Source organism: Panthera onca, chromosome B1 (genome assembly GCF_046562875.1).
Source record: "Panthera onca isolate mPanOnc1 chromosome B1, mPanOnc1 haplotype 2, whole genome shotgun sequence".
NCBI lineage: Eukaryota > Metazoa > Chordata > Mammalia > Carnivora > Felidae > Panthera > Panthera onca.
The window spans coordinates 130157472-130222078 of NC_138342.1; the positions used below are offsets into that span (position 1 = coordinate 130157472).

General features: G+C 43.8%; 1 protein-coding gene across 5 annotated transcripts; it reads right to left on the reverse strand.

Annotated features, from left to right (window-relative positions):
* Positions 1–16353: 16353 nt before the first annotated feature.
* TMEM154 (transmembrane protein 154) lies at positions 16354–59739 on the reverse strand. 5 transcript variants are annotated; one of them, XM_078445691.2, is made up of 8 exons: positions 59565–59642; positions 37897–38200; positions 37354–37626; positions 37224–37262; positions 31472–31499; positions 30085–30170; positions 27714–27771; positions 16354–18763 (listed from the first exon to the last, which is right to left on the reverse strand). In XM_078445691.2, exons 2-8 carry the CDS (start codon positions 38000–38002, stop codon positions 18748–18750), a joined length of 606 nt encoding a protein of 201 aa, XP_078301817.1. In that variant the 5' UTR covers positions 38003–38200; positions 59565–59642; the 3' UTR covers positions 16354–18747. The 5 variants fall into 5 exon arrangements, with proteins under 5 accessions (XP_078301817.1, XP_078301818.1, XP_078301820.1 ...); XM_078445692.2 differs by lacking the exon at positions 37897–38200 and having other exon boundaries at positions 59565–59739; XM_078445694.2 differs by lacking the exon at positions 37224–37262 and having other exon boundaries at positions 59565–59650.
* Positions 59740–64607: the final 4868 nt, after the last annotated feature.

The window sequence follows — 64607 nt, forward strand, 5'->3', positions numbered from 1 at the left end:
TCTGCAATCTCTCATGTAGACGGCAAAAAGTCCAACATCTTGGCATTTCGGGTTTTCAGGGAAAGAAATGCTAAGCTGGAGAAAAATAAAGGCGGTTTTTAGAATTTGTGCAAATGACTTCACAAAGCTGGTTGAGTTGAGCAGTTTCCCTCCTACACCTGAACGTCTGGTTTTGAAGGGCTACGGGAGCGTACTAAGCACAGCTGAATTTATTTTACCAATTTTCTAGCTTACGTTATAAAAAAAATAGTACCGGGCGAAGGCTCATCATCATTACGGCACGGTGAAGTGCTCAGTTCACAATTGGTTGTTTAAAGTTAATAGTAGATCAACTGAGCAACTACTAAAAAGATGATGCATTGGCTTAATTCTGCGTTGTTGCAAAGCCCAGCAGCTGAGTTAATATATACATGGAGATGTTGGCAGACGGCTCCTTTTGGTAATAATATTCATTTTTATGAATGGCTCATTTATTTTTTATATGTTCCTCTTTAGCCCTGCCCTCATTTCTCCCCTCTGTTGCTGAGCCTGGCTCCCAGGACTCTGAAGGTAGAGGGGAAGGGATCGCTCTGAATCTTAATGGAGAGAAGAAACAGGCTGCTGCTTAGGACGGCTCCAAAGCAGTAAAAAATGAAGAGGAAAAAAATCAGAAAGCAAATCCGTGGCAGCAATTGGTTTCAGAAGTGCCAGTCGGCTGATTATTTACCGAGTCTACACCCTGCTCTCTTTGTAGGTGTGTTTGTTTCAAATCCAGGTGGTGACTCATCATTACGGTGAATCTCTCCCATCCGCTCACTTCCTGCAGGAGGAAACTGTAGATGTGCAAGGCATTTTATCTTTTTATCTAATCACCTGAAGAATAAGAGGAGCATACTTATTTGGGGGGGGGGGGGCGGGGGTGGAGTACAGCCCTCAAAGGAAAATGCACTAGACCTTTGCCTTGCAAGTCATTGGAGCATGGCAGAGAGGGGCTTATAAGCTACTCCAGCTTCTCTCTTGCAATTGCAGGTATGTTTACAGCAGGGCCCCAAAGGGTCTGATCATCACTGCCGAGCAGCTCCAGTATTTTCTCTGCCTACGAAGCTATCTGCTTTCCCCAGATTTCTGAATGTTTACTGGGAAGGAAGTCCTCCAGGCTGTCCTCCATTATCCCCAAGAGCAGTATCCCTCTTTGCTTGGCCCTCTCTCCACACAGCCCTTCCAAACGGGAAACTTGGGAAAGGAATGGCTAAGGAGACCTGTGGGGTCACAGGCCACAGCTTAGGGAGAGCTGAGACTCCCCAAAACATAAGAGAGGCAGTAGAGCCAAGTGGTCTGGAACTTCCGCTGCAGAGTCAGACTGCCCTGGTCTGGGATCCTGGGTCTCCTGCTTACGAGATGGTGACCCTCAGCAAGTTACTTAACCTCTCTGGGCTTCCATTTCTGGAAACTGAATGCAATCATAATACCTCTCTCGTAGGTGTGTCGAGAGGTTTACATGAGATAGTACGAGTAAAGTACTTAGAATGTTGCCCAGCACAAAGGAAGTTTTAGCCACTGTTGTAGGTATTTCAACTTCCTGTACTAAGCAGTCCCTAATTTAAACGCCAAAGGGTGCCCAGTTGTACCCATCACCCTAAACTAGCAAAAGGAAGAGCTCATCAGGGGAAATTAAGCCTCTCCCTCTCAGATCTATAATGAAGGGAGCTGGCCTGTGAAAGTATTGTACGTGGGTGCTGACAGAGCCACACGTGAGGTTTCCCATGGGTGGAAAACTGAGAAGACCTCCTCTTACAGGACTCAGAGTTACTCATGCCTCACTTGTGTCGGTATCTGAGCGAGTCGTGCGGGTCTCATGTGGCACTGTGCAGAGGCTGCTAAAAATGCCCAGGAAGTCAAAGCAGACCTCACTGCCAGAGGTCTTATACTTTGAAACAGATAAGACATTCATTCATAGGGAACAGTAAGCTAATGGAAAAGGCAGCCTCCGATCAAGCTTCCCCAGTGTGTGTCGAGATGCAAGTGCTCAGCAACTCAGGGCAGAGAGGTCAGTGCCAACAGTCAGCCCTGGGAACCACGGTGCCTGTCCTTCAACTTCTGCTCTTAGGGGGAATAGGGTTCTTGCTTACTCTTTTTCTTTCTCTTCCTCCTTCTCCATCTCCTTCTTCTTTGAGAGTTTATATTTGCAATATGTTTCAGAGGAAGATGCAGCCCACTGAGGCTGAATAAGAGCTCTTGGCAGATTTCTGTGTGGTCTACAGATCCCCTGCTTCGGAATGATCAGACATGTTCATTAGGACAACTGGTTCTTGGGCCAAACCCCCTTTGGCCTGGTGACTCGAGACTTCGAATTTTTAAGAAGCTGCCCAGAGAGATGCTTTTTGTGCATACTTGGTGTGACAGCTGTTGACTTGGAGATGATTTAATCTAGCTGCTTTGTTTTGCAGATGGGGAAACTGAGGCCCAGGGAAGTGAAGCATCTTTCCCAAAGTCACTCAGCTAGCTAGTGGCAGAAGCAGAACCCTGTAGGAGGGGAAATTCAAGAGCATTCTGACTACAGAGAGGTCTTCAGGCTCTCTGGATGTGAAACCTTCCCAGACAGGCAAATACTGAGTTCTATTTCCTCTCCAGCTGGCATATAGTTCTGGCCACAGCAATATGGGACTTATTACTATATTTTACAACAGACATAAATTCCGCATTTCCAAATAAAACTGGAACCTGGTATATGCCCAAAGAAAATAAATTAATTTTAATGAGGATCTCACGTAGTGTTTACAGATTTTGCATGTTTCATTTGGTAATTTAATGCTATTTTACCTTGAGCATTGATATGGAATTGATGAAGGTTTTTTTTTTTTAAAGATAGGAAAGAAGAAGCTATAAATATAACTATTTCCCAGCCTTTAAAATTCCACAAGAATTAATGACACAAAACTATGTAAAGTTGCAAAGAGTAGGTGATGACAGAGTTGGGGAAATGACAGCAAAGGGGGAACAATATAGCTATAGAACAGATATATGTACCTTACCTCCAAGTCACAGTGCCTAAGAAAATGTCATTACGGCTCACGCATTTGTCATCATATTGAAAATAATTCAAGGCCAGAGTCTATGACTATTGTCTTCTTTGGAGTGTCCCACAACACTAAGCTCAGTCTTACGTAAACACTCAAAATATGCTGCCTGATGAATGGGAGAGGAAGGTGGGGAGAAGGTGAAAGAGTGAGAGGGATATGTGAGGGTGGCAAAGGGAAACTGAAATCAAGACGTGGAGGAAGTCTGTGTCTGGTTACCCTGTTACAGAATTGGTGTGTTTATCAGGGGCACAGGGGTCACAGAGGAGAATGGCGTGGTCGGCAGGCAGGCCACAAGGAGTCCAAGGAAGCACAGATTCTCAGTAGGGCACGTGCGGAAAGCTCTCGTGATAGAATTTAATGCTAGGGCGTGTAAGATACCACCTATCCAGCTTTAAATCTCTCAGCAAACAAACAGTAAAAGCATCTTAGGTGGCTAGCTGTCTGTTGTACTTTCATTCATTCCTGTTTTGTTTGTTCACTGATTGTTATTCTAAAAACATTTCTTTCTAATAATAACGAAAATGACGACTAGCGGTAATAAAGTGCCTGCTCTGGGCCATCACCCCATTACATAGATGAGGAGGTGAGGCTCAGAGAAGCTGGGTAACTTGCCCAAGGTCACACAGCTAGGATTCAAACCCAAGACTGTTCCATGCCAGCCTCACCTTTGAATCACCGCAGTGTTGCACGAAGCGAGCCTTTCTGCAGGCATGTGTGTTCCTCTGGAGCTGCTCCAAACCCTCCCCACATTCTGTTCCACCACTGCATCCAGGGAATCTGGTTCTCGCCTCAGCTCCGCCCCCCACTTGCGGTGTCACATCGGCCAAACCTCTTTGTTTCTACGGGTCACGTCTCTTCATCAGCAAAATGCAGGGATTGTGTTAAATGATCACTGAAATTCCTTGCACCTCTAAAATTCCGTGTACCTGTGACTGGACGCTCATTCCTCTCAGGTGGGGGAGCATTTGTGAAACTGCCCATTTCTCTCATGACCTCGAGTATCTCATCTAGGCTGTCGCTTCTTGTGGTGGAATCAGCCGTTGCCCATCCGATAGACATTATTCTTAATAGAACCCTTGACTTTCTTCAAGGTAGCAATGCACCCATCTAAAGGACTACATTTTCCAGCTTTGCTTAAAGCTGGATGCACTGCATTTCTAGTGTTTTTGGCCAATGAGATGTAAGTGGATCGGGCTTTCAGGGGAGTGCCTCTCACCTTCCGTCTTTTTCCTTCCTGCCAGAAGGATGGGCTTGATGACCAGAGCTCCAGCAGTCATCTGGGGCCAAAGGCAGCTTTGAGGATAGAACCCACATGCTAAGAACAGTGGCACAGAAAGATAGAGATCATGGTCTCAGATGACCATGGAGCCACCATACCAGCCCTGGGTGTCCTACCTCCAAATTTCTTTTAGGTGAGACAACGATAAATCCTCTTGGATTTTCTGCTACATGCAGGCAACTAATTCTCACTAATATACCCTCAAACTCGTCACTCTTCCTTTCTCTAGCTGTAATATTTCCCGTAAATTGTAGTGTTAAAGTCGCTGCGGCCTGCTGGACAAATTAATGACCTGCTGGCACCTCCAAATCAATTTGCACGACGCTAGATTCCTAATCTGAAAACCGTAACCTAAAAAAAAACCGGTTTCTCTTGTGTTCCCTGCTGCAGCAAATGGCAACACCACGCTTCCTGCCACTATAGGGCTCAAGGCCCGGTGTTCATTTTCATTTCTCCTATTCAGTCAGTTGCCGAATCCTGTGTCTGCTCCATTCGTTGATTTAACGTTCTAAGGGCACACTAGCGCAAGAGACGATTGGCGCTGGGGGTACAAGAATAAGGCAAACAGACGTTTATCGGTTCTCACGATGCTTGCTCTCGAGGGCAGGGGATTATCTGTTCTCGTGAAGCTTATAGCCAAGACAGGGATTAGTTGTACCAAACAACTGTGAAACTGCAATGGCAGCACGGGCTACGAAGAAAAGGTACTGAGAACACACAATGGGGGGCCAGGGAAGGCTTTGGCTTGGCTGAAGACTGAAGGATGGGTGGGCCTGATTTGAGCAGGGAGGGGCATGAGGTGACAGAGGAAAGAGCTCGTGAGAAAGTCTGAGGAAGGAAGGGGCAGGGTACTCTCCAGGGGTTGAAAGGAGGCTGTTGGCTAAAGCACTAGGAGCCATGAGGGATCCAGGAGGCAAAGGTGGCTTGCAGACAAATATTAAGGACTTTGAGCTTCATTTGAAAAACAAAGGGGAGGCATTTGAAGGCTTTTAAGTGGCTGAGGGAGGGTGGGCAGTGACCTGGCCTCCCTGTGTCCTTCCCGTTTCTTTTCTCCTCTTTCCTGGATTTTCTCTGCTGCTCCGCTCATTTCCCGTTACTTGTTTCTCTGCCTGAAACTCACCCTCCACATGTGAGGATCATTCTTCCAAATCCCAGTGCTGAGCATTTTGCTCTCATTCCCAAAAGTCTTCAAGAGCTCCTCATTCCTGCTAAATGAAATCCATCTTCCCAAGGCAGAGTTCAAGGCCCCAGCTTCCCGGTGCCTGCTTCCTCGCATGCAGCTCGCTCTCCCTCACGCGCCCCGCGTGCTGCAGCCACACTGTATTGTCATGCACTCCCCGACTCTGTGCCTTTCCTCGTGCTCCTCCCTAGGAACTGAAATGCCATTTTCTCCGATGACCATTTGTCACAACCCTCTGCCTTTTAAGACCTTGCTCCAGCTCAACTTTCTCCCTCAGGATTTTGCCTGCTGTCCCCAACCCAGTCATCTTTCCTCCTCTGTGTCTCTGAGCCCTGTATCTGCTCCTCCCCGGGAACTTGTCACTCTGCATCTGGGCACAAGCCTTATCTCCCAAAACAGCTTGATGGGAGGACACTGGCTGCTTCTTTTCTGTACCCAATAGGTCCCACCGTGCCCCACTTAGAGCAAGGGGCTCAGCAAATGTCAACTGAAGGAACGAATGAATGATACTCAAATATGTGGGCAAAATGTCATTCAGTGTCACCCCTCACACAGTCCCTTTGTAGTCAATGAAAATGGCGCGTCTGGGGGCGCCTGGGTGGCGCAGTCGGTTAAGCGTCCGACTTCAGCCAGGTCACGATCTCGCGGTCCGTGAGTTTGAGCCCCGCGTCAGGCTCTGGGCTGATGGCTCGGAGCCTGGAGCCTGTTTCCGATTCTGTGTCTCCCTCTCTCTCTGCCCCTCCCCCGTTCATGCTCTGTCTCTCTGTCCCAAAAATAAATAAAAAACGTTGAAAAAATTAAAAAAAAAAAAAAAAATGGCGCGTCTGCATGGTGAGCCTGGGAACATGCAGACCGCTTTTAAAAACAGACCAGCTGGGGGCACCTGGGTGGCTCAGTCGGTTAGGCGTCGGACTTCAGCTCAGATCACGATCTCGCAGTCCGTGAGTTCGAGCCCCGCATCGGGCTCTGGGCTGACAGCTCAGAGCCTGGAGCCTGTGTCAGATTCTGTGTCTCCCTCTCTCTCTCTGACCCTCCCCCGTTCATGCTCTGTCTCTCTCTGTCCCAAAAAAATAAACGTGAAAAAAAAATTTTTTAAATGAAATAAAAACAGACCAGCTGGGTTCAAATCCCAGTTCTACCACACACACACATTTGTCTGTGTACCATGAGCAAGTTACCTCATCTCTGTAAAATGGGGGTAATAGTATACTTACTTGGGGGCATTAAGTGGGTTCATTCACATGGCGCATGTCTAAAAGTAACTGTCGCAGAGTGAGTACTCACTAAAAGCCTTCGTCATCATGCTGTCATTCCCAGTTGGAATGACTCTCACTAGGTGACAGTGCCTTCTGTGATCCAATGACCTACAAAATGGTGCCTGGGGCCAGACTCCTGGGCAGCGTGATTTCCCACAAGCTGTTCCACAGGAGAGCCTCCCCACAGCTCTGCATCTTAACAAAATGAGCCTGGCAGGCCCTTCATCTTGTTCCACAGACTTTCAGTTTATGCCGTTTCGGCCTCTGGACTGTGATCTCCTTAAGGGCAGAGACGACAATAGTAAGAGCCAGCACTCCACCATCCGTACCACTCACTGGGCACTCTCTGTTCAGAGTGTTCACATGGATCCTCCCATGCATTTTTTCAAAAAAGTCTTACGAGGCAAGTAGGGCGCAGAGAGGTTCGGTAACCTGTCCAGAAGCGTGGAGCCAGCATTTAAACCCAGCCAGTCTGGCTCCAGAGGCTCTGGGCTTCCCCACGCTATCTCACCTCTCCTCTGCATCTTTATTGCCTGGCGCATAGGAGGCTCTCAAGAAATTTTTGCTGAACGAACGGATCCCAGTGGCATCTTCAGGGAAGGCTTCTAGTGTTTCTTCTCTCTCCAGGATTTCTGGCTGGGTCCCTCTCCCATGGACCCCTCTAAACCCACCCACAGCAGCTGCTAAGGAGTCCTGCTCTCCTCAGGAAAGCATGCCCTCTTGGGCTTGAGGCAGTGGCCTTGCGTGACCCCCACCAGCGTTCCCTCTCAGCCTTCTGCTCTCATTCCCTTTCTTAGAAAGAGTTGCTGCAGACTCCACATCACTCCTAAGAATGGCAATTTTCATGCTAGGCTGGGGGAATTAAGAATGATTTTCTCGGGGCAGGGGGTGGATTTTAACTGGACTTTATTCTCACTACTTTTTTTAACTCTATAAAAATATATGTATTAACTGGAGAAACTTACAGAAGTAAACAAGGGAGAGAATTTTAAATGGAGGATATTTTTGCTCTTTATTCAAAATATTCTTTAATATTTAAAGATCCTTACAGTAAAAAAATAAAAATGAAAAGAACCCAAGTGATTAGACATTATGCATTAGGGAGAGAGAAAACCTTTCTAATTCTGACTTGTTCTCATTCAGCGTCTCAAGACCTTGACAACTGCTTTAATACCTTCTGCTCCTGTCCTAAAATGGTGACATGATCCATAAGGTAAAGGCAGACTTTCAAAAACTGCCCTGATTCTCCCATAGTCCCTGAAGAGAAATGGCAAAGTGTGTCCACGTTCAGCCCGTGATACAGGAAGGCACGCAGAAGAAAAACTATACATTCCACCCTGGCAAGGCTTTGAGGGCTTCTTACCAACCCTCCCGCAGAACCCTTTCTTCTTTTCTACAAAAAGTGGTCCTGGTCATATACACCTAAATATATTCATGCAGCTTTGCAACTGAGTTTCAAAAGACATTCCTTTGCTGGAAGAATATTGGATTTTTCTATGAGTTCTTAATATTTCTGCCTCCACTAATGAGAACTTACCCACTCTCATTTTTGTAACATAAATTACAAAGGTGATACAAATTTATGTATCTAAATGTAGAACATTTAGAAAATACTAAAAATGTGCAAAGGAAACGAAAAGCATCAGTAGATCCACCTTCCTGAGAACCTGGCCCACTCTGGAGCTGTGGCTCTGAACGTGGATAGGTAAGTGGAACGGGAGAGAAGAACACGTGTAGGGGGATATCTGTGTCCTTGGCTGGTCCCAAATGCCCTGCGTGTGGTCATGGCATTCCGATCCCCTTTAGAAACTGCTTCCTCATAAACTCTCTTCCCCACAACCAACCAACCAACCAATCAATGTGTACCACACACACACACACACACACACACACACACACACACGAATACTGTGGTAGTACAAGGACATGTCAACCCCAGTCAGTCCCAATACCATTTTCACAGGGTTAGGCATAAAACCCAGCCAGTCTAATCTAATTCCTTCCGGGGTGAGAGAAAGAGATTCCCTTCTGCTCTGGTGGTAAAGACGGAAAGATGAGCTCCCTGGAGCCACTAGCTACAATAGCTGTAGCCCCGTGGAGAAGGTTGTTTCAGACAATGAACGGAAGACAAGAATACTGAAGAATCTTTCATCGTGTCTGAGTCCCTGGTGTGGCTGTTCCTCGCCGTAGCTGAACCTGCGTCAGGTTCTCTCTGAGAGCAGCGACTTCCTGCTTTGCCCAATTTGGTTACCGGAGCCTGTACGTTTCTTTCGGTCTGAGGTATTTTGAGTTGGAAAATTCCTCACGGAATCAGGAGTCTTGTTTAAACAAACACACCCACGTTACACGTAAGGAGAAAAAATTAGGGAGGTGCATTCATTTAGGATAAATTTTAAAAATTTATGCAAAAGAAAGTGTGGGGCCTTGCCCTGCCGCGCCTCGTGTGGCCTGCTCTGGATCTGACCAGAGGTGAAGGTGGCATACCCCTTCTCAGACAATCCAGCTAGCTGTCACCACTCTCACAGCTCTCATAGGGGTCAGGGGATGTGTCCCAATACTGTGGGAGCATGAATCCTAGCCTAGCCTTCTTATTCACGCTGTTTCTCTGGAACTGGGTTTCTCAGTTCTTAACAGGGAGGTGAGCCGACTCTACCGTAGACAAGATATTATTGTCTAGTGTCCTTTCTGCCCTTCTACCATTAAGCCAGGCGGGCCACCATTCCCTGTGCATCCAGTGGCCACTGAAGGAAGACTCTGGATAGCTCAGCTCCATTGTCAAAATCACCCAGACCCCACCTCACCTCACTCCCAACCCTTTCTAGTCTGCTTCTAACTCCTGCTTCAGATTTGTGTCCCAGATTTTGACTCCCATCCTGCCCCTTTGTTTTTCACAACTAGTCTTGGTTTCACCTGTTGAGCCAGAGAACTCCCCAAGAACTTTTCCTCCCATTTTCCCTACCCCCTCCCTCAGCCCACTTTGTTCCCCTTGTTTGTGTTCCAGCCCCACTCAGAACACAAATCTTAACATTAATTCATTTGGCTGCCTCCCCAGATATATCTCTCCCTCCCAGGTCCCTGAAGGCAGAGGGTTGGGGAGTATAAGCAAAGAGGAAGGATGGAGGTCCGTCTGGAACGGAACAGAAAGGTCCTTCTGGGTTACAAACAGGAAGGCACATTCACATGAGGTAAAAAGGCATTAGTCACCACATGTAACAAGATGGAGGAGTTTCTTTACAGATTCATGGAGCTGAGAAATAAATGGGTCCCATAGTTTACTCTCTTGCCCCATTAGGTGACTTGGTCGGCTTTATCTACATTGAGTGCTGGCTGGGAAACGTTTCAAGGAGGATTTACGGCACCTCTTATTTTGTTCATCTGTCTCCCTATCCAGGGAAGAAACAATCCACATCTTTCTTGTGTCATTACCTAAAATAGATCGTTTAACCTTTTTATTAATACAACTTGTGTTTCTTTTCCCCGTGGACATTCTAGAGAGCAAAGAAGAGCCCAGAGCTGAGCCAAAAGAGCATCTTGAGAGGGTTTCAGTGACCTGCTGGCCCCTCCTTGTGTTCCTTCCCCTCCAAATGGGGTCCACCTTTTCTCCTCCACCTCCACTTCCTTGTTGGTTCAATTATGATTGTTCTCTGCCACCTTCCAGATTGGAGTCAAGATAGCTGGAAATAAAAAGCACATATAATAGGACAATTTCAAATAAAGATAAAAAATGATAACAGAATCTATCAGTTGGAAGGTGAACTTGGGTAGAAGCTGGAAACTTGGGTAGAAAATGGTAACGGGCAATAAGCAAACCTCTTTTTGGGTCCTGTTTTCACTGGTGATAAATACTGATTTGGTACGAGTAAGGGTAGTGTAGTGACTCTTAGCTCAGTGGCTGATTGGTTTTTCCATGATTATTGAGCATTTAGTAGTGCCACGCACTGCTCAGGATACAGAGATGCCTAACATTTTTTAATCCCCATCCTCAAGGTGCTCACAATCTAATCTGGTCCCGTTATAACTGTATGTACTGAAAATACTCATAAGTTTCTCTGTGTCTGATCCACCCACAGGCTCTTCTATGTTATGTGTCATGCCTCATGTAGTTGATGAAACCTGCCCAAAATTATTGGACCAGGGATGTATGTCCAAGCCAAAGATGGCCATCAGGCACTGGACTCAAGGGAAATCAAATATTCCTAGGGACACTTGGTGTGAGATTGACTGTTATACTTCTTCTGTATTACATGAGGCCATGCAAATTTTGGCAGATCGTGTTTTCCAAAATGCCTGTAACATATCTCCTATCCCACTCGCTCTTGACACTTCTCCCATTGAATGGGGGAGTTTATGTTCTCTCCCCCTTGAACTTTGTGACTGCTTCAAGTGACAGAGTATGGCAGAAGTGATGATATGTGACTTCTAAGTCTAGCTTCTAAAAATGCCACGTACTTCCACTTTGTTCTCTTGGGATATTGCTCTTGAAATCCAGCTACCACGCTGTGTGGCAGCCATGGAGAAGCCCATGTAGTAGGCACCAAGGCCCCTGGCCCACATGCCTGGCTGGGTTCCGAATCAAACAGCTGGGTACCAACTCGCCAGCCATGTGAGTGAGCTGTTTGAAAGCAGATCCCCCAGCCCCAATTCAGTTGCCCAGATGATGCTGGGCAGAGATAGGCTGTTGCCAATGAACCCCACCCAAATTGCAGACTCACGAGCAAAATAAATGATTGTTGCTGGTTTTAAGCCACTAAGTTTCATTCGTTATTTCTTTATTCGGTGGCCAAATCCTTACCGGAACCTAGGTCCAGAAACTAAGTTTTTTACCTTATCACCCCTATTCTAAACCCTGACTTTTTTTCTCAGCATGATATACCATTTCTACTGGTCCTGGGGTCCTTCCTTCACTGCCCTCCTGAAGCTTCTGTTACTTCTGGTCTGAATCTGCCCACCTTCAGGCCTCCTTGACAATGACTGACACCTTCTTAAACACCCTCCTATTGCTTATTACTGGGAAGGCAGTTTAGTGTAGCCGTTTAGATCGTGTGCTTTGGAGTTAGGAAGACATGAGACAAATTCATAAGTTCCCTAATCTTATCGTAAAAGTATATTGTGAGGGGCGCCTGGGTGGCTCAGTAGGTTAAGCATCCAACTGTTGATTTCGGCCAGATCATGATTTTACAGTTCGTGAGATGGAACCCCACATTGGGCTCTGTGCTCGCAGTGTGGAGCCTGCTTGGGATTCTCTCGTCCTCTCTCTCTGCCCCTCCTCAACTCGCGTGCACGTGTGTGTGTGCGCGTGCACATGTGCACTCTCTCTCTCTCTCCCTCTCAAAATCAGTAAACGTTTTTTTTAAGTATAAGGCGAGGATTAAAACAAGACGATATATGGTAAGTACTTAGCACCTTATGGCCAGTGTTGCTACCTCATCAGATACCCAATATTCTTTCACTGCTTTGAGAAGCAGACCCTCATTGTTGGGAGTGATGATGTACCAACCCTGAGACCCTACCTGTACCAACCCTACAGGTAGGTAGGGTTGGCCTTGCAGATAGGTTGGCTAATGAGATGTAGGCCGAGTTGTTTCAATGGGCTGGCAGGAAAGCTCTTTAGAGGGGTTCGCCCTGTGCTGGTTCCCTTTCTGTCCTTATTGTGGACACCACGCTGGGGCATGTGTACCGAACGGCACCCCTGAGGATGGGAGCTTTGCACTCATGATAGGGGGGAGGGTTAGAAGGAATCCAGGGTCCAGATGCCCATGGAGTTACCATACCAGCTTACCTCTGTATTGTTTCATGCGTGACCAAAAAAGATCTTGCTTGAAATAATTTCATTTTGCGTGTCTAGTATTAGAAGCTGAACTTAATTCCCAACTGATACACACAATAAGTTCCAGTTAGCATTATTGTTCTCTCTTCATATCCCTTCCCTGAGGCCGTGGGGCTGTCTGCTCTTCGGGTCCAAGCCATCTCGAGGCCGATCTGCCCAATCACGTCAGTCACGTAGTCACTCTGGTTAACATAGGCAGGACGTATACCCTGCAGCAGACTCTAGGGGTGTACTGATGCCGTAATTGACCAGGTTTTACGTTAGTTGGGGCCTTGAAGGGGAATCTTTCTGCTCGTTGTTTGTCAATGTACTGACTGGTTTGTGTGCAGGCATGCATCCTTTTTCACAGATGTCTTCATATTATCTATGTGTTATGAACTTGTCTGCCAGCCTTGTTCCAACTATTATAATGTCAAGGTGTAGAAAATGAAATTAGAATTAAAGACATGAACAAAAGTGAGTAATTAGGAAAAAGAGAAGGTTTTAGCTCTAAGATTTTTCTTAATTTCTTAATTATTTTATTTTAGAGAGAGAGAGAGTAAGGGAGAGGGGCAGAGGGAGAGAGAGAGAGAGAGAGAGAGAGAGAGAGAGGATACCAAGCAGGCCCTGCACTGTCAGTTTAGAGCCTGACCTGGGGCTCGAACTTATGAACAGTGACATCATGACCTAAACTGAAACCAAGAGCTGGATGTTTAACCAACTGAGACACTCAAGCGCCCCTATGATTTTTCTATTCTTACTAGAAATACTTTTAAAAATTACATTCCATAGACAATTGAGATTTCGTTTCTCAATTTAAAAATATTTTGTAAAGAAAAAAGACAAGAATGTGTTACAACATCTTTTAGGTATGCAGAAAACCCAGTTAATTTTTAGGGTAGACAATTTTGTATAAAGCAGGTTGAATTCTATAAGAACTTTAAAATTGGTATTGCATCATTTATTTAAAGAGGTGTGTGGATCGGAGCACCTGGGCGACTCAGTTGGTTAAGCCTCCGACTTTGGCTTGGGTCACGGTCTCACAGTTCCTGAGTTCAAGCCCCGCGTCAGGCTCTGTGCTGATAGCTCAGAGCCTAGAACCTGCTTCAGATTCTGCGTCTCCCTCTCTCTCTCTGCCCCTCCCCTGCTAACACTCTGTCTCTCTCTCTTTCTCTCTCTCAAAAATAAAGAAACATTAAAAAAACTAAAAAAAAAAAAAGGTATACGGATCAAAAGAGATAATTGTAAAAGGTAACAATCCTTCTTTTTCATAGTCACAAGTAAAATTAAAAGAATTTTCCTTTAAACGGATGTATAATTCACTCCTTTACTCTTAGTCAACAACATTTTAGTAAACAAACACCTTACTTTCAAATAAGCATTTATCTTAAGTGTTTATATACATTAATCACATAGAAACTAATGTCAAAGATACTCTTTACTCCTCTCTTATAGTGCTTTATTTTTCAGTTAAATTCAAAAATGCTTTTCCATCTAACACTGCTGAATGAGCACTTTAGCTTACCAGCGTGTATGTACTTATTTATTTTTTATAAAAATCATACAGCTGAGCATAATTTATACATATGTAATGGATATCTGACATTTCTAAAGCCATAAGCTATAAAGGAAAAATATCATTACATATATTATTCTCAGCATACAAGGCAGGAGAAAAGAACCTAAAACCTGTAATCAGTCTTAAAACTTTAGTAGTTTTGCAAATCAGTTCTAATCAATAGTGATGGGACCATTTCTTACATGAGACTTATAAGATAGAAATTATACATTGAAGCCAAGTGATAAATAAACATCTGATGATCTTACTGACCTTCTGAGGAAAGACTTTATATTACTTGAAAAATGAGAGTCTAATACAGCATTTTTTACATTATTTTCACTTAACTTTAAAAACAAGATGCATACAAGTGAAATTATTAATGATCTACCAGATTATTTTTTCACTCATTGGAAAACTATAACCTCTGCTCTTTCTGAAGGCTAGCATTTATTAAACATGCAGAGTTTTCCCATGTTCTTGATGTTAATTATAATGTCAGGGTTTCACCAAAGTCAGAGTAATATAGTGATTACTCTCCACTGATCTTTATACCGGAGAAAGTGTTGCTTACAATTTGTAGTTTCTATGTATCATTCATTTTGTTCTTTCCATGCAGCCCAAAGAAGTGAAAATGTGAAGAATATCTTTCATGTAAAAGGCCCAATTACTTATGTATAAAGTACCAAAAGCCAGTGATGATAATCTGATGGGATGTGAGGAATATGACTGCCCGAGCCCTCTGCACCTGAAGTCCAACTGGAAAACATCCATTCACCTTTGGTTGTTTTCAATGGTTCAGTGTTGTATTTCTAAACTTGTACGGCACTGAAATGAAAGTCTCAATGTTATTGGATGTACTTTGGCTTAGAAATTTAACTTCTTAAGATATCATTTCAAAAAGAGCATAGAGCATCTACTGAATTGATTTTTAAAGGTTTTATTTTATATAATTGTATGGATTGCTATCTCACGAATATGACATGCTATTTAGAAGAGGTAATGGGACAAAAAAACGAAACAAACCAAGAAACCCCACCGAGTATCTACAAATAGCTACTCCCAAAAGGACGAAGAGGAAAATAAAAGTTTGGTGCCAGACAGGACAATACCAAGGCAATGTCAAAGAGCTGCTCAAACGAGCAAAGTAATTTAGGCAATTCATTGTTTGGATTATGCAATTATTAATAAAAAATTTGACTAATTCCATTCCACACTATTATACAGTGACTTTTCTTATTATTTTAAGACTGAAGAAATGTAACCTATGGGTGGAGCTACTCTGGCCTGCCTGCTGTGTATACTGAGTGGAACCCCAGGATTCATCCTGAGTATCTTCTGACGGTGAAAAAGTAGCATGTGTAAATTTAATCCAGCATAAAACTCAATGTTTTCCCCACAATGAGAATTTCAGCAGTGTCTTCCCAGTATGAAACTGTGTCTTGGCACTCTACTACCTTCAGAATTTGTATTAATTCTGACAGAAACTGAAACTAAAGCCTATATTTTATGTTTACTTATCATAGGGGCCTTCTTCCAGAGATGGTGCAAATTGATAGTTTAAACAGTCGAAATTTAAAAATAGACAAAAGCATTTCTTAAAACATTTTACATTGCTAGAGGCATTTGTCACTCCCTGGATATGACTTTTGATCCATGCTGTATGCCTGTTTTTAGATAACAGTGAGCTTCCCAGAAAGAGGAGTCATATCACTGAATTAAGAGTAACAGACTGAGGGGCGCCTGGGTGGCTCAGTTGGTTGAGTGTCCGACTCTTCGGCTCAAGTCATGATCTCACGGGTTTGTGGGTTCGAGCCCTGCATCGGGCTCTGTGCTGACTGTGCGGAGCCTGCTTGAGATTGTCTCTCTCTTCTCTCTACCATTCACTCACTCACACTGTCTCTTTCTCTCTCAAAATAAAATAAACTTTAAAAAAAAAAAAGAGAGAGAGAGTGTAACAGATTGATAGAGGCACCTGAGTGGCTCAGTCAGTTAAGTGTCAATATATTAAGTGCCTGACTCTTGATCTCAGCTTAGGTCATGATCTCATGGTTCCTGAGTTGGAACCCCGCATCAGGTTTCCCACCCAGAATCGGCCTGGGGATCCTCTCTCTCCGTCTCTCTGCTCCTCCCCCATTCGCATGCACACGCTCTCTCTCTTTCTCTCTCTCTCAAAATAAATAAATAAGCTTAAAAAAGAAGAGTAACACATCGATAATCTTGTATGTTTATTAAAACAAGTTTCCTGAGGAGTTTAACTAGGCAATATTGTTAACCTAGTTTGCTTAAAGTGTACAAAAATATGCAGTGAAAGTTATATATCTTTAAAATATTCTAAAGTCAGATTTTGTTCTGATTGGCTACCCAATTAGGGCAAATTAATGTGATTGTTACCAACAATAGTCTGAAACATAAAAATTAAGTTTGGGTTTAAAAGCAGTTATTGAAATTATCATAAATATATGATATCTATTGATTGAACAGTAATAAAAAGATACAGGATGCTAGGATTGACCCTTCGCTGCTTTGGTTCATAGACCTTGCTAGAATAAACTACCTTCTAAAAAAAATTCCTTGTAGACTGTGCAATTATAGAGGTTAGGACATTTTGCAGACATAAATTCAATGACATGTTACTGAAGCTTGCTTCTTCTGAAATTTAAAGTTATTTTAAATACTGAATGAGAATATTTTAACTGTATTAAAATGTTCATAAAGTATTGCTTAATCAAAATGAGATTTCAAGACCCGTTATCATTCTCTGAACTTTTAGGTGCATTGGTTGAGAGACTTGGATAAAGTTTATAGGCGTAAGTATTCAGCAAAAATCTTAGATACCTAGAGAGAGAAGGAAGCAATCTAAGACTCTTCAAAGAGTCAAAACGTGGAGAAGAAACAAAGTAACAAAACAGGCAGAAATAATAATTCAGAAAATGGCAATTTTGGCATAAATATCCGAGAGTCACTGTCGACCACAAATTGAATATGAATATGCAAAACAGATGTGAAAACAAAAATGCCTTATTAGGATGTGCTAACGAGGATATGACAGATGAATCTGCTGACATTATATACCACAAAGACTGTCTTTTGCCACAGTTCCATGAAGTCCCAGGATAACACAATAGCAGTGGTTAAACACAACCAGATAGTTCTCTTTCATTGTACGGAAAGATTTCCCTGGTTTGGAGCTCTGCCTTTAAAATGATGGGCATAGTTCAGAAGGTGAGTACCAGTCAAAGGGATTCCGAGAAGGGGGAGAGGGGTAGTTTTGTTATGTATTAAGGCAGCCTTTCGAACCCAAGACCCCAAATTCAGCAGCAAATGTGTGGTGACCCTCATCTCCCCTCAGTTTACATGTGGAAAGTAAAATAAATAAAGTGTTCACTCTTTATTTCTTTCCTGGAATACAATATCAGGTATTGCGGAAAACCCGAGGACTCCCAGTTTGCCAGATTGCTTTAAAGGTCAGAATTGGACAATCAAGGATTCAGTGAGGATTGATTTTCCGTGAATGGGAATGATAAGCAGGCCCTTCTGCATCTGGCGCCGTTGCTTCTTGTACAAGAATGTCAACAAACCCCGTGTAGAATGTCACCTCTGCTGGACTGATAGCGGCCTCCTGGAAAGCTGTGTCCAGGGAGACACGAGGCTTGTGCCAGCCTGACAGGAAGGTACAGTGGGTGACGCCTGCCACGGGCACAGGTATCTGCCTGTTCCTGTTCTGTTTGTTGCAAACGACCTTAAAGATCTCAAAAATGTAAAGCGTTGGCAGATGACCCCCTGTGCCCATGTTCTCTTCACACAAAGGCAAAGAGGTGTGGTGAGAGCAAGAATGAGCTTTGGAGAAATGTGACCGCGCTGGTGATCTTAGCCGAGAGGGAGATCATCTCGCTCCTTCACTGCAGATTCCTCTTCCTCCGAGAAGTGCCCAAGGGGCCTGTCTGGCCAACTCAGAGTCCGCAGGTCACCAGACAACATCTCCTCAGGACGGTGGACTCTCACTCTGTCTTCTTGGCAGGTAGACGCGCTTCCCAACCCCCGGGGATGATGTATAGAGTGAAACACGCGCTTTGTTCGCTGTCTTTTCCATGACGTAACTGGCCTTGAGGAAAGTTCCCGCTGAAGGCAGAGGACCTATCAGAGGACTTGACTAATCAGAGGAAATTATCCAAAGCTAATTAGGTAACAAGGTGACCCAGAAGGAGGCCGTATGTAAAACAGCTTCCTGATTTAAACTCCAAGGAATGAAGCAGAAAGGGAACAAGGACCTGGAGAGTGTGGCCGCAGTGAGTACAGGCAGCTAGAGGTTGGTGGAGAGGAGGGAACAGGCGCTGAGGAGAGGTGAACGCGTCCCGTGGCTACCCCACCCTCAGAAGCCACGGTGGATGGCAGCCAAGCCTCTGCCCGGCGCTTCTCAATCGTGCATTCTTCCAAGTACAGGTGATGCCATCGTTAGGGAGAGTGGGTGTTGGGAGGCACAGCAAAAGGTTCTTGTGTCTGTGTTGATTTGAAATTAATTAAATTTGCATCCTCTTCATCCTCCATTGGCAGGCTCGGCAGGCTCCCTCCAGGGCTGCTCCTTGGAAAACATTAGCACCATTCAGTTTCAGGATTCACTGTCACTGTAAAAAAAAAAGAGAGAGAGAGAGAGAACAATAGTGTATTTCCAAGAAGCTACCAAGAGCTGGTCACTCCACTGTGGAGGTGACTCAAGAGAACATAAACAGTCAGGAAGCCAACAGTGTCCAGCTTACAGTTTCTGAAACAAAGGTTGGTTTGGATTTTATACTTGATCCCTGAGGAGGAAATCCATGAAAGCCAAGAAATAATCCCTAGCTCTTGCTCCAATATCCCTCCCTCGTGCTGATGTGGAGAGAACCAGATGGAGTTGGGGGTCCCCCCCCCCACCTTTAATTAAAACGAATCCCATTCTCTATGAATAGATGCCAAATTGCCTTTTTTTTTTCCTTTTTTAAAAAAATTTCCATGCATTGTTTTTTTCAAGAGTTGGTGGTCCTGGCGTGTTTTCAAAAGCCCATTTTCTTCGTATCCACAAAGGATACGGAGGTGCTTTCTCCGTGTCATTCAGAATTCAACCATTAGGCATCTTGGAGTGTGAATAGACATAAATTACGGACATGGTATTCGGACATGACTGTGCTGGCTGGCTAATTTGTGCTTTTGTTTCTAACTTGGCTATCTTGGCCACATAGCTGGCTCTGCAGCTTTTCCCCAGTGAGACCATACCTCCACCCACGTCTCCCGGAGAGCAGGCACTCTCCCTCTCCTCCTGCTTCTTTTTTCAGTTTTGTGTCCCATCACTCAAATTCCAGAACATCCCTACTTGAAGTGACCTTTGTGTCCAAGGAAGTGCCCGAATGATAATAATCAACAGAACATCGTATCTCCTTAGCTCACAGACATGGGTAGTCTGCAACAGACTGTATTCTTCTTACTCCTACTTCAGGGCTCTCCTGCTCAGGGAAACAGCATGTGTTTCCAAAAAGACTTTGAAGCAGTTTGGTAGACGGATAGGTAGCCAGATAAATAGATCTATCCACGAAAGGGGAGGGGAAACGTAGTGTGTATGGTTATGTGTTTGCATTTGTGTTGTGAAGACCGGGGGAAGATGCTGTGATAAGGGCGGACAGCCAGTACGAAAGGAGGAGGAGGGCAATTGTGAACAGAAGGACAACTTCTGTAGCAAAATTTATTTACAATGGGAAGCTGATGGAAAATTAAGAAAGTTTTTAGCTGAAGAGCAGATTTAACAACCCCTTCACTTAAGTTACCCTGTACCACCACTCTTAAACTGGGCAAGGAGGTTCCATTTCTTGGAAACTGGGTGGTAGCAGAATATTATTTCTAAGATCCAGAAGTTCATCTCTATAGAACATAAGTCTCTGAATTGCGGGTTTTCCTTCTGTGGCCTTATCTGGAGACTTCAGCTCCCCTAAGCACAGTATAACACAAAGCCTCACTAGTAGTGGGCACGAGCCCTCTTTTGTCCACAACGCTGATCTGCGTCCAGCTGTTACAACAGATGTGATTTTTTTTTTTAATTTTTATAAAACCAATCCGTGGCCTCTGTTAGAAAACTAAATACAAATAAGCAAAGCAAAAATACCAACAATCTTACTACAGTCAACATTTTGGTGTTCATTCTTCCAAACTTTCTTCCCTTGATAATGACATGCATTCTTTTTGTACAAAAGTAGGATCCTATTACATATATTGTGCTATCGACTGCTTTGCTCACTCTCATTCACCTGGAGACCTCAGTCCTTGCTAATAAATACACAATATCTTTTTAGTGGCTATAGAGGATCTCATTGCCTCATGAGATGAAAAAGCATTTTTAAACTACACACCCTTATTGTTAAACATGTAGACCCTTTCCAATAGTCTTTATTTAGCCTAAAAAATGCTACATCTTTGCACATTTCCATTTGTTACCTTCGGGTAAATGGCTAGAAGGGGAATTACCAGGTTAAAATGCGTGCTCTTTTAAAGCTTGAAGAGCCCATTTTCAAATTACCCCCTTCCCTAGATATTTTGTACAATTTACCTTCTCCCCACACTTTCTTTAGGGAAATATCTTTTTCCCCACATCCTTCCCCATACTGGATATTATTATTTTCATTTTTTATTGATCCAATAGGTGAAAATAGTATATTTACTTTTTTATAATATCTGAGAAAAACAAACATTTTTTAAAGCTCTCTTGGTAATTTCCATTCCTTCTTTTGCAAAATTGCTTATTGATAATTTTTACTCATATTTAAAATGGGACTATTATCTTTTTATTGGTTTGTGTTTTAAGAATCATAATTTTTATTTATTATACGTGTATTGGAAATACTTTACCCCAGTTTTTATTTTCCTTCTCATTCTATTTATTGTGTTTTTAGAAGTACAGAAATTTAGAGTTTTTAATGTAGTTAAAACTATGCTTTTCTGATATGGTTTCTGACTTGTGTGTCATGCTTTCAAACTAGTTCCCAACTCAGAGTTATAATAAAATTCCTCTATATTTTCCCTGGACTTTTTTCTTTTTTTAACATTTAAACTTATTTGGAGTCTATTTTAATCTAAAGTGTAAGGCAGAGTTCTAAATTTTAATTTAAAAAAAAGTTTTTAATGTTTATTTTTGAGAGAAAGAGAGAGAGAGAGAGAGAGCATGAGTGGGAGAGGGGCAGAGAGAGAGGGAGACACAGAATCCCAAGCAGGCTCCAGGCTCTAAGCTGTCAGCACAGAGCCCAACGCGGGGCTCGAACCCACAAACTGGGAGATCATGACCTGAGCCAAAGTCAGATGCTTAACCAATTGAGCCACCCAGGCACCCGTAAATTTAAATTTTTACATTGTTGAGTCTTTCATTCAGGAACACAGTACATCTCTATTTTTAAAAATCTTTTATGTCCCTCAAAACATTTTTGAACAATTTCTTTTTATATTACGCCATTCATTTTTTGGTTACGTTTATGCCTTGGTATTTCACACCTCGTGTTGCTCTTTTATGGTAGTACTAATGCTCATGTGCGCTAACAGTGGCTCTTTTAGCACAGTAGCTAAGAGCACAGGGTCAGATGGCCAGAGCTTGAACCGGGGCTCAGCCACTCCCTTGCTATGTGACCTTGGATAAGTTGACCTTTCTTAGCCAGAGTTTCCTATTCTCATCCTCAAAACATGCATAATAATACCATGTACCTTCTAGGGTTGTTGTAAAGGATAGGTGAGCAAATACAAGGCCCTAGGCTGCGGGCCTGACGTGCAAACCCATGAACGTATGTTATCCTTATTTTGCAGATTCTAAGCAGCAAATGTCCGTCAGTGAACTACAAGCTGGAACATTGCTTCAAATATCCAAAAGCTTTCAGAAACCATCTTCCAAAACAAACTTTCATTTCTGAGAATGCCCTTAAATGCGGTTTGTTTAGAACACTCTACAAGCATTCTGAAGGCTTCACGTGTGACGCTGTCCACCTCCTGCTTCAACTTCAAGCACCGAAGAGCACAGAAGCTCACACGTGGCACTCGGCAGCTCACAGTGAGCAGCGTGACAGGGTCTGCCACACAAGACGGTCCCAACGTGGATACAAGTTGCCTCAGCTATGGGACCTCAGGTCATTCCTAGTGTTGCAAATCCCACGTGCGAGTTTTTACTGGCCGTGGTGCGGTGGCCATCAGGCCTGTGGGCAAGTCAGCAGCCTGGGATCTGGCCCGCTACCTGAGCCCAGAGCCATTCTCTGGCTCACGTTCTTCCCTCTATTTAGTTAGATGCGTTCCCTGCTGTCTTTGGGGCTATTTATCATCTCTGTGAAATGATCAAATGAGCCCAGACATTGTTAACTCTGGCAAATCCTAGAGTTCTGTTAAAAATACCTTGGCAAACTGCCACACGACTGCAACAAATAAAGTAAGTAATCCTGCTTCCAACCTCTGTTGCCTGCCTCAGTGTTAATTCCTACAGTTTTAGTGTCTTGTCTATGACAGTGGCATTAGTGAGGAATTTTTCTCAGAGTGTTATACAGATATTTTCAGAATGTGGGACAGCTTTCCTAAAGGCCTTTATAGTAACAGGCCTACAAACCATAAAAACAAATTGAATTGATGAAAAAGCATCGATTTGTTATTTTTAAGAAAGCATTTAATTGGAATGCTAGCAGTTAAATGAGGACAGATACAGCTCTTAACACCTTGTTTCCTAACTGCCCCCTTGGTTGCAGGTAGGATCAGATAAGCCATCTTTGTTCTCCTGACGGGTTTATCTTCTAACAATCCCTCTTTATGACCAGAGCTAATGTTTCTTAGCTCTGAAGATGGTAATAAACCTACATTAAACCTTTCTCACATGATGATGCTCCCTAACTTGGTTTTGGGGAAGTATAGAGCTCAGGATAGCACAAACTCACATAACAATAAGATCGTGCTCCCTTCCTTTTCATCAGTATAACGTCCCTTCTCCTTCTCGAAAGAGGCCTGGCCCTGGGGGGAATTATAGAGGTCACACATCTGGCTAACATCACAGGCAGGCCTAAAATTCATCCAAGACACATAGATCATTCCCACAGCAGACATAATCTGGGCCACTATTCAAGCAGGCTGTGTTTTATTAAATTTAGTACATCTCTCACCCACCACATGAGCATGCACGCGCGCACACACACACACGCACACACACCTGCATTTTAACAATGTTATTTGAGATTATCATCCTGCAGGATTATAAATGGTTACTTTGTACTCCTCATATGTTACTTTGTATCCCTCATAATACAGAGCTCAGATTTGAGGGAAACCAGTTGGCACTTAATATACTTCCTAAATACTTGTTGAGTTTTAAAAGACTTTTGAGAGACTAAAAAAGGAAAAGAGGAAAGAAACTCACAAAGAAAATAACTGGAGGTAGCCAGAGATTTACTTGAGCAAAGAGGTCAAAAGAGTTCACTAAAACCACTGTTTTCTTGCAGTTAATGATCTTTTCAATGAATATATGGGATGATGGATGCATCATCTACCAAATACTTTCACGTATCAGCCTCATGGTGGCTGCCTTTCTTGCTGCTGTGTGTTCCTTCTTTTTTTTTTAATCTCTAATTTATCTTTTAGTTTGTGGAATATCTCTTATTTTAACTAATTAATAAAAGAGAATTAAAATGTAGTTTTAAAAGAAATATTGCATTTCATAAACTTGCTGTGTAAATTGGACAAGTCACTTAACATCTCTGAGTTCCAGGCTTACTCATACAGATTATTTCATTTTTAACTGGTCGAACTGGCATGATATAGACAATGCCAGGCCCTGTCTGGCATTAGGTGTTCATATTAAGTGTTCAGTAAATATATTTTGTAAAATTATATCAACCATCATACTTTTCTAAGAAAAAAAAAAAGAGAGAAAGGTGAAGAGAAGAGAGGAAACAGGAAAAAATTCACAAAATTCTTTATTAAACTAAACTGGATTTTCCTGAGAAATATTGAAGTGATCCATTTTTATGTCATTGAGCTCAGACATGAATCATAAGATAAACAATAGAATTATTACAAAACCAGAACAGGGATGCTGTTATTCACCCTCTAACTAGTTAATTTCCTAGGTGATAGTACCCAGGCATCTGGCATATATAAAATGCTATACAAATGTCTTATTGTTTTTGTTATTCATGGGCTTTCAAAATTATAAATCTACTTGAATGAAACCAAATTGATTTTTTCCCTAGTCGTTCCCCACTCAATATAAACTCATCACTGTGGCTAACTGGCATAAAGGAAAGAAGATGGACACTTGGCTGTTATTTGCAGTTCCTTTTCTGTGGTTATTCACCTAAGCTTACAGAGACAGAACACCATGGTTGCAGGAAATTGTCTAAGTATAAAGGCCTCAGGAAGAAGGGACAGGCTGGCTACACCTTAAGCACTATGATGAAAGGGATTCTCCCCTTCTTGTTACCACTGTCCAGCTCCATTCAGGAAGGTTCTGTGAGGGTGAGGGTAGACAATAAGGGAGTGCGTTCTCTACAGAGAATTTAAACAATAATAAAACCAACTCAATAGATCTGCTTTTTGTTGTCACCATGTGCTGGCAAAGATGAACCGTGTCAGTGATGAACTTCTCTTCAACTCTAGGGCAGACCTCTCCCACAGCCTTGCCACCTCCCTTGGACACGACTTCCACTAACACTCTTCCCACTACCTCTTACACTGCCTAGCACAGAACCAATACGAATTAGGAGGAAAATGCTAAGGAAATAACAATAAGCAAATAAGAATATAAAACTCTCCCTCCTCCACAATTCCTTTGTTGTCTTTTCTTATGGATTTTTTAAAGATACAGAAACCATAGTATAAACTTCCCATAGTGCTCGGTATGTCTCTGGCATTTATTAAAATCTGTGCTAGATTTTAGGTTCCACAGCATAAAAGAAAATGTCCATTCAACGAGGACAGGACAAAGTAATGAACAATGGCTTGCCAATGGGGTACATGGGGAAAGTTCTGAAAGGCCGGAGATTATGGACCCTAACAAGAAAAGTCTTTGTATCCAATGTGGTGCATTAAGTGTAGGATGGTGACCAGATCGACTCCTTTTTCCAGAAGTACATGGACTTTATGCCTAAGAGGTTTTGCGTCAGGGTGTCTTTCTAGCATCAACAGGGATTGAGCCCTTTTAAATAGAGTCCAGAAGTCTTAGTTTAGCAAGAGGATGGAGAAGTGTGTTTTCTACTAAGTTCAATCTTCAGTGACTGTTATATACTTTCTGAAGCATTGCAGTCACTTGTACACTGCTTAAATGGTAGAGGAAGGATGAGTCACAGAGCTAAAAGCCAATGGGGAACTTTGGGGGTAATGATGTATCAAAGTAGGTTAACTGATTGTGACAAATGTACCATTGTGGTGTGGGATGCCAACAGCCGGGGAGGCTGTGCATGTGTGGGGGTATTAGAACTCTCTGTACTTTCTGCTCAGTTTTGCTGTAAACCTAAAACTGCTCTAAAATATACAGTCTTAAAAAAAAAAATGCCCCAACCAGTACTGTGGGTGGGCCTGGGCCTTTGGACACAAGCTCACGAGCCCAAAAGGCAGTCAATTTATGTATATCAATGTTAAGTTAATAATAAGAATACCAATACTTATTGAGAGCTTATTTTGTGACAGACTTTGTTCTGAGTGCTTTGTACCTTTCTGACTTTTCAGTGACTAAAAATTAGATTTGCTTTACAATATTTTACTACTCTGTGCAGCAGTCAGAAAGTATCTGTGGCACCAAAGCCTTGGGACTTGCCATTGCTGGTTCTTAATGCTGGTGCTGGCTTCACTGAGAGGGAATGACGTAAGGCCTGACGGCTGTCCTGTGAATTAAAGCCGAACAGTTCTGGACCAACAGAGGAATGTAGACATTCCCCTTAAAAACAATAGTTCAGCATAAAGCAGCTCTCCAAATGGGTTAAGGCTTTTTGTCTTACAGGCAGAAATGACCTAGAGCTTATTTCAAAGACCAACCTTTCAATATTTCAAAAATGTGATTTCTAAGATGCTTTCCCAACCATATAGTTCTCAACATCAAGTTTCTTCTATGTTGCCAATAATTCCAAAAACCAAGAGGCAGATGTATAAAAACCACCGGTGTTCCATGCCGCTTGTGGGTGCCCATCAGAAATACAGTCATAAGATATTTATAGGGTTTTGGTGGTGATCTGAGCCATGTGCTGAACATACACATGACTCATTTTTAGGTAAGATTAAAATGCAGAGAAAATATTCTTTTGTAATTGCCTTTGTGATGCTCCCGCTAGCATTTTTTTCCCTTTCATCTACTTGTTAATATCTGGTACCTCATTTACATGGGATAGAATTTTTTCTGAACCAGTGATGAATTTTTAACATGCAAAAACCTGGACTGGTAACGCTGACTGAAATCTTCAATAAGAAACGGACTTCCGAATCAGAGCCGAGGTTTACCTCACTGAGACTGTAGAGGTGTGATGTGTGAGATGTAGGGTGACGACCTTTCAGATAAGGTTTAAGGGAAGGAGCAGAAAAAGGGGCTAGAAGACAAACATCTGACTGCCCCGATCACCATCTACTATCAGTCTTTTCCTGCAAGGCTCCAGCCTCAGGGACTGCCCGTGACAAATGTCTGCACTCTGGAAGCATTTAAGATGACAGGCACAAGACCTCTGGTTAACACGGAGGGAGAGAAGACGGGTGGTATTTACCCTGCTCTGAAAGATTATTCTATCTACTCCAACAGAAGCGTAAAGTGTCAGTCACAGTCTCAGTCAAGTTCTCTACTCGCTGATCACCTCTGAGTCACCCCTACCAACAATTTGGTGCCCCCCAAATCACAGCGCTGCTGTGTGGAACAAGTCCCCACGATTGCTGAATCATCAATCCTTTCTCCTGCGACGCTTCCCACGTCCTGACCAAACAGTCCTCTGATCAAAAACACCCCAGGCGTGGTCATTTCTAGCCTCACAATAGGTAGCAAAATTTAAACAAGATTCTGGTGTGCTGACCACTAAAATTTTCTATCAAGCAGAGCCACCTAGTGGTAGAATGGAATATGTTTTTAAAATTCTCATTTAATTTCTCTCCTATGACAATCCAATCCAGGTGGGGTTTTGTTTTGTTCTGTTTTGTTTTTTATATGTTCATTTTGCTCACTCATATTTACAGTTATCCAGTAAGGCTGTCACTTCCATCTGTTTTCCTTACCAAACATCTATTTATCCAAGGTAAACAAACCTATAGCCTGTTACAGTTGGAAAGTTTTGTGGCTAAAACAGAAGTCGACTCAACAGTATGTCTTCAGAAGGGCAAAGAAAATGCCAGTATTAATTTACTTCAAAAGATAGAGTCACTAGGATATTTACTTTGTACCTTTCTATTTGTATCTTTCTTTTTACTTTGTACTTTGTACCTTTCTTTTCTCCACACTACACACCTATATACCCATGTAAATTGTCACATAAAATTTACAAGCACAGAGATGGTAAATGAAAATGCCCTACCCTGGTCTCCAATACCCTCCCCCACACACATATAATCAATGGTAGAAATTAGAAGTACCTTGAGTTGTGGTTTGATTCCTTTTCTTCCTTTAAAGTAGGTAAACATTCACAATCAGCTAGGACAGAATAAAAGCAAACTCGTTGTTAATCACCAAAATTCTATTTTCTACCCACAAAACTCGTGCATTTGAGCGCCACATTTCCCAGCTCTGTGTGGTTGCTTGTACAGAAATGACCTCACTAGGGAGTTCCAGAGGTTAAAAGATTAATGATGGCAAGGCTCTTGAAATGGGAAAAAGCATTAGTAGCACAGATACAAGGCTTCAACATGCCTCTGGCCCTGTTGGAAAGGGCACAATTCATCACTGCTTGGTTACTCAGTCCCCAAAGAACCTCACTGTTGCTCCAAAAGCTAGAATCTGCATGTTTCAGGTTAGACACTGGAATAAAATAGCTTTACCGGAGGTCCTGATGAGCCTGTAGAATGATTTCAGTCAGGATGCACGATCAAAAGGCAGCAAGTGAATTGAGGAACGACTAACCTTCTTAAAGTCGTCAGAGTTCTCTCCTATCATGTCACAGTTATTTGTAAGGAAAAACAAAATCCATCGACTCCATCACCTATGTGTCAAAATAACTCTCTGCTGTAGTTACGAAGTAGATATGCCTTTTTCTGGGTTTCTGGTTTTGTGAGTGTAATGGGATCCTGATGTATTACTGTTATCTCAGGCACAAAAGGAAAGATGTCATATTATTAAGAGACGTTGCCTTTGGGTGGTATAATTTTTTTCTTCTTTCTACTTTTATTTTTGCATTTGCCAAATTATTATGTATGTGTATTTTATAAACTAAAAACAACAAAATGAAACTGCCTTAACGATTATTATAGTGACCTGCCCCTGTCCCCAAATGCTTTACAGAGCCTTTCTTGCCTCAATCTTGGGCTATGAAAAACTGTTCCGTTCAAAATTGTACAAGTTCATCGAATGGTTCTAATCTTTGGGAAAGCTTATGTTGATAAGCCTCTGGTATAATAATTCTAATAACAGGTGTCTGGATTTGGGGCTTCACTATTGTTGAATCTGACAGACCCCAGAGTATTTTTTAAAGTTGAATGTTAACAATACAAATGATATGATAATATAAATAGTGGATTTTATGAAGATAATCTGAGCATTAAAAATCAGTTATTGATTTTTATAGGAATTTTAAAAGGGAAAAAAACAACTACCATCTTTTTTACTTTTTATTTATTCATTTATTGACACACAATTTTCTTTAATGTTTATTTATTTTTGAGAGAGACAGAGTGCGAGCAGGGGGAGGGGCAAGGGGAAGGAGGCACAGAATCTGAAACAGGTTCCAGGCTCTGAGCTGTCAGCACAGAGCCCAGCTCGGGGCTTGAACTCACAAACTGTGAGATCATGATCCGAGTGAAGTCAGACGCTCAACCAACTGAGATACCAAGGTGCCCTGCTACCACCTTTTTTAAACCCACATATTGATTTAATGAAAAGTAAGGAACACATACAGCAATTACTACCAGATATCAATTAGGAAGTAAGTTACAGGAGGATGTTTATATTACTATCTTTATTAGTGTTGTTCAATAGAACTTTCTTTGGTGATGGAAATGTTCTAGATTTGTGTGTATAATACAGTAGTTATGCATCCCAAGTGGCTACTGAGCATTCACAATGTGGCTAGTGTGACTGAAAATTTTTAACTTTATTTAATTTTTTAAATTTTAATTTAAATAGCCACATATGGCTGGCGTCTCTTGCATATGGCAGTGAACAGCACTGATCTATGTAAATTATATGTGGCAAAATTTTACATCCATATACAGATTAAAATCATAGATCTCTAAATTCTACAGTAGATAAGGTAATGCCAGACGCTAGCTTTTTCCAGATAATTTGGACCCAGAGAGCTCCTTGTTTGAAGAAAAATCATCTTCTTCTTGAAAAAGTCTGTTTGAAAAGATTGTACAAAAATAAAAACAAATGGCACCATGTGATGCAGTAATTAACCTGAGTCTTTTCTTTTTTTAATGTTTATTTACTTATTTTGCAAGAGAGAGAGAACACAAGCAGGGGAGGGCAGAGAAAGAGAGAGGAAGAGAGAGAATCCCAAGCAGGCTCACTGCTACGAGCACAGAGCCTGCTGTAGGGCTTGATCCCATAAACTGTGAGATCATGAGCTGAGCTGAAATCAAGAGTTGGACGCTTAACCCACTGATCCACCAGGCACCCCTTAAACTGAGTCTTTAAGGATAGTCAGACCTAAGTTGATTACCCGCATGCTCCAGATCTAATGCGGATTGGGCTCACGCCGTCACATTCCAACAATTACGGGACATTTATAAAACCGTTGCAACCTTCACATGCCAGAGAGGACAGGAAAAGCAACTTTAGGTTACCACATACCATTTCTATTCATGTTGTTCATCCACTTGTCAAGCTCTTCCATTTCAATTTCCATAACAGAGGGTGTGTCTTCCTCAAAAATGGGGCTGGAGAGAGAACAGAAACAAAAAGGAGTGTGGTGTGCCGAGTCTCATTTTGGGAAAGCCCAGAATGTTGACTGAGGGAAAGGTGAACTTGATCTGGTGTGTGACACTCCACGGCAGATTGGGGCTTTGCCCTACTCACCAAATTCTAAGAGGCGGAAAGGCTCGAACTACAATAAGCCTTCATCTATCACTGATCCAATGATGGAAGGCGCACGGCCCAGCTCTTGGGCTGCAAGGCGCACGGCCCAGCTCTTGGGCTGCAAGGGAGCCCAGGAGACTCTGACTGCTTCCCTAAATTAGGTACCAAGTTGAGCTGCCAGGCTTCTACCATGAGGCTCCTCTGGGGAGTTGCCCTATTTAGCATGTTAGCCTTGCTTAATTTCACTTCCCTTTCCTTGAGGTTTCTGAACTGTGCCCCAGGTCAAGAGGCCACTGTGGACAGGCTGCTTTTATCACCCCTCCTTTCAATTCCCAGGCTTTTCTGACATAGAGAAATGGAGTCGTTGCTTTCAGAAACCCACTGCCCTCACTTACCAGGATTCAGAGCACACGGTTATGGAAAAGAAGCCCCTGGTTAACGTAAATGGGGTTGGGGAGGAGACCACCAGCTCAGAACCACAGCTGGGACGTGAAAGGAAGGCACGTAGAGGAGCCTGGGTGTAAGAGGAGGGCGTATGGAGGAAGCCAGCAAAGTGTCTAAACAAGCAAGGTTGCTAGGGGGAAGGCTGGAGGAGGTGGTGACATCGCCCCAGAACACTCTTCTGGTGGCATCTTGTTCTCTTTCTGCCCACTCCTCCCTCCATCCTTCCTTCCTCTCCCCTTCCATTCCCCTTCTCCCTCCCGTCCTCACTGTGATTCTGCAGCATGAACTTTATGCCTCTACCAGGACTCCCCTTTCCTACCAGGGAATGTTATCTTTCCTGGTGATAAAATTTTTAATCAGAATAAATGAACCAACGTCCTTGAAATACACCCAGGGTCAGAATATTTAAACTACAATGCATTTGGAACTGGTAGCATTCAAAAGAGTTTTTTGTTTTGTTTTTTTTTTTCCTGGAGAGGACCCAGAAGATTTTTTCTGGATCTTCACCCAGATCCCCCACTGAACTGAGGTTGGGAGACAGGTGCATCCCCTTCCCCCTTGGGCTGCTAAGGGCCCTTTCCTGGGGCCCAGGATGAAAAGGGTAACCCTCAAGGGTGTGAGAATAAAAACTCCTAAAAAGGCAGATGGCTCTCTAATCTACTCCTCTCCCGGATATCTTCGTCTACACTGAGCTGGGTGGGAGGCAGCAGGAACTTACACTTTGATGTTCTCACTTCCCAGTTCACCTAAAGAGAATAGATATAAAGGTCATGTTAGCTTTCATTGTCTAGAACAACTTTTTAGTTCAACAACAGCTGAAATCTCCTTTCCAAAGACAGGAGACAACTTTAAGTAAATTGCATTTTAGGGAGCAATAACTCTTAAGTCAAACACGCACCATATTGAAATGAGGTCCTAATTTACCACATGAAATCTTTTTTTTTTTTTAAAGATATGATGGTTCTCTAAGAGTGTTGACCTCAAATCAGATGTTTCTCCCTTTTCATTTTTTTTTAAATCCATCTGAAGAAGAAAACAGTGGCAATGGGAAGCAAGGGAGAGTCAGACAAGAGGGACTGTTCATTGACCCCTTCCTTACTCCAACACGTCCCAGTTCAACACATTGCTGTTGTATCTTTGTGTGACACACGAAGCCCAGCACTGTGACTGTCCCTTTGTCCCAGAGCAGGTTGTGGAGGGCTCATCAGGGCTACCCTTGGAACTCTACTCTCACCCCTGCTGCTTGCATGGCTGGACCCCTCACACCCTTCTGGTCTTAGCTTATACTCTCTCCTCAGGGAGCACCCTCCCTCCCTCCTATCTCTGAAGTAGGGCCCACCTTTCCAGTTGTCCCCCAGCTCAGCACCTTGCTTGCTTCCTCATAGAATTTGCCATGTTTGTCATCGGTCAATCCATCTGCTTAATTTTGTTGGTCGCTCCCACAGCTTCAGAAGGACAGAGATCATGCCTGTCTTGTTGTCCTGCTATCCCCCCACCTCCCATCCAGCTAGCCCAGTACCTGGCAAATACCCAGTAAGTATGTATTGAATAAATGAGTAGGCCTTAATCTGGAGGGTCTAACATGGGTTAAATTCATACCCAATGTTTTGGACTTAACTATATCATAAAAACAAAGCTTTGAGCAAACTTGCTTTTTGTTGCTGTGGTTGAGGTGAGAACCAGGTAACAGTTTGTCAAATGCCCATCAGGCTCCAGATGAACGTGTGGCAAGAATCAGAGCCCAATGGCCCAGCTCACGCTCTGTTTTGTTTGGCAGGGGAACCGATGCATCCAGAGAAATGAGGCGATGATGTCAAGTGAGTGGAGAGCATAGACCCACAGCACCTTTTATGATGTGAAAACCATTGAGAAGCAAACCACTTTGTAGAGGTCCACCAAATAGTCGAGTGGTCCTGATCCTTGGCAACTGGAGGTCTCTTTTTGCCTGGCCTGCAGAAATGTAGGTCCCCATTGGGCAAACACAACCAGCAAGAACCTGGAACTGAGCTCCTGGCAGCTGGGAGCCACTATAATTTCCTGTGGGTTGGCAAGCTTTCATGGCATCGCTGATCCAGGAAAGCTGGGCACAGATGGAAGTTTTGAGCCACCACTGCTTACCTTCTAGGGCCTATGGGTTATATCTTTCTGCCCCCTGCTAGGAACCTGATGCTTTCTGCAGGTGTCTGACTCCTCAGGCACTTAGACTGGGGAAAGGGGAGTATGTTCATTTATATTTTATATCTGTATATCTTTCATCTAAAATTGACGTGCTATTTCCTTAAAGGATTTTACTATAAATAAAGCCCATACACAACTGAGCCTTCCCTACAGGTGACCCATAAAGATCCCCCTGTTTTGTCACTCCCTCTCTTTCCTTCCCCCTCTTTCCCTGCTTAGTAAACCACCCCCAACTAATTTCTCAGACACTAGTGGCCCCACAGCCCCACCGTAGAGGGCATGGATTTATCTTTATAATTTGAGCGCCTGCAGGCTTTGTGGTGAGCAAAAGCTACCCCTGCCTGCAGACGATGGAAAAGTTTAAAAACCCATTACAAAAGTACTCCAGATGCACCAAATGGGAAGCTCCTGTAATCAGTATTCAAACAGAGCAAAGAGCCTTCTGCGGCCTCATCTCCCCTGCTCCGAGACCATTACCCCTGCCCCAGCCACCATGGCAACAGAAAAACATCTGGGAGAGCACACCAGAGCAGAGCATTAAACCAGGAGGGAGACCAATTACGTGTCCTCAGCAATCAGGTCCTGCCCACTCCACTCCACCAGGCCTGTATCTCTTTATTAATAGCCATCTACTCCCTTTGCCACCGGAGGGCAAATGTACCTCTTACACAGCCCCCCACCTGCACTTGATTCCATTTTCCCTCCTACAGTCCTTCCATTTCACACCCTCCTACCCACTTCGTCCTCGGCCTGAGGTTCCCAGCTACACCCACTCAGCCTGACAATGCCCCACCTGCCAGCTACCCTCCTCTGTGTACCTCAGATGGTGGCATCGCTGGGGCGAGGGGATGAGGGCAGGAGCCCCACAGGAAAGTGGCTCATTTATCTTTTTTCCATGCCGAACACTGAGCAAGAGACAGACTCTTTCTGGAGATGTACTGAGCAGACCCAGGCGTCATGTAGCCACAGTCTATTTAAAGTGATGGCTTCCTGGCAGCTGTTTTCCCTGCAGCTCTCTCAGACACAGCACATCAGAACACTTAATAAATGTTAAATAATAACAACTGCAAATTTAATGCCTGCAGGTCTAGGAAGAATGGTTAATAGAGCATCAGGTTACTACACAGCATTTCCCTTTTCCTGGACTCGAAACGGACAGGCCCAAAGAGAAAAAGTAATTTCCAATAGGAAGAAATGTTCTTTCTTTTTTTTTTTTAATATTGTTTAATTTTTATCTATTCTGAGAGAGAGGGAGAGAAAGCAAGCAAGAGAGTGGGGGAAGGGCAGGGAGAGAAGGGAGAGAGAATCCCAAGCAGGCTCCGAACTGACAGCACAGAGCCGGACATGGGGCTCGAATCCACAAACTGCGAGTTCATGACCTGAGCAGAAATCAAGAGTCAGAGGCTTAACTGAGTGAGCCCCGAGAAGTGTTCTTTCTAAATGTGTTGGGAAGGCGCCCCCCGGTGGTCAAACTGGTGCAGAAGCGCATACCAGGCTCTATTCAGGTGGGGGAAATACCAATGTGTCTAACTTTCTGAGAGCACATCATCCATGCCCTTCCACAAAACATTGTTTTGGATACTTTCCAAGCAAACTACTGGTCTGACCCAGTATGACAGTTCTATTTTTCCTGGAAAAAAATATTTAAATAACATTTTGTTAATTTAAATATTCTCCTTTTATTGACTTGCATTATAATGTGGTGTTATGTGAATAGGGGGACTTCAGGGGACGGAAGTTGTTAACCTTTCAGCATTTAGTTTGTTTGAGGAGACATCCATCTGTTAAGCAGTTAACCGTCTGTATCTATACCAAAGGAGTGGCTAGTAAAAGAAAATATTTAAATAAATTTCTATCAAAACTTGTGATTAGCAACTGTTTGGACGTTTCAAGATATCTGTGTTGTGTTCTCTCTCTCTCTTTCTCTCTCTCTCTCTCTCTTTTAAGTTTATTTATTTATTTTGAGAAAGACAGACAGCACCAGTCAGGGAGGGGCAGAGGGAGAAGAAGAGAGAGAACCCCAAGCAGCCTCCCCACTGTCAGCGCAGAGCCTGATGTGGGGCTCAAATTCACAAAAACATGAGATCATAACCTGAGCTGAAACCAAGAGTCAGGTGTGTGACCTACTGAGCCACCCAGATGCCCTTCTGTTGTGTTCTCTTAAAGTGAGGCATATTTAAACCAAAAAGAAGGTGCCAATTGGTATTAAGAATAAGTTGCAAATTTGTTTTTATCTCTGAGAATAGCTGTTCTTTAAAAAAAGTTCTAACATTGTTTTATTAACTCATTCATTCAACAAACGTTTATTGAGCAGCTAATATATGTGTTGGGCTAGGCACTAGGTTAGGTAAAAGGGGTAATCATACTAATAGGTTAACACAATATGCCGGATACTCTTCCTACTAAGTGATTTACATACATGAACCCATTTCATTCTCATACCGTCTCTGTCAGCTAGGTGTTGGATTTGCCCATGTCACAAATGAGGAAGCTGAATCAGAGAAGTCAGAGGGCTAAGAAAAAAGCCAACAGGGCAGTGTGGTTCCAGAGTCCATTCTCTAACCTTGATGTCATACTACTAAACAAGATAAATAAGACAAGTTCTTGATTCTCTTGGACCTTAAAGAGAACATAACCTCGTAAGAGAGACCAAAAAATAAAAATTAAAAAAAAAAAGACAAATCAGCAACTCATGCCAGTGTAAACACTGTGCATAGTAAGTGTGAACACAGTCTGTAAGAGCACAGAAGAGGTGTGATTAATTTTGCCTGGGGAGTGATTACTCAAGGCTTCATAAAAGAACTGGGCATTGAAGAATAGGGTGGCGATTTGCCAAGCAGACAAGAAGGAAATCTCACACAGAGGAACAGTGTCAACCAGGCACGTTAATGTCATAAAAGTGTAAGCCACACTCTGGGAACAGCCAACAATTCATGTACCCAATGTGGGGTACATGAGCCATGTCTGAGATCGAGGCCCGTTCTTGATCATGGATGGCTTTTGAACTTTGAGGTTCTCACAATGAAGTTTAATCAAAAAGCCCTTTCTGTATTTAGAGCCTAGGAGCACGAACATTTGACTGGACACCCGGCATCCTCCCCCCAAACCCTATGACACCATTAGGTAAGACTGGCTGAAGGACTATGGTTTAGGCAGGAAATTCTTACTTTCCATGAGGTCAAAACAATGGGGTCCAGACATCTCTGTTTGCTTTATCTTTTTCTTTAGCTTACAAAGGAGCTCCCATGTGACCACTGTTACTAGGTCACCCTGAAATTTCAAGCAGTGGAGAAAACAAGTGTATTTCCTACTCCTTTGGAATCTCTTACATTGGCTCTTGCCAAGAAAGGTAATGCACATCAGGGCTTCTTCCCTAGCTCACATTTACCATACCTGCTGGCATAATGGAAAATGACCATTTATAGCTCCTGCCGTGATCTCAAAGCCTCTTCTGGTGTGAGGACAGTGAGCAAGACCCACAGGCCAAGAGCTTGATCTCGAAGCCAGAGGTGCCCCATTAGTGAGTGTGAGGGATAGAGAGCGAGTTTTGTGTGCACATATCAATATGGAGCTTATCAGGGATGGTCTCATCCCTTGAGTGATTTTTGGAAGAACTAAAGGCTTCAACTTAAAAATCCAATTGGAGTCCTTTTTACCAGCACAAGCCAGAAGTAGTCAAGTCTGCTTTGGACTTAGAACTACACCGTGACACCTAGTATGTGTTGCTCCGAGAATTGGCACTGAATACCCCTCGCGTGTATCTCTGACCTAAGGAATTCTCCATCAGATTGCTTTCAGATTGATGACGGTCATCTTGAGCCAATTAGGAATTTCATACAAAAGTTGTCATAGCTTTAATGAGAATAAGAATGATGCTTTACTCAGGCCTTTACACAATCAAATTGGGATGTGGCATGGAGGAGAAAACAGTATCTTGGACGGAAATCTGTATGAGAGAATCCTCTTCTCAAGCCCAAGGTCTCAGCCTCCGCATCCTCAACCCCAATCTGACCCACTGCTTTGCCAGCTCGATTATTTCCTCCGACTCAGGGAATGTCGCACGGACCTATTGGCCAGTTCTAGACTGCGCCCTTGTCTGGATTAAGCACAGAGATGGCAGTTGTGTGATTTAAATTTCAATTGAGGCTGAAGCCGCTCTCTGTTTGAAAAACAAGGGAGTGTTCACCACTTACTATTTTATGTAGTCCTTGTTGCTTCACTTTAAAACCTCTCCGTTCCCTTTCCTCCCTCAGCCCCAACTCCCAACAAGCATTAATTAGGATCATACTCACATGTCTGTAAGGCATTCTGAGATCCTTGGCTAGAAGGCTCTGTGTAAAAGCAGAAAGTGTTTTTGCCTTATTGATTGTTCATTAACACATGAAGCAATTGTCTGGAAATGGGAACACACAGAATATTTACCTTGTTTAGTTCTTTTCCTTTTATAGCGTGTTACAAGGATTACCAGTATTACAAATAGGAGGGCCAATAAAATCAGCGGGATCAACACCATTAATATAAATTCGTGCTGATCTGCATCCTCCTCAAAGTAGGTAAAATTTGTATTTGTTATTAATGTTGCTGTGGTCACTGCAGCCAACGTCGTCTCCATCACGGCTCCATCGGTAGAGTCTCCATCGCGGCTTTCCAATTCCAGGGGCCTATCTGCTGACTGTTCTGGTTCCTCAACATACCCTGAGGGAACACACACAAAATTGAGATTGCCATGGAGACAAAGCTAGTATGTTATGTTTTCAATGATTTTTACATTTACCCTACACGCATCCAGTGGTAAACTTGATCTACTGCATTTGGTCATCCGGTTCGTTGTGACAGAGTATTGATTTAACATAAATGGAGTTCAAGCTGGGAGTATATTGGACATGGAATCGGACGGAGCCCAGAGATAAACCTCCCACTGATACAGGCAGTTGGGTCTTAACCAGATACTTTGGACACACTTACGCAAAGGGCATTGAGAAGCTTCGTCATATGAAGGGTGATATTCCAGAACATCTTCTAGAGGACACCACGCTATTTCCATAACATTTCTGGATAAATCCAAATTCATGTTTCCTGGAAGTTAACTACTTGCCACACAGCACTCAGGTATAAAGCAATGCATGCTGTCCTAGTTTTTCATAAAAGGTTGCCTATCAGTGCAGAAGAATTCGTGGAAACTGGGGAGACTGACTAGACATCAGCCTCAGTCTCACATGCTGCAGAGAATGGAGACTCTGAGATTATCGGACACAAGTCTTCCTGAATTCTAAATAAAAACACAACATGTATTTCATTTGTAAAGGGAAATTCTCGAGGGGGAAGCTCCCTTAGAGACTAGGGAACCAATATTTAAATGTATTTAATAGAAAGCATCTTTCCCTAGAATAGAAAGAGCTTCCCCTATTAAGAAGCTATAAACAAGTGTATTCTCTTTGAATTTCAGATTGTGTTTAAAACCATCCTGGGGCTCATCACAGGACAGGGAAGGACTATTAGCCTGATGATCATCTGACAAATCTTTCCTCACCCGGCTATGTAGTGACCACAGTAAGGCAACCAAAGGTTTCCATGTTACTATGGCATAATGTTGCCTATCATTCAAATGGGGCCCACTGAAGGTAAGAGCATGAATTTAGGCTATAGAAAACTTATCAAGTAAGATGACTTATGTGAACATTCTAAGTGAAAGGTGCCATGCAAACAGAAAAGTCAGCTGCTTTAAGCCATCCTCTGTTACTGTAGGTCAGGCCACCACCGCACTGAGTAACAGAGCCAATTCCACACCTTATCCATTCGCATGACTGAATGACCATGAATTCCTCTGATTTATTTTATTTAAAAATATGTGTGAGGGGCGCCTGGGTGGCGCAGTCGGTTGGGCGTCCGACTTCAGCCAGGTCACGATCTCACGGTCTGTGAGTTCGAGCCCTGCGTCAGGCTCTGGGCTGATGGCTCAGAGCCTGGAGCCTGTTTCCGATTCTGTGTCTCCCTCTCTCTCTGCCCCTCCCCCGTTCATGCTCTGTCTCTCTCTGTCCCAAAAATAAATAAACGTTGAAAAAAAAAATTTAAAAATAAAAATAAATAAATAAATAAAAATAAAAATATGTGTGATCACAGTCTAATTTTTTGTTGGACTATGTACACGAACATTTCCGTATCCCCCAAGACCAGGGAATCCACTTGATAATCACATTGGTAAATGCCCCCCCCAAAAACATCAGAGTCAGTTACAAACTACAGAGTATAACTAGCTGATGTTCCTCACGTGTTTATGCCAAAAGCAGGATTTTATTTTTTATTATTTTTTTTAAGTTTATTTACTTATTTTGAGAGGGACAGAGACAGTACAAGTCAGGGGGAGGCAGAGAGAGAAAAGGAGACGGAAACAGAGAGGAAGAGGGAGAGAGAGAGAGAGAGAGAGAGAGAGAGAGAGAATATCCCAAGCAGGCTCTGCGCTGTGAGCACAGAGCCTGATGTGAGGCTTGAACCCATGAAACTGTGAGATTATGACCTGAGCTGCAACCAAGGGTCAGATGCTTAACCAACTGAGCCACCCAGGTGCCCCCAAAAGGAGGATTTTAAAAAATATTTACTATGTATTGACCTCGGTCTGGGTTAAGTCTTTGAAATATTTATGTCTTTGAAATAAGGTAATAAGTTAATAATATTAACACATATGCTAAAAGCTTTGATGCATCATATATCACCCTAATCCAGGAAAAGATATTTGTCCAGTAGGACAATCTCCTCATTAAAGTCATCCAGCTCGCAGAACTATTGAGACCAAATAGCATCATTCACTGATGATCCAGCCAGTAACGACTAGACATATTTGGGGGGTTGGCAAGGGAGGGGCACACACTCAGGTGCAGTAGAAATACTGACCCCCCTATTCTCTGAGGCCAGTGCTTACAGACCTTCCTCGAACACCCAGACTTCTTTTTTATTTCTTTTGCTTACTTCTAGGCCTGCTGAGGCTGCCACCACTATTTCAGGCTAACCTTTATAGAGAATTTACTAAGCCAAATCCTGGGCTCTGCCTTTTACCCAGATTATCTCATTTTGTCCTCACCATTTTTTCAGATAGAAACTGGGCAAAGAGGTTACACAGCGTGCCCATGGTCACAGAGCTATCGTGGAGGAGGATGTGAACCCAAGGTGGCCGATCATTGAAACTGAGCCTTGAAATTCACACGATGTTTCCCTCCGATAAGACAGGAATACAATGATTACAAGGCACGAGGTGGTGAACCAGAGAGGGAACCCCTGTTCTCGCCGATTCGCCTGGAAGGAAGCAGTTTCCTGGCACAAAGGGGAAGAGAGAGGGATGGGTCCCAGAAACCTGGGTTTTGTGGGGCTCCTTCTAAGCAATTCAGCCCAGATGCACAGCAGGACGTGTTCAACACCTCTCCAAGGAAGGATTTGAGTCACCATTTGACCTGTGGCCCCAGAAGAAGAGAAAATAGGAAAGGAAATAAGGTGGCAGGAATAATGAGAGTGTTTAGATAATCAGGAATGAAAGAGAAATGGAAAGAAACACACCAGATGGTCCTGGGTCATGTACACTTATTTTTTAGCACAAGGGACAGTGCTGGTCACAGCTGGCCCCTAGTGACATTTTGGAGTGAAAGGGGGTGAAGTTTCTCTCCCCAACATCCCTCTCACATACACCCTAACATACGTTTTGCACGTTAAACATCACTCTCTCAGAATCTCTAGCGGTTATTTAAATAAATGAGAATCAAGGGGTCTCTTTCCCTCTCTGTTTTATTTTTCTTTACCCTACAAGACTTCATCTCCAGATACTTCCATTACAACATTCCTTACAGCCCTCCCCACCCCATCCAACACCACAACAGCCACAAATAATAAAGAACACTGGCTGGCATTTATCATATGCTTAGCATGTGCTAGGATCTAGGATAAACAGCCACAACCTAATTTCCTCCCCCCAACAACTTCCTTGCTCACATTTTACAAATGGAGAAACTGAGTCCTGAATGTCTTGCCCTGGGGGACAACCCTGTCCTTTATAAGTTCTGTGACATAGGGTTTTGTAGCTGCATTCCCTACAGCGTAGGTGCCAAATGATAGCGAAGCTTCTAGTCATAGCTTGTCCCTTCATAGTAGTGAGAATTTGAAAAAATTATTTACCCCTGTGGCATGATGTCCTAATGTGTACAACTAAGGGGGGGACCCCCAACACCCCATCTATTTCCACGTTGCTATGTTGCTTCTGGGGTTATTTACTTTGTTTTTTTTTTTAATTAGAATTTTCCGAACTGGTACTAGACACATGATACTAAGCTCAGAAAGGAAGTTTCTCTACCACCACTTCCCCCACTCACTCAAGGTGCCTCCCCAGCAGTAACCCACTCTGCTGCCTTCCAGAAAAACTCAATGCATGTGTAAGTATCATTTCCTGTTTTCTTTCTTTTTTTTTTTTTTTTTAACACAAAGGGTGGCAAAATGTATATACTGCTCTGACCGTTGCTTTTCTCACTTAAAATTTGATCTTAAGGGGCGCCTGGGTGGCTCAGTCAGTTAAGTGTCTGACTCTTGGTTTCAGCTCAGGTCATGATCTCATGGTTTCATGAGTTCAAGCCCTGCGTCCTGCTGACAGTGCGGAACCTGCTTGGGATTCTCTCTCTCCCTCTCTCTGCCTCTCCCCCACTTGCGCTGTGTCTGTGTCTCTCAAATATGAATAAATAAAAAAAAATTTTTTTAATTGATCTTAAGGGCATCCGGGTGGCTCAGTTGGTTGAGCCCCTGACTCTTGGTCTCAGCTCAGGTTAGGATCTCATGATTTGAGTTCCAGCCCCACACTGGGCTCTGCACTGACAGCACAGAGCCTGCTTGGGGTTCTCTCTCTCTCTGCCTCTTTCAAACTAAATAAATAAACTTAAAAAATGTGACCTTCAAGATTATTTCATGTCTATATACAGACAGTTGTCTTTCCCCCTATTATTTGGATGTATCATAACCTGTTCCTATTGACAGAGATTTAAGTTGTTTCTTTTGCATTTTCAATGATGTTACAATAAACACCCCTGCGTCCTTTGGTTTGTACCCGTGCACGTATGGTCTGTATTTTGTCTTAAGTGTGGTGAGAGCAGGAACAAGGGTGTTGGGTGCAGGGGGAGAGAGGACAGCACTAAATTGCTCTTGGTGGCCTTCTACAAGATAGCTCCAGCCCGGGCCTCACACCATGAGGACCAGCAGAAACTAAGTCAGAAAAGTGTGGGGCGTGCAGGGTATCTTTGATGGGAAAGGGGGGAAGTTGAAAAACGGTGGGGATTAGCCCCAGCAGCATTAGATGCCATCAAAAGGGGAGCCAGAAAACCAAGGTGAGCCATAGAATCAACTCAGGAGCCAAGAGTGGCTCACCAAGGAAACAGAGGTGAGAGTGAGGTGAAACGAGAGGCGGACAAAACCAAGGTGGGAACCGCAGAGGAGCCAGTGGTCACAAAAGCAGGCAATGCAGAGGGCTACTCAGGGGACTGTTCCGTAGAGCATTACGGAGGTTCCTCCTGCGGCCTGTGGGGTGACAGCAACTCTTTCCCCGGTGGACACAGCACCCCCTAAAGCTACTCTGCCTCCAACGTATCTATGGACCCCTGCCTTTTCTTTTTTCTTCTTTCTTTTTTTTTAGAGACAGTGATTTTTTTTTAAGTTTATTTATTTATTTTGAGAGAGGGTGGCAGGAGGGGCAGAGAGAGAGAGGGAGAGAGAGAATCCCAAGCAGGCTCTGCTCTGTCAGTGCAGAGCCCCATGCGGAACTCAATCCCACGACCATGAGATGATGACCAGAGCCAAAGTCAGATGCTTAACAGACTGAGACACCCATGTGCCCTAAACCCCAGCTTTTTCTGAGCAACACTTGCTAAGGCCCACAATAGTCAATGGTAACTTCCTATAGGAACCACCTTATACTTCTTGGGTAAAAGCAACATTTTACAACCTAAGGAGTCTAGTGCTCCTATGGGAGAACCCAGAACTCTCTATCAGGAAGTGAGCCCAGAACGTGTGTGGGGCAGAATGTGCAGGGCCGTGTCTTATGTCATGTGTGGACTTTGTGGACATCTCCATGGCATCGGGGCGGGCAGGATGTGGGTTCAGAACGGCAGGGCCTGGGAAGGCCCCTCACTGCCTCGACCCTCTCTTAAAAGCCAAGGAAGGAGGCCCTGTCCTACTTATCCCATAGTGTTCCTGTGAAGAGCAAAGGAAATCACAACCATGAAAATGCCAAGTAACCCACAGGGCACCACACACACGCGCCCGGTGTTGGTAGATTTGCTACGCACTTAGTGCTCCGTTCTCGTTCCCCCATCTCTAGACTTACCGGTTTCTCAGCCGTCCCCCTGGGGACTAATCTGCCTGCTCTGACGTCTTCATCTTATTGCTATGTCTTCTCACCTAAGTCTGGACATATTTCAGGGTAAGTGATGTATGGCCTGAGGGTAAAACTGAAAACGCTGCAGAAATAGAGAGGCTCAGGCATGACAGTGAACAGGGAGAGGCACGAGCCAGCGAAAAGCGACGCTGCAACACCTCACTTTGCTTTTAATCCTCCGATCCTAAAAGCACCAGATAATCAACCGCACAGTTACAGAGTCACTTACAAATGACTGTTGACGATGGCCATGCAAACACATCTGGGACGCATATTCCACAAACCTGGCAAGGACCCTGGGGGGAATCTTTGTGCATGGGAAACTGGGAGAAAAGGCTCCAGGTGAACCCGGCAGCAAGAGCAGCTGAGTGGGCGCGTCAGCCCTTATCACTGCTCCAAACACCGTCACTAAGTGGAAATGACTCTGCTTCTCCGTGAAGCAAACTAGCTGACTTCTCTTTTCTTGAAAGTGGAACAAATATGCAACCACGCTCCAGTTTTTTTGTTTTTGTTTTTTTTTAAGTTGAAGATAAAAAGGCATTACGTACCAGCTGAGAGAATGCCACACTGATGTTCCAATGTAAAAGAAAACAATGTTGAGACAATGGCATTAAACTCAGGATACCACGGAGTCTGTTGGGCCTCAATCAGAGGCCCCATTCTTTCATTTGTTATGTAGCCTCCATGCACGAATTGTGTCAACGATTTCATAATTCAGATAACGAAACAAACGGAAACACAAGTCAGGTGTCAGGCATTCAAATTCTGCCCTGCTCTGTGGAGAAACTGGAGTATCTGAATTTCAAGATACTTAAGACACCAAACTCAAGAAGTCCGCCTGCTTCTCATTCACCTGGACCTCTGCGTACAGCAAAGAGCCAGTCAGTTTTGGATGAGATAAAACCAAACCGAGGGTTCTCAGCCTTAGCTGCATGTTAGAATCACCTGTGGACCTTCTAACGCTCCTGATGCCCAAACCTTTCCACCTCACTATATCTGGGGTGAATGCAGGCCTCAGGATTTTTTTTTTTTTTTTTTTTTTTTTACAGTTCTCCAGGTGACTCCAGTGTGCAGCCGGGATTGAGAACCACTGCTGAAGACCCTCCCCATTTCTGGTCTTGCCCTGGGCCACCCAGCACTCCCCACTGCTGTTCTCAGCGCTCCTCGTTGGCGAACTGGAGAAGAAAGAGGTCAGGCAGTGGGATACCAAAGTCTTGTCTAGCAGCTACCGACTCTGTCGCCAGAACGGAATAGCTTAACAGTCACCACTGAAGCCTTGAGCCCCCTTAAACCACGGGTCCTCAAACTTTAGCTTCAGAATCAGCTGGAAGGTTTCTCAAACACAGAATGGTGACCACCGCTCCCAGAATTTCTGCTTTAGTAGGTCTGGGATGGAGTTAAAACGTTTCATTTCTAACAAAATGCAGTTGCTGCTGGTCTGGAGGCCATGCTTTGAGAGCCATCGGCCAGGCTAGGTTGAGAGAGGACAACCATGCCTTCCCGAGTAAGTCTGAATATGAGAGAGTGTGCTGGGGTATGAAACCCTCACCCCTTGTGAAGGTCACTGCTGACAGAACAGTTTGGGGCTTTAAACCATGGGTCCTCAAACTTTAGCTTCAGAATTACCTGGAGGGTTTCTCAAACACAGAATGCTGACCACTGCTCCCAGAGTTTCTGCTTTAGTAGGTCTGGGATGGAGCTAAAACGTTTCATTTCTAAAAAAATGCGGTGGCTGCTGGCCTGGAGGCCATGCTTTGAGAGCCATTGGTCTAAGTTGTGTTTAGTTATTAGTGATGCCTCTTGTCCACAACATTTACCATGCACCCACATCAGCTGGTGGGTTTTAAGCTCTGTCCAAATCAGTGAGGGTATCTATAGCGGCTGTGCCTCGGCATGTTTTAAAAGCTCCCCAAGTGATTTCAGTAAGTATGCCAGGCTGAGAGTTACTGAGTTAAATTGTAATTCAATTGACTTTATTTTAATTTGTTGTTACTAAGCTTTAAAGGAGGGGTGCCTGGGGGGCTCAGTGGGTTAAGCGTCCGACTTCAGCTCAGGTCATGATCTCATGGCTCATGAGTTCAAGCCCTGCGTCGGGCTCTGTGCTGACAGTTCGGAGCCTGGAGCCTGCTTCGGATTCTGTTTCCGTTTCTCTCTGCCCCTCCCTCACTCACAATCTGTGTGTCTCTCTCTCAAAAATAAATATTAAAAAAAAAAAAAAAAGATGAGCGGAGACCCTATACAGAAAGAAGCCTCTGAGAGCAAAATTAATAGGAATAGGCATCCATCAGATGGTCTATCTCTTCAGTGCTGGTGTCTGTTTACAAATCAGTTGTTCAGCATCTGTGGAATCGGACTGCGATGGGCCAGGGAACAAATGGGAACCAATGACGTACCAGGCTCATCCGACTGCAACCTGTCTGTGGGAGGGTGATTGTGTTGGATGCAGGGAGACACCAGGGCCAAGTGGATGGACGATGCTCCTTGGTGTTGGGCCACTGGGATATCAGCCTGCATGGACCACAGGTGGGTTTCTGAAGTGTTCTGCTTTTCTCCCATTTGCTTGGATTCAAAACAGTACTAACCTATTGTTTATCATCTGAGAGTACTTCATTCAGGTACTTTTTTTTTTTTAATGTTTCTTTTTTTTTGAGGGAGAGAGAGAGCGAGCAGGGGAGAGGCAGAGGGGTTGGGGGGACAGAGGACCTGAAAAGAGCTCTGCACTGACAGCAGAGAGAGAGCCCAATGAGGGGCTCGAACTCACAAACCGTGAGATCATGACCGGAGCCAAAGCCAGACGCTTAACCAACTGAGCCCCCAGGCGCCCCCACATACTTGTTTATTGTCTGATGCCTCCACAGTTTGGTGCCTTTTGTATCCCTAGCACCTGTAACCCTGTCTGCCATCGGGTAAAAGTTGTTTAGGAAATGTAAATAGGCCATGTTAGTCTGAGAGAAAATGCGGGGACATCTCTTACCTTTTTATCAAGAATATAATGTCCTCCTGCCTCTATCCACCCTCTTCCAGGAATACACACTGTACATTCTTAGTCACAAAGAGAAACACGGATCTAAGGTGGTCTTCTTAAAAAGTTATCTAGGGGCGCCTGGGTGGCTCAGTCGGTTGGGCGTCCGACTTCAGCTCAGGTCACGATTTCACGGTCCGTGGGTTCGAGCCCCGCGTCGGGCTCTGGGCTGATGGCTCAGAGCCTGGAGCCTGCTTCCGATTCTGTGTCTCCCTCTCTCTCTGCCCCTCCCCTGTTCATGCTCTGTCTCTCTCTGTCTCAAAAATAAATAAACGTTAAAAAAAAAAAATTTTTTAAAGTTATCTAAATTTCAAAGAAAGCACTGGAAAATGAGAGGAACTGTTGAACGCAAAGTTAAAAATACTGAATGATAAAATTTCATGTTCCTAGTTTTTGTTTTGTTTGGGTGGGGGCATTCCAGTGTTTCCCATGGTTTCCCACATGTAAAGGCTGGGTGACCTAATTCTCTCTGGGGACAGGACTAGGGAAATGGAGAGATTGTGGTTGTCATTGTAAGCTCTGTTGTACTATTTGACCATTTTGATTAAGTGGAAATACTCACCTAATGTATTTTCCTGACATATTTACCTGAAGAAGGTATGATCAGGTTAACTATGGTTGAACAGATGCAAGACAATAGCGCCGAAGGGTGAGGGCGGGTTTTAACTGTCAAAGGGCAGTTCAGAGGCACCGGGGTGGCTCAGTCAGTTACCTGTCTGTCTTTGGCTCGATGGTGATCTTGCAGTTCATGGGTTCAAGCCCCACATCAGGCTCTGCATTATCAGTGCATTATCTGCACTGCATTATCAGTGCAGAACCTGCCTGGGATTTTCGCTCTCCCTCTCTCTCTGCCCCTCCCCCACTCATGCTTGCATGCTCTAAATAAACAAATAAACTGTAAAAAAAAAAAAAAAAAGGAAAGAAAGAAAGAAAAAAAGTAAAGGCAGTTCACATACAGCAATGCCTGCATTTTGTACACCCTTTCTCATCAACCATATGCTGAAAGAAGGTTAACAAATGTTTCTTTGGCTTATTTTGAGGAGGGTCATCTAGTAAAATGCTTTCACACTGTAGTCTGCTCTGGGAATTTACTTGCGAAGCTTGGTTGTATTTTTTACCTCATTGCCTCCAGAAGCACACTTGCAGCTCCAGTTTATTATCAGATTTTATTTTTATTTTTTTGTAATTTGCTATCAGATTAAAACATGCCCACAAAGGGGGCCCACCATGCTCGGATGCCTTTTTTTTTGTTTTAAACTTTTTATTTTGGTGTCTTTTCAAAAGAAAGCTTGCTTATATTTAACCGGACTTGCCCAGACCCTGAGGCTGTCTCAGTTGGGAGTTACTCACCTGGGGAAGCTGCATTTCTGACCATCTGACTACCTTTTTGCACGCTGGAGACCTGTTCTGCCTTGTGGTACCTGGCAGTTTAAAGGAATGTATGTATTTTCTTTAATGTTTATTTATTTTTGAGAGAGGGAGAGAAAAACACGGAGGAGGAACAGAGAGAGGAAAAGAGAGAGAGTCCCAAGCAGGTTCTGCGCTGTCAGCACAGAACTTGATGCAGGGCTTGAGCTCACAAACCGTGAGATCATGACCTGAGCTGAAATGAAGAAACAAATAAAAAAAAAAAAAAAAAATGGAAACAAAAAGGATTTTCTTAAAATGATAGCTATTATCATTACTAATCTGAATATTTTCTACTTTTATTATATTTCTATCTCTCTTTCGAATAACTGGTTTCAAAATTACAATTCGAGAGAGTTAGTGGGAGTCAAATGTTCCTGGCCATGCCCTTGCCCTCTCTCTGGCCTGCTATCAGCCCCCTCCGAGTAGGGAGGGGAGACAAGGCGGGCTCCTGCACAGTGCACACGGGCCCACTGTCTGGGCAATGCACCCCTTGCTCAGATCAGCATGGGCTCAGTGTCGCCAGAGAGAGCACCTGAAAGACAAGGCCAAGCCCAAAAACAAGTGGTAGATGTATGTTTGTGGACATACAGGAGACAAGGAGGACAGGAGTGAAGGGAAAGGAGATGTGGGCTAGTATCTCAGGGGCTGAGGTGTCTTCACCAGGAGCAGCCTGAGAAAGGGGAGAGGGTGTAACCAGTATAAGGGAGCAGAGAGCAAGAGATTGTTCTATTGTTTGACAGATTCTTACAGGAGGCCGAGGAAGGAGGCAATTTCCTCAGGTCTCTGAAGTGGTGTCTGAGCGGAACAAATCGTGGATGGGACTTTCTGAGTCCAGGTGTCTGAGGCTGGTGTCTGAGGCTGGCCTGCTTCTGGTCCTATTTTACCTTGAAAGGGATTCTATCCTGGCCCTCCATCCTGGACAACCTAACAGGCCTCAAGCACTGAAAATTCAGTGTTACTGCTTGAGCTCGGGATGCAATTCAGTTCCACTCTCTTGCCAGCCTCTTTTCTGCATTTGTTTTGTTTTTAAATTTTTTAATGTTTATTTTCGAGAGAGACAGAACGTGAGTGGGGGAGGGCCAGACAGGGAGGGAGACACAGAATCTGAAGCAGTTTCCAGACTCTGAGCTGTCAGCACAGAGCCTGTCGCGGGGCTCAAACTCACGGTTCGTGAGTTCATGACCTGAGCCGAAATTGGCGTTCAACTGACTCAGCCACCGAGACGCCCCTTCTGCATTTGTTAATATAATCCCACGATTTTTTTTTTCCTTCTAGTTTTTAATGTGATGGGTTGCACGAGTAGATTCTCTAAAGGTGATCCACTCTCGGATTCCTGGTTCTATGTAATCATTAGGGTGTTGTGTTTTGCTTTGTTTTCAGCATGGTTCCTGTACTTTTATTTGAATAACTGATCTAGGACTCAGCCTAATTTTTTTCTAATGTTTATTAACTGGCTACGTAACCAAAGGTCTGTGGTTTTAGTGACAGACCAATGTAGGGATGGTCTTTGCTTGATAAAAGATAGTCATAGGGTTGCTAGATAAAGTACAGGACCCCCACTTGAATTTGAGTATCAGATAAACAACAAATAATTTGTTTAGTACAAATGTGTCCCATGCAATATTTGTGTGGCCTATACTTACACTGAATTGCATGAGATGTACTTACACTAAAAAAAAAAAAAGTGTTTATTTGAAATTTACATTTAACTGAGTGTCCTATATTTTTATTTGCTAAATGTAGTAGTCTTAATCATGAATAAATAAACAAGCATAATGTTCAGAAAAGAATAAATGTCTTTTTAATTAATAAATATTTTTGTCGGTGGAAGAAAAAAAACCAGATGTCAGGAAACCCTAGTAACTACTGGACTCTTATTTCTGAAAACCACAGTGGGGTGGGGAAGTAGGAAATAATAAAGATGGATTTAGTTCATGTACAGCAAAAAAACATAGAAAAAAATTCAAATTTCTAAAACAGACTAGATTTATTGGTTTTATTTCAAGGTAAAGGAACCCAACACCACCAACTGGACTCTGCCCTGGTAGGGAACTTTCCTTTCACCATATTTAATTAAGGAGGAAATGTTTCTGTGCTGTCCTCGTCCCCCGAGGCAGATGTTTCTATTTATTTTATGTTACAGAAATTTTATTTCTTTTTTGAGTTTTCAAATCCTCTTTTACTGGCTTGAAATGTATTATCCATGGAACTTATATTCCTTTTGTTTTCCTTTCAAAAGCCTCCCCCAAATGCTTGTAACTACCTGGTCTTTCTGCAAATCGTCAGGCTTGCTCAATACCTATTTTCTGGGTCTGAACTCCATCCCTATTTTTTTAAATGTTTTTATTTCTTTTTGAAAGAGAGACAGAAAGAGTGAGAGAGACAGGGCGTGAGCAGGGGAGGGGTAGAGAGAGGGAGACACGGAACCTGAAGCAGGCTCCAGGCTCTGAACTGTTCGCACAGAGTCCCACGTGAGGCTGGAACTCACGGACCATGAGATCATGACCTGAGCTGAAGTCGGATGCTCAACCGACTAAGCCACCCAGGCGCCCCCCCATCCCTATTTTGAGAGGAAGACAGATAAGAATACTTTCTCAATACTACTCAATGGATGTGGTTACATAGTATTCTCTCCAGGAAGGGAAGCACTAATTGTTGCCTGTTTTGGTCTGAGAAGACAGAAGTAAACTACTTATACATGAAAAGATATGGGATAGTTAACACTTTGGAATAAAAAAAAAAGTGGGGTAAGTAAAAAATCATATTTATCCAGGTATTACCATAGTTTCATTTTATTATTTAAATGATTATGACTTTGTCATGAATATATGTAAATCTTGGATAAATTTTATGTCATTCATTCCCCAGTCAGTCAGTCAATAGTGTGCCTATTATGTACCAGGCACTATTCTAGGTCCTGGCATATAAAGGTGAATGAGACCAGGTCTATGCTTCCCAGGGAAGACACTGGTAAGTAGGGACAATGGCACATAAATCAATACCTATAATACAGTTTAACAAAAGCCATGATTGTATACAGAATACCATGAGACTATGGGAGAGGAAGGTATTTGTTCATCTGGGGGTGGAAGACTCAGGAAATCTTCACAGAGGAGAAGGTCATTAAATTGAATCTCAGGAGCTTATCAGGCAAAGGTGTCAGGGAAAGGCATCACAGTTGACGCACATGGGAAGGCTCAGTGACCCAACAGTGTTGGCACATTCGAGCAGTTGCACCATCAGGCGTGTGGTGGGGAGTGTCAAGGGTTAAGCAAGAAAGGAACTCAGGACATCTCATAAGGGGCCTTGTAATAATGGCAAGGGGTTTGGAATCTACTCAAAGGAAATGAAATCTCACTGAAGGGGTAGATATAGGAAGAAATGATCACTTTTTGTTATAGAGCTATTGCTCTGGAGGCCATGTGAAATAGGGTTGAAGAGGAGACTAAACACAAGAGACAGGTTAAGAAGTTAATGAACTAGAATAGGCGAGCGCTAACAAGGGCTTAAACTAGCAGGGAGCTGAGAAGGAGTTCCGTTCTGGACATGCTGAGCCTAAGGCCCATGTGACATTGTCCAAGAAAAACTGAGGACGAGAATGCAGGTATAAAGCTGGGCAGATAGGCCTAGTGGAAGGTTGTTTTGTTTTGTTTTGTTTTGTTTTGTTTTGTTTTGTTTTGTTTTGAATCATCAGCCAAGAAGTAAGGTGAAAGCCATGAACAAGGATACCATGGCCCAGGAATGATATAAGGAATAAGAAATAAAAGATAGACATGCTATGAAATGAGCAGGTGGAAGAGAAAGACTCCTAAACAAAAACTGGAAAGGAGCATTCAATGTGCTAGGAGATCAAGGAGAAAAAGGCATTGCAAAACCCAAGGAAGAGGAGAATTTCAATCATTGGTTAATTATGTTAAGTGATACGGAGGAAAACGTGCAATAGGGACAGAAATGGGTCTCTTGGGGTTAGCTCTTAGAAGACACTGATGACCCAGGTAGAGCAATTGGAATGCTGTGTTTGACACAGCAGCCAGATTGCAGTGGGTCCAGATGAAGGTGTGTTGACTTCTTTCAAAGAGACTGGGAATTATGGAAAGGGACGATGGCAGAAAGCTCAAGAAAAACTCAGAGGCACTCTCATTATTTTGCATTATAAAAGTATACCTACCTGAAAGAATAGAGAATACTGTAACAGATAACTGGGTACCCACCACTAATTATCTTACAATTTTCTATATCGACTAGAGGACAGATTGGCAAACTTTTCCTTAAAGAGCAGAGAATGAATATTTTAGATCTTGTGGCCCACAAAGCAAAATACAGGCTATTATGTAAGTTTTTGTTTAACCATTTAAATATATAAAAACCATTCCTAGCTTACGGGTCAGAAAAAAACGGGGCGCTTGCTGAGTTTGGCCCATGGGTTTTCATTTGCTGACCCCAGGACTACCATGTTTTTCTGAAAGAAACACAACATCATAGATACAGTTGAAGCTCTCCTTGTACTCCTCCCTGATCTCATTCCCCTCCCTCCCTTTCCAACGGTAATTGCTTTCCTAAAGTTAACGTGTATCAGTCCCAACTTTTAAAATATGCCTATGTCCCTAAGTAATATAAGCATAATTTGGAGTGTTTTTATGTATTTATTTACTTTTGTGGGAGAAAGCATGCATGAGCACACATGTGTGTGCAGGGGAAGGGCAGAGGGAGAGAGAGAATCTTAAGCAGGCTCCAAGCCCAGCGTGAAGCCTCGTGCAGGGCTTGATCCTACGACCGCGAGATCATGACCTGAGCCGAAATCAGGAGTCGAATGCTCAGCTGACTGAGCCACCCAGGCGCCCCGGAGTGTTTTTAAAACTTTAAGTAAATGTAATCATTCTGTGCAAAATAATCTTCAGTTGGGTTTTTTGGCTAACATTACAGTTGAGATTAATTCATCTTCATACATTTGGCTTTAGTTCATTAATTTTACCAGCTATATGACACCTCATTTTGTGACTATATTAAGTTTCACATATTCTTCTGTTCATGAACATTTAAGTTGTTTCTATTTTCTCCATCTTTACAAACAGTGCTACAGTCAGCATTCTTGGCCATGACGTTTTGCCACACATTTGTTTTTGAGCTGGTATATATACCTGAGATTAAATTGTTGAGGTTGTAGGCTACAAACATTTTTAGCTGACTAAATATTTCCAAATTGTCCTCCAGACTGGTTGTGTAGAAAAATTTCCTTTTCCAGTATTTTGGTATGGTTGGTAACCTGAAAATTTTTCCCAATATGCCACACCTAGAAATACTGAATGAAATATCAGAAGCAACTTTTTAAATGTATAAAGAAATCTCAAAAAAGCAAGGAAATCCCCAGGGTCCAGAAAATGTTTCAAAAAACAAAAAAGAAAAAAGAAAAGGAAAGGAAAAAAGAAAAAGATGATAGAGGAAATTTAAATTCGGAGACGAATATGGGAACCTAGGGGATTTCCTAGAACAAAGGTTTGGGACCATAGGGATATGAGAGGTTATATAATTCTTTCAGGGGACTTCTGTCCATCTCTTGGCTCAAAACTTAAGGCTGGGGTGCCTAGGCGCCTGGGTTAAGCATCTCACTGTTGGTTTCGGCTCAGGTCATAATCTTACAGTTTGTGAGATCAAGCCCTGCATCAGGCTCTATGCTGACATCACAGAGCCTGTTTGACCTTCTCTGCCTCTCTCACATGCTCTCTCTCTCTCTCTCTCTCTCTCTCCCGAAATAAATAAATTAAAAAAAAAAAAAGTTAAAGCTGAAACACCAGGCCATGGTTTAAAAAAAAAAAAGGAAGGGGCGCCTAGGTGGCTCAGTTAGTTAAGTGACTGACTCTTGAGTCGGGCTGAGGTCAGGATCTCATGGTTCATGTGTTTGAGCCCCACATCAGCCTCTGCGCTGACAGTGAGGAGCCTGCTTGGGATTCTCTCTCTCTGTCTCTCTCTCTCTCTCTTTGTGTCCCTCCCCCACTTTCATGCTCTCTTTATCTCTTTCAAAATTAAATAAACTTAAGGAAAAGAAAAGAAGGGAAGGAGCAGTGATTAGCACAAAGTTTTAAGTCAAAGACCAGTGTTCCACAGCCAGGCTGACCTCACCCTCATCCTGACACTGTGGACCTGGCCCCTCTTCTGATTTCAATTTGATTTTGTCTACTTCTTTCTCGTTGGCAATAGCTTTGGCATCTCTGGTCATCTGTTTCTGGCGTCAACTTGCCTCCACAGCAGACTCTGGTTTGTTGGCTCGTGCCTTTAATGATGTTTGGGCACCTCCTCTTGTCACTCTTGGAGTCTGACCCCTGAGGCCTGCTCAGCCTCCCCCTCTCCACGCCAATGCTGGGGGTTAAGCCTGAGGTCTAACCTCTGACTCTCCTCAAGCCTAGCACATCCCTGCCTCCATTTCTCCCAAACACTATTCTGTGGTGACAGGACTAGGTTGTATTGGTAAAGTATTTACAATACGTTGGTGATGGAATAAAAAAAAAGTTGGATTTCTGTTAAGTGGGGTGAGTCTTCCTCTGTGTGCCAGACTGTATCCTCAGTGCCCCCAAGATTTCTCTTTTTTTTTTTTAGTTTTTTTAAATGTTTATTTATTTTTGACACAGAGAGAGAGACAGGGCATGAGCGGGGGAGGGGCACAGAGAGAGGGAGACACAGAATCCGAAGCAGGCTCCGAGCTGTCAGCACAGAGCCCGACGCGGGGCTCGAACTCACAAACCGCGAGATCATGACCTGAGCCCAAGTCAGACGCTCAAGTGACTGAGCCACCCAGGTGCCTCGTGCCCCCAGGATTTCTATCATGAATGGGAATCAACTGAGATGAACAACAGGCTTGGGTCTGTATAAACTTCAGATAAAACTATTAGGTAATACTATGTTTAAAACAAAGACATAGAAGGAATAAATAACACAAGAAAAAATAAAACCAGGGGTGCCTGTGTGGCTCAGTCAGTTAAGGGTCCAAGTTCAGCTCAGGTCATGATCTCATGGTTTATGAGCTCCAGTGCCATGTCAGGCTCTGTGCTGACAGCTCAGAGCCTGGAGCCTGCTTCAGATTCTGTGTCTCTCTCTCTGCCTCTCCCCCACTCATGCTCTGTCTCTCTCTCCCTCAAAAATAAATAAACATTAACAAATTTTTTTTTAAAGAAAAATAAAAGCAAGACATATTTTTTTCTGGAAATGAAAAAATTTTTTCTAGAATAAAAAATATAACTGAAATTAAAAGCCCAATGAATGGGTTAAGCAGCAGGATGGACAGGGTGATTGCACTAACCCTCCCACCGGTGGTGCAGAGTTCCTGTTTCTCCACATCTTTGCCAACATTTGAGGATGGTGCAAACTATACACAGGTAGGCAAATTGCAGGTTATATTGTTTCTTTGCAGAATTGGGCCCATCCCAGCCAAAATCCAGCCCTCTTCTGGTTTCTTAGATCAGGCTTTTGGACACAGAGGGACTTTAAGCCTCAATCAATCCCTTTCTGTCTGTTTTTGGTTTTTTTTTGTTTTTTGTTTTTTGTTTTTTTTGGTCCCTGAAGGCTGCTTGGTCCTTGGGGTCAGTTCTCAGTAGCGCTCTCCCACAGCGACTGACCCTGGTTCCCACACCCCGAAGCCTCTTACCCAATGACTTCATCATTCCAACTTTTCCGGCTTCTGGTCTTAACTATGCTAATCCCCTGATTCTCTGTTGCTCACTCTGCACCTTGCAGCCTTTCCTTCCCCCTCTAAAGGCCAAAGTTCAACCCAACTCCCTCCATCCCTTTTCCTGTAGACCCGTCTCTGACCCAACCAGATACAGCTCCTTTATTAATATGCAGTAACATTAGACTCCAACTAAGAATGCATCTACAGTTAGAAGGATACCAGACATATATTTTTCTAAACCTGAAACTAGCCACATATCCTGGCAGAGCCTAAAAATCCAGAGGTATCACAGCATATGTTAGAGCATGGATTCCTGAGACTGAATCTTACTTTACTATTTAACTGTGTGACCTGAGGCAAGTCACTTAACCTCTCAGTGACTCCATTTTCTCATACGTAAAAGAGGGACATGTGTTTAAGGTTGTTAGGAAAATCAAATGAGTTAGTATAAATAATTTAGAACAGCGCCTGGCATACAATGAATACTATATGTGTTTGCTATCATCATTATTGCTACTTGAAATTGGAACTGTCCCAGGCAATAGCAGGTGCCAGTCACATTCGTTGAAATGAGATCAGTGTAAGAAGTGCAACTCCATTTATGTAACTAGTATTTTATTTAATTCTTTCTTCCCAAGGTTTAGCTAATGCTCTCCTGAAACAGCATAGAAAATCTCCCAGTCGTCCGTGTCAAACCCAGTGTTTAACCCTGGCCACCAAAACAGTTACAGCCTCCTTGTTCTCTGTGTCATGCCCTTAGCCCTCCTTTCTACAAACCATTATGCCCAAAGCAGATAATAAATCCCATGTTTTTGGTGTCTGGGAAGTTGCTTTTAGCTTTCTGATATTGTCAAGCTGACATTGACAGGGCACAGGGCAAGAAACCAGGTGGAAATGACTCCCTCACTCATTGGACACAATGTTGCCTTGACATTGAGTCTGCATTTTCTTAGCATCCAACCCTGGCCAAGATACTTAAATCCACAGCTTTTCTTCTACTATGCTCATCTGTTTGGTCAAAATCCCAGAAAAGCTGTTTTCTCATTTCTCTCCTGGTGATTTCTAAGCAGATTATTTCACTTGGGATAATAATCAGGTCTGCATCAGGCTCTCTCTATAGAGAGAAAAGACACTGAGAGGTATTGACACTGGTCCAGGTAACTGCAGGTATGAGATTATGTTGCCTGTTTGTGGTTGGCTTGATTTGAGCTGTATCCTGGAATATGGTTGCAAGGAAGAGAGTCAGGCTGTTCAGTAGATTGGATTCTACTACCAAACATCTCCAAGATACTTTTTGAAGAATCCAAGGAAATACAAGTGTGACGCCTATAAACCAACTCACATCCTGAAGTCTTAGGCCCCATGGGCTCACAATGATATACATTCGTTAATTTAAAAATATATAATCAGTCTTTGTAAGAGACTTCCCCTTGACTTCGATTATACAGCTTTTTGCAGGTGGGCATTTTTGCATTTTCTGACTTTGGAAATCCAGACAGGGCCCAGTAAGTGTCTTGGATGATTATCCGGATAAAACCTGCACTTGGCTGAAATGCAGCTTTTCACCTCTGACTTCTCTGACATTCTAATGATACTTGTTTTCAGGAGTTCATCAGCTTTTAGTGATCAGCCTCAGATCCATTATATTGCTCGAAAAGGGTTCGAGGAAGGCAAAGATGAGCTACAGAGGATTTTCCCTGGAGGAGCTCACAGGCTGGTGGCAGATACAGACATATACGCAATTAGGATTTAATGTGATTAGCTATGTTTATAGAAGTTTAGTTTTATGTGGGCATAATACAGGTAAAGGCAGAATGCCAGGCAAGGGGCAGTGTAAGGAGACATCAAGGAAGCGTTAACTTTCAGTCTGGGTCTTTAGGAGTTCATTAAGTAGAAAAAAGAGAACTTGTCATTCACTTTTAGCATGAGCCACACAGGCCTGGGGCACATGCTCCATTCGGTGTGACTGTGGCTGGGCAGTGGGAGGGCACGTGGGAGGAGATGCCATGGAAAGGAGGTTGAAGTGAGAGTCTAAGGGGCATCAGTGAGGAGCAACCAAAGGTCTTCATGTGGAAGAGCCACTGATCAGATGTGGGTTTTAGAAAGAAAACTTGTAGTGGGTCTTCAGATGATCCTTTTGCGTCTCCCAAGCAGACGCTTGGACTCAGAAATGTCAAGAAAATACTCAGGCAAGCTTAAATATTACTCTCAGCGCGTCTTTGAGGCACGGGTGGTACCTCTAAGACTCACAACAGGTGGCAGTGGGATGGCTGGGCTCTGCCTCCTGGGGTGTGAAGGGACGCCCCGCGGGGACAGGAGTCTGGCCCAGAGGGCTCTCCACCCGGGCAGAGGAGAGAACCGGGGAACCTCAGTCAGAAGAGCTGCGGGGCAATGGAGCTTGGCTTTCCGACCTCCCCTGTGCCACCAAATGCAACTTGAGCTGTGTCACCTTGGTGCTCGCTCCCAGCCCCCAAACCGTGCCTAAGATAACACATTGTCTCCCCGCCCCCCCGCACCCCCCCCCCCCCGGCTCATCTTAAAATTTTTTTTTTTTTTAACGTTTATTTATTTTTGAGATCGAGAGCATGAACGGGGGAGGGTCAGAGAGAGAGAGAGGGAGACACAGAATCCGAAACAGGCTCCAGGCTCCGAGCTGTCAGCACAGAGCCCGACGTGGGGCTTGAACTCACGAACCGCGAGATCATGACCTGAGCCGAAGTCGGACACTTAACCGACTGAGCCACCCAGGTGCCCCCCCCCGGCTCATCTTAAACACTACCTCCCACTTTAGCCAAACATCTTTCTGGTTGGAATGGTTTGCCTTTCACTTTTCATTTGCCACCTCGGATGCCTGGCAAGACCACATGGAGAGCACCCAGGGCAAGCGAAATTGGTGGGATGGTGTGGTGGCGTGTTGACTGTGAATCTCCAGGAAATTGCCACATCTGCTAGGTCAGGGCCTGATGCCCCCCCCCCCCCCATCCTATTTAAAGAATTGTAGCTTGAGAACTTCCTTTTGCTTGAAATACTGCCATATGCTAGAAGCAGGTAGTATCCCTTGACAGAAACTATTGGCAATGAGTTTATTTACCCGAAGGCAAGTCAACAAAACTGTAAGAGGCAATTGAGGCTGATGGTGCTTTTGTTGTAGCAACTGTCAAGGGTATAAATCAATTGCTGCTCTTAGCTCAAAATACTGAGATTTAACATTTTGTCTTTTCCGGTACCTTTGATTGGCTACAATCACATCACTTTTCAAAATAAAGTTTCATGGTATGCTTGGATGGCTCAGTCGGTTAAGCGTCCGACTTCGGCCCAGGTCGTGATCTCACGGTTCATGAGTTTGAGCCCCACGTCGGGCTCTGTGCTGACAGCTCAGAGCCTGGAGCCTGCTTCAGATTTTGTGTCTCCCTCTCTCTCTGCCCCTCCCCCCCTCATGCTCTGCCTCTCTCTCTCTCTCTCTCTCTCTCTCTCTCTCACACACACACACACACACTCTGATTTTAAAAAGATTTAATCTAAAGATTTAAAGAGATTAAATAAAAAAAAAACAACAATAAAGTTTCAGTAGTAACAATCAATGCAAAGAAAATATCCCCCAACATAACAAGATCAAAGAAAAACAGATGAAAGGCTTCTCTTGATAAGTTGGAATGGATGCCTGGTAACTCCTCAGATAATTTTGTTTACTTTTTTTTTTTTTAACTTACTGTTTTTCTTTGGTATAATTTCTAGCCGTATATTTCCATACCCCAGTTTTTCACAAGAGGTTTTAGGACTAGCAGATTTCTCAGCCCACCTTGTTAAAAGTAAATTCATTATTTCTCTGTTTCAGCTGACTGAAATGTTCTTTTGCACGAACTGCCAAAAAGTTCATGGTTTTCTTAATATGCCCGTTAGAGCTGGTAAATTACAGGGACCCCACGTGAGTGAACTGGGGCAGGATTGGCCAGCTGCGGGGAAAGCCAGCCAAGCCCCCCCAACTCCACCCCCCCAAACTACAATTCTGATTTTCTCTCCTTCTTTCACAGAAAGGACTAGATTTTCTGGGTGTTCCCCCTCCCCGGCAGAGTTCTGTAGCCCGGGGCACTAAACAAGCCTCGTAATCCTCCTTTCCTGGGGTGGAAAGCCGGGAGGTAGCTTACCCAGAGCCTGGCTGGTGGGAAGGAGCGCGATCACCAGGGCAAAGACGAGGGCAGCCCCGGAAGCCTTCCTGTCAGCTCGCCCCGGCATGATGCTGTGCTGGGCTGCGCTGGGCTTCAGCCTCCCTGAAACCTGAACATTTCCTGTTTCCTGCTTGTTTGGGTTGGTGCTGACTTGAAGGAGAGGTGTTTGCCTGTTTTTTAGGAAGTGATGTAATTCTGCAGGAGCCTGTCAGACCAGCAAGGATTGCAAAAGAGAAGTTGCTCTGCAAGCACTGATTCAGTCAGTAACACCTCTCAAGCCCTTTTCAGTCCCAGCCCTGCCACCGGCCCCCATCTTTTGTAATTGTCTCTTAGAAAACAGTGTCGATTGCTCAGATGGCTTTTGGGATCTGGGACTGAGGGTCCTGGACCACAAGCATTCTCCATTTGTGATTTTATTCAATCCCCAGGTGAGAATCTGGGGCTGCCCAGAGTTTAGAGCAGCGGTATTCAGTAGAACTTTCTGAGATGCTGGAAATGTCCCAAATCTGCACTGTCCAGTGCAGTAACCATTAGCTACATAGGCTATTGGGCACTTGAGATAAGACCAGTGCATAATGAATTTGTAGTTTTCTTTTTATTAATTTAAATTAAAATAACTTGTGTAGCTGCTGTGTTGGACAGCTCAGGCCCAGAGAGCGGACGTACCTGTACCATCAGAAAATGACCGGGCCACCTCTCTGCAGCCAAGCACATCACCATTGCGGGGCCCTGAGTGCCGCCTCACTCCTAGGAAGAGAAAGGACAATGCTATCCACATGCCTGGATGTGCTCTGCTTCCCTAGAGAGAAATGATTTTTACTGTTTGTTTTTATTTTTATATTTTTTTCTTTATAAAGCCTTAATTTTTTAGAGCAGTTTGAGGTTCACAGCATAATTAAGAGGAAGGTACAGAAAGTTCCCATATAGCCCCAACCCCCACACATGCCCAGCCTCCCCCATGATCAACATCCTCCTAAAGTGGTACAGTTGTCACAACGAATGAACCTGCACTGATACATCGTAATCACCCCAAATCCATAGTTTACATTCTCTCATGTGTTGCACATTCTATGGGTTCGGCAAACGTGTAAGGACATAAATCTACCATGATCGTATCCTCCAGAATCATTTCCCTGCCCTAAAAATTCTCCATGCTCCACCGACTCATCCCTCCTTCCACCCTAACCCCAGGCAACCACTGATCTTTTTACTGCCTCCGTAGTTTTGCCTTTCCCCAAATGGCACATAGTTGGAATCATACGGTATGTAGCCTTTTCAGATTGGCTTCCTTCACTTAGTAATAGGCATTTAAGGTTCCTCCGTGACTTTTTGTGGCGTGATAAGCTCATTCCTTTTTGGTGCTGAATAAGGCTACATCGTCTGAACGTACCACACTTCTTAATTCATTCACCTACTGAAGGATGTCTTGGCTGCTTCCAAGTTTTGGCAATTACGAATAAAGCTGCCGGCAACATCCGTGTGCAAGCACTTGTACAGACATGAGTTTTTAACCCCTTTGGGAAAATACCAAAGAGCTTGATGGCTGGATCTATGGTAAAAGATAGAAGTGATCTTTTAAAGGGCCCCTTTCTGAAGCAGAATTTGCTCTGGTGGGGGAAGGGGGCCGGGAATCCGCATTCCACTTTTCTTCCTCCTTACATAACAATACATTTCTCAGAGGTTGTTAGCAACAAAATAGGACTGAGTTGGAGGAGTAGAAAGGGGGTGGAAACCCTGCCCAGTTGAAACAATGCAGGAAGGGGGTGTCTGTTTAGACCAGCCAGCTGGGGAGATTAGAGTGTTTTTGGTTTTTGTGTTCTTTTTTTTTTTTTTTTTTTTTTTTTTTCAACGTTTTTTATTTATTTTTGGGACAGAGAGAGACATAGCATGAACGGGGGAGGGGCAGAGAGAGAGGGAGACACAGAATCAGAAACAGGCTCCAGGCTCCGAGCCATCAGCCCAGAGCCTGACGCGGGGCTCGAACTCATGGACCGTGAGATCGTGACCTGGCTGAAGTCGGACGCTTAACCGACTGCGCCACCCAGGCGCCCCTGGTTTTTGTGTTCTAATGGAAGTCCTTCCCTTGGTTTGGGTTGAGGGCCTAAGCACTACAGAGTGAAATTCCATAATCGTGTTTGTGGAGATGCCAAGAAAGGCAGGCAGAGAGAGAGAGGCATTGGACACCCGTCCTGTGTCTAACCCTTGCCTGCAGGTACCATGCGTCACCCCCTTCCAGTCAGCTTCCTCTCCAGTGATCCCGTTGGTGTGAACACTCACGGTAAATGGAATTGGGTTAGTGCGTTGCTGCTTTTCAGTGCCCTTCATTCTTATTCACAAGAAATGCGTTGGTGATTCATGAAATGTTCAGTTTGATAAAGGATTTACAGTATTCATTTTAATGTTTTAAACTGGCTTAAGTCAGCTGATAAAATATGCTTTTGCAGCTTAGGTGACAATACAGGACAAACAGCTGAAGAAAATAGGCAAGTTCAAAACTGGATGATTGATTGGAAAACAACAGGGAAAGACCTGGTAATCAGACTCTTCCCTGAGCAAGTGTGTAGGCCCTGCACCACCACCACCTCCCCCCCCAAACTAGCGCTGAGTCTGGTTGGCAGATATTCCTGTATTAGCAGCACATCCCCATCTGTGACAAGTGCGTGCAGGAGAGGAGGCCCAGGGCTCAGGGGGAGAGAAGGAGAGGGGAGGGGGGGAGGGGAGGGGTTGCAGAGTCAGGTGTCTGTGGCTGGACCACAGACTCTTCTCTGCAGTTTTCTATGGAGCCCCGCAGCACCGCCAGGTAGCTCCTCGCAAGTTTTCCCAGCGTGCCCTGCTTTGCTCTGGAGCAGAACAACACTACATCAGTTAGAATGATGTGCAAAATAAACTGAGGCCTTGGAGAAAGCCTGCACAACCATGTCATTTGCTTTTGACCCTTGTGCTGTCTAAGAACCTTAGCGTGATTAAGCTTATCTTAAGGGTGGAAAATTACCATCACCGATCAGAAAATTGTAGCACCTCAGTAATCTCTGTGCTGCAGTTAAAATCACAGGGATACCGTGTGCTAGGTAAGGGCTATTTACCTCTGTTCTAATTTTACTAACCGCTAATTTGGGCAAGAGGCTGCCTGGCCTCAGATTAAATCCTGATAAGCTTGTAACAGGAAGCCAGGGGCCCAGTCACAACCACAAGATGCGGGGGACACTCTAGAGGGAATGCAGGCCCATAGGCAGGCACACGACCTCATCTTGGGGCCTGCCATTGGCTTTCAACGATGAGAGGAGAAAGGGAAGGAAGGAAGGATGATGGCTGGGAAATGCAATGAGACCTTGTCATGCTCAGGAGGGCAGGGGAGGAAACTGGTTACAGGTTCTGGGGACTCTATTACTCCCCCCCAAAGTTTGGCTGTTATAATCAAGTGTCTGTATTACAGAAGTGACTGTCATCCAAATCCTCCTCGCTCCCTTCCTGCCTCCTCCCTGTCCACCCCTCTCTCCCCATTGGCCCTGAAAGGAGGGACATCCAGGGAGCAAACCAAAAAGTGATAAGATCTCACAGTGAGTGCAGGCTCCTCCTGTATAATTCTCCTTCCTCCACAACCTTGCCATTCTCAACACACACAGATTCACACACACACACACACACACACACACACACACACACAAACACACATGCTCACATACACAGGCTTACACACTCCCGCACACTTATCCAAATGAGAACAGGCAGACACTGTTTATTCCGAACTTGCTGTAGCAAAGGAGTCGACCACCATCACTTGCATTTTGGCCAAGACGCGAAGGCAGTCAGAGGAGTAGGAAAACTTGATGCTGGACAGAAAAGAGAAGGCTTCTAGTATGCCCTTAGAGGAGGATGTTGACCTGAGGAACTAGAATCGAGTTCTAATTACTGGCTCTGGTGTCTGGTTAGGGGTCCATATTTGGCTTTTCCAACTAGGAAAAAGAATAAAGGTAGGGCCTGTTGTTATGGACCAGTTACTAGAGATAGGGTCTGACTTGTACAAATTTGATTGATAGCAGTCTGGGTTCCTGAGTTGTTTGCTCCAGACAGTGGGTTACAGTCTTATTATTACATATATGGTCTGGCCTTTGTCCATCTATATATTGTCTCTCAACACACCCACGTGCGTACTCACACAAAACATCCACCCACACTGAGACACATGCACACACTTTCTGAAGCTTTTTTCTCTGTCTAAATGCTAGATAGTGGTGGCTGATGACTCTTCAGTGCTTGCTTAACAAGAAGGCCGGATCTCAGACACGGTAGTAGGAAGAGTAGGGGGGCTCATGCAGGAGCCCCCATGCAGATAAGTGGGCAGGGCAGGGCTGGGGCAGGATTAAACTGAGCCCCAGAGTGTGCAGAGAAACTACGGCGAGGAGAGGGGCTGACGGCAATTCTGTTGTATCTTGGTGAGCTTGGACTGCCATACAAGATACCATAGATCGGGTGGCTCAAACAACATTTACAGTTGACCTTTGAAAAACACAGGGGTTAGGGGCACCAACCCTTCACATAGTCAAAAATCCAGTATAACTTTTGACTCCCCCAAAACTTAACTACTCATAGCCTACCGTTGACCAGAATCCTTACGAATAACGCAAATAGTCCATTCACGCAAATTTTGTGTATGTATTATAGACTGAATTCTTACACTAAAGGAAGCTGGGGAAAAGAAAATGTTATTAAGAGAATCATAAGGCAGAGAATACACTGACAGTGCTATACCATATCAAAGAAAATCTGTGTATAAATAGACCCATGCAGTTCAAACCCATGCTGTTCAAGGGTCAACTGTATTTTCTCATAGTTCTGGAAACTGAAAGTCCCAAGATCAGGATGCCCACATGGCCATGTTCTCAGGAGACCCTCTACCTGGTTTATAGATCACTGCCTTCTTGCTGTGTCCTCACATGGCATTGAAAACTCTCTGGTGTCCCTTATGAGAGACTAATCTCATCACAAGGGCCTCATCCTCCTGACCCCATCAAACCTTAACAC

Bases quoted from the DNA above. Each gene is read 5' to 3' on its own strand.
- TMEM154 (XM_078445691.2), bottom strand. From the start codon at position 38,002: ATGAATTTGGATTTATCCAGAAATGTTATGGAAATAGCGTGGTGTCCT. The intron at 37,627-37,896 runs GTAAGTGTGTCC...GTGTTCCCTCAG, and splicing joins AGCTTCTCAATGCCCTTTGC to GGTATGTTGAGGAACCAGAA. The intron at 31,500-37,223 runs GTGAGTATGATC...TATTCTCTTTAG, and splicing joins TCAGAATGCCTTACAGACAT to GTGAACTGGGAAGTGAGAAC.